The sequence below is a fragment of the Odontesthes bonariensis genome, chromosome 3 (assembly GCF_027942865.1).
Source record: "Odontesthes bonariensis isolate fOdoBon6 chromosome 3, fOdoBon6.hap1, whole genome shotgun sequence".
NCBI lineage: Eukaryota > Metazoa > Chordata > Actinopteri > Atheriniformes > Atherinopsidae > Odontesthes > Odontesthes bonariensis.
In genome coordinates this window covers 1,204,093-1,265,040 of record NC_134508.1, presented here as the reverse complement: position 1 = coordinate 1,265,040, position 60,948 = coordinate 1,204,093, and the positions used below count along the sequence as shown (strand labels likewise).

General features: G+C 42.5%; 2 protein-coding genes across 2 annotated transcripts in view; both read right to left on the bottom strand.

Annotated features, from left to right (window-relative positions):
- Positions 1-334: 334 nt before the first annotated feature.
- Positions 335-43,159, bottom strand: ccdc71 (coiled-coil domain containing 71). Its single transcript, XM_075460051.1, has 2 exons — positions 43,055-43,159; positions 335-3,851 (listed from the first exon to the last, which is right to left on the bottom strand). Exon 2 carries the CDS (start codon positions 3,839-3,841, stop codon positions 2,768-2,770), a length of 1,074 nt encoding a protein of 357 aa, XP_075316166.1. The 5' UTR covers positions 3,842-3,851; positions 43,055-43,159; the 3' UTR covers positions 335-2,767.
- A 17,383-nt stretch (positions 43,160-60,542) lies between these two features.
- The window catches only part of kctd6a (potassium channel tetramerization domain containing 6a), a 22,126-nt gene continuing 21,720 nt past the window's right edge, over positions 60,543-60,948 (bottom strand). The window contains exon 6 of the mRNA XM_075461941.1: positions 60,543-60,948. This exon is cut by the window's right edge and continues 83 nt beyond it. Within this exon, the coding sequence (XP_075318056.1) occupies positions 60,921-60,948 (28 nt within the window). The 3' untranslated portion in view covers positions 60,543-60,920.

Below are 60,948 nucleotides of genomic sequence, written 5' to 3'. Positions count from 1 at the left end.
TGTCCCATCTGCTACAAGACGTTTTTACGAGTATCTTTTTTTTATTACCCTTCCCCAATCATACACACACATTTCACTTCCTTGCTTTGGTGCAATCAAACACACTGTCCCCTTTTTATTTAGCTATAAATAAATATGTTTATTTAGTTAGCCTGGCTTGGTTGTTTTTCCTCTGAGCTATTGGATATTTCAATTTCCCTTACAGCGGTAGATGAAGCATCATGTGCCAAACTGTTCAGAAAGTAGTGAAGTTCCAGTTTAATATCAACCAGATCGTGCTTGATGTACGAAAGTCATCTGAAAACGGCCACAGCTGGAGAATAAAAGGATAAGATTCTTTTCAGCTCGTTTTTATTGAACAAAAATGGTTCAAAGATCATGTAGGAAATACATTATTATACAAGTGTTGCACAAACAAGACTAACAGAAGATCTAGAAAAGGGCATGAACATGACTGTGTACAGATCGGAGAGGCTCCTCAGCAACATGGAGGTCAGCAGAACAGATGTGGAAACCTGTAAAGGTCGACGTGGTCTCATTTTAAACAGAAAACAGAACATTCCCACAGAAAATCTGATCAGTTCTGTCACCGTTTCAGTGAATCTCAGTATTTCAACTCAACATATCTGAAAATCCAGTTTAATTAAGAACTGTTCCCATTTTCTTTTCTTTTTTTAAATGTTTTAATCTCCCCAAAGACAGTTGTCCCCATGTAATGAAATGATGGTATCAGTTGTTTTATCAACGGTGTTCTGGAGATTAGTCACTTCTTTTTTTTTTAAATTCTTTTTTTTGGACAAAACTGTAGTTTTATTTTGAAAAAAATATATCTGAAGTAAAGGTCCATTTCAAGGCTTTTTTTTCTTTTTTCAACTCTCCATGTAAAGATTTTTACACGAGTAAAACTCTAAGAAGACGATGGGTTTTGTCAAGCTACTTTTTACCCCAGTTTATCCCTTTAAGCACTCAGAAATATTGTATTTGTCTCGTGGAATGTGGTTTTATTGAGGGAAATACACAGATGTTTGTCACAGATAACATGAAAATTGATTCACAAAGTTCCTCACAGTATGAAAACTTTGGAAAGCACAGAAGAACTGTTCCTTCTTGGTGTGCTCATCCCAACCTGCAGGGGGCAGCAGTACAAACCATCCCCAACAGGACTCACTGCTCTTAAATGCCCTAATCTCAACTAGAAATAAAAAATAAAATTTAAAAAAAAGGATGACATCCTTGTGCCGGCACCAAAACTGCGGATTTAGCACCTGTAGCAAAAACCAAAGTGGATAAAAGAAACCAAATTTCAGGTATTTTCTGAATGCCACAACAAAAAACGCCTTTTATTCAGGAACAGATGACAATAAATCACCATCAAAGTGCATTTCTTTAGATTTATGCTGAGCCACAACAGTCAAATTGCATCTGATAAGTTCAATAAAAATAATTATCATACTGGTTCTTTCCGCCATTTTTGGACAATCAAATTCAACATCGCAAAAATTCTGATGGAAGATGAACGCTTCAATCTTATCAAACTGGTCAGAGAAACCAACGGACGTGCAGCTGCAGATCCACCACAAACGTTTCTGATATCACTCAAACTAATGCGTTACAACGGGGCTCACACTGAAAATGTGTTTGAATGTGCTTAAAGTCCAGAAATCTGTTCAACCAAAGAAAACCTCGGCTGCCCGACCAGCAGATTTGATTCTGATGTGGTTTGAGACTTCATAAACCCAATGGCCAGATAGGACAACCGATTCTGAAATAATAATAATTAAAAAAAAAAAGATTTTGAATTTGGTTTTCACGATGTAAAATTGTGAGAAAACCTTTGGGACTCAATTCCCCATTCTTAAATTTCATGTTTACAATTCGAAAAGATCCATTTCAGACCTCAAATGTTCTGTTACTCTGAGACGTCAAATATACTGAGCGGCCGCACACTCCATATAACACATTTATTTTTCGTTTTCACGAACCAAAGGAACACTTTGTGAAGGACTTAACTTCCAATTTATCTTTTTGTCACAATTTTGAGTTTGCTGTGCTCACTTCAGGGCCTTTCTGATTTCCAGTGAAGACAAAATAAAGATAAAAAAAAAATGAATACAAAAAAAAGGAAGACAAAACATTTTCCCTCCTTATAGTTTAAATCAGTTGTTTTGCTGGAAATAGGATTCTCTTTTCCCCACAATAGCTTAAATGTTTCCTCCATTCCAGCAGAGTGCGGAGCCGCCGCGACACAGCACCGTTTTAAGCGCTACGAGTAAAAAATATCTTAATTTCCAACACATGGCGCTTCAGTTTCAATGAGTTTAAATACTCTAAACAACAGCAACCCACAGGCAACATCTTTTTTTTAAAGGGCAGAAAATTCACCTTCTCACCCACAATGCCACAGTGGATGTGCTCTGTCCCAATGAGCAGCTTGACGACTGAAAGCAGAAGTACTGGCTTTGGCTGACGTACGGTGTAGAACTAACTCAACTTCGACAGTGAAAATGCACCAGCATTCGGCTGATAGGCATTTCCCAGCCTGCTAGGAAAAGCACCACCTGACTTCAAATGCCTTTCGTCTCCGGGCGCCTCCGTCAGGAACCAGAAAGCTTCGGAGACGACCTTCCAGCGACTTCAGAAACACATGTAAGACATCTGCTATGAACACGAGAAACAGCCGGGCGGAGGCTAACGGATGTAAAACACCAACATCTGCTGAAAGTGAGTCTGGATTGGGAAAGGGAGAGTGGGTGGGGTGGGGGGGCTGTCATTTATTCTGGAATCTGAAGTCTCTCAGCACGTGGTTGAGAGGTTGGATCTGAATAACTGGACACAGGTTGACGTGTAAGATCTTCTGCGCCTTCCTGCAGGCTTCGTCCACCGAGCGAGAGTCGTCCACTTTTATCACTTTCCGCCTGAAGCTTTTCTCGTCCTTCCAGCCGTTTCTCTGCCGCGTGGGGTTGCCCAGCTCCCTGGAGCTCAGGACATCTCGGTGGAGGCCGTTGCCCCTCCAGCCGTTGCTGGTCAGCTCCGTGTGAGTCTCTGGGAACGCCCGGCCGTTGGCGTAGAAGACCGGCGCGGAATCTCCGATGAGCGCGCCGTCCAGTCGGATCGGGCAGGACAGGCTCTTTTGGCTGAACAAGGCCACGGCTTTGGTGGGCGCCCCGCCACCGTTCTGAGAAGGCTGAGAGGGTATTCCTGAAAGTGTTGGGGGGTAACTCTGCGGTGAAAAGTGAACAGAGGGCATCTCAGAGGATTCGCAGATGGCGTGGATCTGGAGTCTGGCCGTGTGGCAGCCCGACAGACCTTCGATGTTGCTCAGTCTGAGGCACGGCTGCACGTCCGACTGCGACGGCTCGACAGTTCGAACGGGCGTCCTGCTGCGTACGAGCGCCCGATGGTCCATCAGCATCTCCGGAGGCCGGACCCCCTGGATCCTGGGGCTGCTCCTCTCCGCGGGGTGCCAGGATGGGTGCACCTCCCTCTTCTTCACCAGAGGCTTCCTCTTCCTCTTCTTGGCGGTGGGTCTGCTGACATTCTTGTTGGCCGGCTTCAGCATGTCCTCGGTGAGCGGCTCGCTCGTGCAGGACCGGTAGGCGTACACGTCCTTGCTGCGCAGCACGGTAGGCTTGTTACCCTCTTCGCTCAGTTCCTGTAGGAAGGTCACGAGCTCCTCCGTGCTCGAAATGTCTCGGGACATCGGGCTGAGGATCTTCAGAGCGTCCAGGAGGACATTGTGCCCGGCCGAGGACATCCGGGACCAGGAGTGGACGGCCCTCCGCTCCTCATTGGCGAATACCAACGGCCGGCTGACCATGGGACCTTGTGGTGCGTCAGCCATGTTTGCAGAACTGCAGGAAAACAAAGGAACACATTCAGTAAAACTAAAATCACAACAAAACTAAAAACCAATTAAAAAAAAACATTTGTTCTTTTCAGATTTATAATCACGTAGGGCAGAGATACTCATTGCGCGGCTCCTCAAGCTTTAATTGGTGGCTCACACTCAACAAAACATTTTTTCAAATAACATACAGCATTTTTGTAGTATTAAGTATTTTTATTAAGTATTAATTAAGGATTAATGGTGTTTCCTAAAGGGGGCTCTGTTAAACCTGGCAACGCAGCCCGCTTAAACCACCGTCACAGTTGACCGCAGAGCATGCTAGCTCCTTTAGCCAGTGCATGCTAGCTCCATTAGCCAGCGCGAGATGCAGGCACAATGGATCGGTTTTTAATTTAAAAAAAAGGGCAAAAACCAGCACAGAAACCATGCTCATCCTGAATGTCTCACTATGATTACAACAACAAACTACAAATACAACATGAAGAAAGTCGAGCACATGCACGCCAGCTTCTGCTCATCCCAGTATTAAGGTAAATGTGGTCTGAATTGAAAATGTATTGGCTGTGTTGTTTCTCTTTTTGTGGGATGTTTTATATGTAGAAATGCATATTTGCAAAAGGGGACTTTAGTATGTTGTGGTAAAAGTGGCTCTAACCTTGATTTTGCTGCCAATGTGGCTCTGGTGTAAACACTAATGAGTATCACTGACGTAGGGATGGGCATTGAAAACCAGTTCTAAACTTGTAATAGTTCCAGACAGATTTGCACGATGTTGAATTTGTAAAGCCGACTGCAGGACACGCTGAGCCAGCCACGTTAAGCATTTTCAGACTGTCGCTCTGCTCTAATAAAATCCTGTTTTTATAACCACTGCATCATCTGACAAAAATCACCATTCAAGTAACGTACAAACAACATCTGTGTTGCTAATTCAGCTGCACTTACACATATAAGAAAGAAGAGCAAAAGGTTTTCAGGGTGACTAGTGGCATAATGTCCTAAACGTTTACAGGCAGTCCAAACTGTCGTCGTATTGCAAAATACTTCAGCCAAGGACCCGATCACCCTCCTGTGCAAAAGAGTCTAAGCTAGAGTATGACTCAGGACTCGAACTCTAAGCAGGGGGGAGCACTTAGGCAAAACAGACTCTTTGAAGAAGCAAAGAAGAAATTCAGGATATTCAAGTGAAGGGTGTGGCCCGTGTGAGGCTTTGGAAACCAGGCAACTTTGGGTGAGTGGGCCTGTCTGGCTTTGTTTTTGCTGGCATTCTGAGTGACTGTAGGACTGTTTAGGTGAGTTTGTCTGCTGAATCTGCTGGTGTGTCTTGTCCTGCCTCCACCTCTGGCACCCTCTATACTTTCATTACCCCCTACCCGAACCAGGGTTTGAATCCCATTCCTACTTATCTTTACCTCTTCTATTTCTAACCCCTACCCGAACCAGGGTTTGAATCCCATTCCTACTTATCTTTACCCCTTCTATTTCTACCCCCTACCCGAACCAGGGTTTGTATCCCATTCCTACTTATCTTTACCTTTTCTATTTCTACCCCCTACCCAAACCAGGGTTTGAATCCCATTCCTACTTATCTTACCTCTTCTATTTCTCCCCCTACCCAAACCAGGGTTTGAATCCCATTCCTACTTATCTTACCTCTTCTATTTCTACCCCCTACCCGAACCAGGGTTTGAATCCCATTGCTACTTATCTTTACCCCTTCTATTTCTACCCCCTACCCGAACCAGGGTTTGAATCCCATTCCTACTTATCTTTACCCCTTCTATTTCTACCCCCTACCCGAACCAGGGTTTGAATCCCATTGCTACTTATCTTTACCCCTTCTATTTCTACCCCCTACCCGAACCAGGGTTTGAATCCCATTCCTACTTATCTTTACCCCTTCTATTTCTACCCCCTACCCGAACCAGGGTTTGAATCCCATTCCTACTTATCTTTACCCCTTCTATTTCTACCCCCTACCCGAACCAGGGTTTGAATCCCATTGCTACTTATCTTTACCCCTTCTATTTCTACCCCCTACCCGAACCAGGGTTTGTATCCCATTCCTACTTATCTTTACCCCTTCTATTTCTACCCCCTACCCGAACCAGGGTTTGAATCCCATTCCTACTTATCTTTACCCCTTCTATTTCTACCCCCTACCCGAACCAGGGTTTGAATCCCATTCCTACTTATCTTTACCCCTTCTATTTCTCCCCCTACCCAAACCAGGGTTTGAATCCCATTCCTACTTATCTTTACCCCTTCTATTTCTACCCCCTACCCGAACCAGGGTTTGAATCCCATTCCTACTTATCTTTACCCCTTCTATTTCTACCCCCTACCCGAACCAGGGTTTGAATCCCATTGCTACTTATCTTTACCCCTTCTATTTCTACCCCCTACCCGAACCAGGGTTTGAATCCCATTGCTACTTATCTTTACCCCTTCTATTTCTACCCCCTACCCGAACCAGGGTTTGTATCCCATTCCTACTTATCTTTACCCCTTCTATTTCTACCCCCTACCCGAACCAGGGTTTGTATCCCATTCCTACTTATCTTTACCCCTTCTATTTCTACCCCCTACCCGAACCAGGGTTTGAATCCCATTCCTACTCATCTTTACCCCTTCTATTTCTACCCCCTACCCGAACCAGGGTTTGTATCCCATTCCTACTTATCTTTACCTTTTCTATTTCTACCCCCTACCCGAACCAGGGTTTGAATCCCATTCCTACTTATCTTTACCTCTTCTATTTCTCCCCCTACCCAAACCAGGGTTTGTATCCCATTCCTACTTATCTTTACCTTTTCTATTTCTACCCACAACCCAAACCAGGGTTTGTATCCCCACCCCGCTGTGACTGGTGTGCAGTTGGTGAGAGGCTGGGGTAGCTTGTGGCTGTAAAAGATGGTGGTTGTGGTGTGAGGAGCAGTGTTGGCTGGCATTAGGGGGGTGACTCTGGGACGCCAGTGGTCACTCTCTAGCCTCCTGGAGGTGTCGTGGGCCCAACTAGACGAAACACTGATGAAAGGAGGTTCCCACCTGATGACCCCAATGACCTGTTGGTCAGCACTGCTCACTGATCTATATTATAGGGAGTATAGGGAATTATCCATCGTGTCTGGTCCATTTTTTCTTTAGCACAAGTTTCTTGTGTATACCTTAAATTAAATCCAACACCCCTAAAAATGACTGAAATTGAAAGTCAAGAAGGCACTGGAGATGATCAGAGTTCGCTGTAGTAGTTTATTTAGTCAAAGTGGAAACAAGCCAAGTCTCTTTTGGTCGAGTGACAATGGTGTCATAATTAATCTCTTTTCCCTATTGGTTGACTTTCAGCTAGCGACCAGCCTTCTTGACGGCTGACTAATGGCGTCAGGTTGTAGCTGCCAAAGGCAAGTCATCACATGTCTAGTGCAAGTCCTCAAATGCGTAGGGCAAGTCCTGACATGCCTAGGCTTGTTTATTCACCATTATCTTGGGTCAACTCTAGGACTGGGCAATATGGCAAAAAACATAACAATTTTATTTTCAATATTGATCGATCTCGATACAAAGGTTGTTAATGCTGTCAATTATCAAAAGCACCCTAATAATGACCACAACATAAAACAAATGCAGTTAAACTTTAGTTTATTAACCAAAGTTAAGCGGCACCACGTACACCCTCAGCTGTACAAACATACTTGGAAACAATACAAGTTTTTCCCCCCTTGTAATCAAATAAAACTATGAATGTAAAACCAAAATGTATAACTCCAATCACAAATTCCAAATAACAGTCTGGATCACAAGTCTCTTGTATATTGAAATCATGTATACAGTTGAAATGCCTTTGCCTAGTTTTAAATAGTTTTCATGGGGGGGTGAAGTGTGGTGGGGGCAGTAATAAATGAGATGATGTTTTTCTGTTTGACGCACCGAGTCACAGTCAAAAAGGCTCATTTACACGCTTCCTGCATAGTCGCTGGGGTGGCGATACCTTCCCAGGTGATTAAACAGACGAGTCGTGTTTTCTGTCATGGCGTTCACCAACCAACCAACGACAAAGTTTGCACATGGTATCAATCTGTTCTTCATAATTATTACCGACTCCAAACCGACTTCCATATCACTGACGTAGTGGAACCTTTTTTGGTCTACTTGGACCGTTTGGGAAGACAACGCAAATCTCATCCCAACTTTCGTGGCTCTTTTCGGCTACACTCGTTTCTGCTCAGTTTCCTCAACTCAACTTTATATATAAAGCCCTTTAAAACAGCCGTGGCTGAAACAAAGTGCTGTACATGAATAACAACACGAAATATAAGGCATATATTCATACTTACTTCCTCAGTCCATTGTTACGTCATTGTATATTAGTGCTGGGCGGCATACCGGTTCACACCGAATACCGGTTTATAATTTCGTTATGATATGAATTTTTAATATACCGCCATACCGGTGTATTTGATTACACAACGGGGGGAACGCTGCGTCGCGCGACATTGTTTGAGATGGGACCCTTTTCAGTGTTGCGCTTCTAAACACGCATGTTTACTGTCTATTTTTAACGCTATTTAAAAAATACTCGTATTCATTAAGCTGCATTTCCTTTCCCTGCTCTCCCTCCGTCTCTCTCATACACACACACACACACACACACACACACACACACACACACACACACACACACACACACACACACACACACACACACACACACACACACACACACACACACAGCCCCTCCCCTCCGTGCTTCCCTTGAAGCGTGGAAGCTTGCTAGCTTCAGCGTCGCGTTAGATTAGCTCAACCAAAAGATATGGGGGAAATTTTGTGTCAAAAAAATTAATATAAATATGAACGAAATTATAAATGTATATATATAACTAATATAAATATAAAAATGTGATCGAGATATATGTGAGTAAAAATTAATATAAATATGAACGAATTTATAAATGTATATATATAATTAATATAAATATAAAAATGTGACACACAAATAAATGTATATATATAATTAATATAAATATAAAAATGTGACACACAAATAAATGTATATATGTATATAAATATACATACATTTGTAAATATATTTTCGAGATTTTAAAATAAATATGCTTGACTTTGTGTGTGCAGTCTGGCAGTCTGCATTTGTGGATCCATTTTTTGCTCTTGTGTCCATGGCGTAATTTTGACACCCTCCTACTGTGCTGCACGATAAACAAACTAATGCATGCCGATTTGAATGTGAACAGCGGCACAGCCCACTATTCACGGAGTCTCCAGACCCAGTCAAATCCTACTGCATTTTTAAAAATTTGTATTTCTTGTACTTTAGTACATGTGCTCTTCCTAGAATTAACTCACCCTCATTCCTGATTTAAAACAACTTAAAAACACATGTTAATATTTTTTCCCCTTTTTTTTTCATTGATCTTTTATTCCACTTCAGTTCTGATCATCATTTCACTTTAATTGTTTACATATCTTTTACTGTATGCTGCTGCAACACAACAATTTCCCAAATTGGGATGAATAAAATATCTATCTATCTATCTATCTATCTATCTATCAAGTTTTCAATTATTTTCAAAAATTACAAAAGCTCAAATCAACTCTGCATGTTACCACACTGATTGACAAGATCTACAAGCTTTCTAATCCAACGGGACTCAGGTCTGATATTTTAAATCAAATGCAGACATCATAAACTGCGATAGCCCTTAAAAAACTTCTTATTTTGTCAGTGTAAATGAGCAACCACTGAATCATGATCCGAAATAGTGTGATCTTTGCATGAAAAAGGCTATCATTTATGGGGGGGTGTGGTACAGACCGGTCTTAATGATGCTTTCCTCTATGAAAATTTCAGCAGCTTGCAGCGAGGCCATGAGGTTTAACCTTCCTGCTCCTCATTAAAAATCATCCAGGAGAGCTTATTCCATTTCTGAGCTCAATAAAGAAGCTCCTGAACATACAATGCTTCTACGAACATGCACTGCTGCAGCTGTGGACACACTGGCAGGCTGATTAATGCTCCGGGGGGGTGCTACTTTACCGTGGGCAGCAGTGTAATCAGACACCTCTTTGCTAGACCAGCACACAGGAAAAAAAAAAAAAAACAGCAAATGTCACGAACCCAAAGGTACTCATCGGCTGAGAAAAACCTCACCAGCTGGGTCATTAGTCTGAGCTTCCTCATGAGAGGAAGCCAATGGGACCTTCCGTCCATACAGCACCTGTTCAACACATCCTTTAAAGAAGCCTGGAAAAAAGAAGCCTGGAATAAAGAAGCCTGGAAAAAAGAAGCCTGGAAAAAAGAAGCCTGGAATAAAGAAGCCTGGAATAAAGAAGCCTGGAATAAAGAAGCCTGGAATAAAGAAGCCTGGAAAAAAAAAATGGAATCTATCCTCTTGGAGGATGTTCTTTCAGTTGTTTTTTTAGGATTCATTCTGTATATACACACATATTCAACATCTGGCTTTGAAGCGTGGATTTCACTAATGAGAAACATCCTTATTCAGCCAGGCTGAAGATTAGCTCTACAAGGTGCAAACATTTTAACTCCGATTGAGATCCGGCCAGTTTGCTGGCTGTGAAGAAAAGTCTGAATACTCCATCTCCTCTGGTCCTTTACCTGCCATCTCCTCTGGTCCTTTACCTGCCATCTCCTGTGGTCCTTTACCTGCCACCTCCTGTGGTACTTTGCCTGCCATCTCCCCTGGTCCTTTACCTGCCATCTCCCCTGGTCCTTTACCTGCCATCTCCCCCGGTCCTTTACCTGCCATCTCCTCCGGTCCTTTACCTGCCATCTCCCCTGGTCCTTTACCTGCCATCTCCCCCGGTCCTTTACCTGCCATCTCCTCTGGTCCTTTACCTGCCATCTCCTCCGGTCCTTTACCTGCCACCTCCTCTGGTCCTTTACCTGCCATCTCCCCTGGTCCTTTACCTGCCATCTCCTCTGGTCCTTTACCTGCCATCTCCCCTGGTCCTTCACCTGCCATCTCCCCCGGTCCTTTACCTGCCATCTCCCCCGGTCCTTTACCTGCCATCTCCTCCGGTCCTTTACCTGCCATCTCCCCCGGTCCTTTACCTGCCATCTCCCCCGGTCCTTTACCTGCCATCTCCTCTGGTCCTTTACCTGCCATCTCCTCTGGTCCTTTACCTGCCATCTCCCCCGGTCCTTTACCTGCCATCTCCTCTGGTCCTTTACCTGCCATCTCCTCCGGTCCTTTACCTGCCATCTCCCCCGGTCCTTTACCTGCCATCTCCCCCGGTCCTTTACCTGCCATCTCCTCTGGTCCTTTACCTGCCATCTCCTCCGGTCCTTTACCTGCCATCTCCCCCGGTCCTTTACCTGCCATCTCCCCCGGTCCTTTACCTGTCATCTCCCCTGGTCCTTTACCTGCCATCTCCCCTGGTCCTTTACCTGCCATCTCCCCTGGTCCTTTACCTGCCATCTCCCCCGGTCCTTTACCTGCCACCTCCTCTGGTCCTTTACCTGCCATCTCCCCTGGTCCTTTACCTGCCATCTCCTGTGGTACTTTGCCTGCCATCTCCTGTGGTCCTTTACCTGCCATCTCCTCTGGTCCTTTACCTGCCATCTCCCCTGGTCCTTTACCTGCCACCTCCTCTGGTCCTTTACCTGCCATCTCCTGTGGTCCTTTACCTGCCACCTCCTGTGGTACTTTGCCTGCCATCTCCCCTGGTCCTTTACCTGCCATCTCCCCTGGTCCTTTACCTGCCATCTCCCCCGGTCCTTTACCTGCCATCTCCTCTGGTCCTTTACCTGCCACCTCCTCTGGTCCTTTACCTGCCATCTCCTCTGGTCCTTTACCTGCCATCTCCCCCGGTCCTTTACCTGCCATCTCCCCCGGTCCTTTACCTGCCACCTCCTCTGGTCCTTTACCTGCCATCTCCTCTGGTCCTTTACCTGCCATCTCCCCTGGTCCTTTACCTGCCATCTCCCCTGGTCCTTTACCTGCCATCTCCTCTGGTCCTTTACCTGCCATCTCCCCCGGTCCTTTACCTGCCATCTCCTCTGGTCCTTTACCTGCCATCTCCCCTGGTCCTTTACCTGCCATCTCCTCTGGTCCTTTACCTGCCATCTCCTCTGGTCCTTTACCTGCCATCTCCCCCGGTCCTTTACCTGCCATCTCCTCTGGTCCTTTACCTGCCACCTCCTCTGGTCCTTTACCTGCCACCTCCTGTGGTCCTTTACCTGCCATCTCCCCTGGTCCTTTACCTGCCATCTCCTGTGGTACTTTGCCTGCCACCTCCTGTGGTACTTTGCCTGCCATCTCCCCTGGTCCTTTACCTGCCACCTCCTGTGGTACTTTGCCTGCCATCTCCCCATGTCCTTTACCTGCCACCTCCTCTGGTCCTTTACCTGCCATCTCCCCTGGTCCTTTACCTGCCATCTCCCCTGGTCCTTCACCTGCCATCTCCCCCGGTCCTTTACCTGCCATCTCCCCCGGTCCTTTACCTGCCATCTCCCCTGGTCCTTTACCTGCCATTAGCCCTATATCATCACTGATGGTGGAAATGTGCTGGTTTCCTTCAGCCGGTCATCTTTCTTTTTCATTGGACCAAACTAAAGCTCCAGCATCGTCTCCTTGGTGATCCATCTCTGAGTCTCACTTCCATCCAACCATCCACAGTCCATGGCTGCTTCTCTTCAGGTGTTACTGATGCTTTACTTTGGCTTCTCTGGATGTTGCTTTGAGGTTTCTGTCCTGACTCTTTGACCTGAATGTTTCCCCTTTTACAACCTTCTTCCCATTTAGTTTGTTCTTGCTCCAGATTTCAGACCCAGATGACTGGGAACCACCAACATCTCTGAGCTGAGTTTATTAATCCTCTCCATTGTTTCCACTGACAACTCTCCAGTTGGGGTAATGATTCCTGCCAATCAGCAGGTGCAACAGCTCATTAAGCTCTCAAAAAACTCTCTTTAGACTTTAGAAATGCAAATCACAAGGTGAATCAACATTTTTTTCTTCACTTGATCCTTACAAAAGATCTTGAAAGATGTTTTAAAAGTTGAATATTATACATTTACAAAACCATTTTGTTTCATATCTGATTTTTTTTTCCCCTTAAAGAATTATTAAAGCAACATCTTCCAAGAATGACGATTCCGATTTTGTTTTGTTCGTTTGTAGCTTCTTGTTGAAAATGGTTGGATGTGGGTGAAGTTGAATGATCCAATTGTTTGCCAGGGGTTGTATTGTAACAAGCAGCAATAGAACAGAAAGCAATGCTCTAGGATCTTCTCTCAACAAGTATAAAAGAAACAACAAACAAACATCTTTTAAAAAAAAATAGTGTTTTGAACAGTCTTAAGGAAGTTAAGCAGCAAACATTTAGCATCTTTAGCCACTGCACCAAAAACTAAAAGAAGGAATCTGAAACGAGCAGCAATGGAAGGGTTCGTTATTTATAAATCCATCAAATAAAATAATACTTTCAAACTCACCATCACCATTTCAATTCAAAACAAACAAGCTGTCGCCCTACTGTTTCTTTCTGAATACAGTTTAAACTCTCCACTGATTGGTTTCCTGGTGATGGCATAGAGCCTGCAGCGTATTCTTTATCAGACTTCATCAGTGGTGTGGTCGACCACTAAACCCATCTACGTGTATCTACATGCACACCAGAAACATTAACATACTTGATCCTAGAGGCTTGGTACTATTGACATCTTTTCATGACCCTGTGCATTGCAAAAAAAAAGAAACAGGAGATATTTAACCCCCTAACACGGTACCTTAGAGCGCCTGGTACTGTCAGGTAGGTTCTATCATATAATCTAAATAATCAAAACCAACTAAATAGTTTTTAACTGTTAGCAAACAACCATTTGTGCCAGTTTTACTCCGCACAAAGACATGCATATCTAGCTCAAGCCATGGTTAGAGTTCAATCTGGCAGTTTAATTGGACGATCGTCCTTGTTCCTAGGTACAGAAAAGGCTGAGCTGTGCCAAAGGACACAAGAAGTGGGCTGAAAATCAGTGGCAGCAGGTCTGATGGAGGGATGAATCCTCCCCAGAGCCCGGAGCTCAACATTACTGAAGCAGTGTGGGATCATGTTGGCAGAGAACGGAACAAAAGGCAGCCCACATCCAAAGAAGAGCTTTGGGATGTCCTTCAGGAAGCCTGGAGAACTATTCCTGAAGACTCCTTAAAGAAAGGACAGAAAGCTCGTCTGAGAGGGTTCAGGCTGTGTTGGAGGAGAAAAGCTCCACTTTTGCAATATAATATAAAAGAATATTTATTCCACAATCCATCCGAGCAGAAACTGCATCAAACACCATAGAAGTTGCCGCGGCTTGCCAACTGATAGTTTGATATTTCCTGGTTAAATACAGCAGGCCTGTGACAGATCTTAGAAAGCCACCATCTGCACTTCATCAGGCTCAGCTGTACTGAAGTCTGGAAGTCTTCTGATGTGAAAAACATTGGCAAGAGTTGAAACTTAGTTTGTTATAGCTGCCTGTAACCATCAGTAAAAACCTAAGTTTGTGGGTAAAATGTTTTTCATGTAAATTAAATATTCATCAGACAACCATTGGATCCTACTTTAGATTTTTTTTGTATTCACAGTTACATAGGATATTATTTTTGAAAGCAGCTGAAAGTGTTTAGACAAAAGTTCATCAGTAGGTTAAGTACAAAAGAAAAGCAAACATCTTCTACTTTTTATCTTATTATTATTATCATCATCATCATCATCATCTCTGTTTATTCAGGAGGGTCCAATTGAGATAGAAGATCTCTTCTAACAGGGTGTTTTGGCCATAAATTGTAAATGTTTCACATCAAAGACTATTTCAACTAGTATTTTTAGTTTACTTCCAGTTTGAAAACTATGTGAAAATAAAAAGATTTCCTTCAAGGCAGCTCTTGAAGGAATACTAGAGAAGTTTGTGAACCTTAGAACTATATGCATCTGATGTGTTTTGAAGTACACTGACCTTTGTAATCCACATTCCAGGGCCTGAAACTGTCTTGAAGCGCCTGGGGGCTGAGATAATGCAGTTAACGACTTTGGTTTAAGCCTAGGACCACATGCTTTGACCCTTTTGTGGGCTTTTGATGGCGTCTTTGTGACCTCTTCAACACAATATCAAATTCATGTGTATAGCTGTACATGTGCAAGGGTTCACACCAAGATTTTTTTTTTATGACAGCGGGATTACATCACAGAACTGTAAAAATGACAGGTGTTACTTTAAAACACCTTTGAAAGCATGGAAAGAGTGGACTGTTTGTAAGCTGCTGATTTTAAGAAGGTATAAAGATGCAAAAAGAGCACAGAAGCAGAAAACAGTTTAACCTAGCAGCCTAGGAACATTTGAAAGACGTCTAATTGTAGATCTAGTATCCTAGGAAACATTAAATAGGTCTACTAGTAGATCTGGTATCATAGGAACATTTAAAATATGTCTAGTTGCAGATCTAGTATCATAGAAACATCTAAAATATGTCTAGTTGCAGATCTCATATCATAGTAACATTTAAAAGATGTCTAGTTTCAGATCTAGTATCATAGGAACATTTAAAAGATGTCTAGTAGTAGATCTTGTTTCACAGGAACATCTAAAATATGTCTAGTGGTAGATCTAGTATCATAGAAACATCTAAAATATGTCTAGTTGCAGATCTCATATCATAGTAACATTTAAAAGATGTCTAGTTGCAGATCTAGTATCATAGGAACATTTAAAAGACGTCTAGTTTCAGATCTAGTATCATAGGAACATTTAAAAGATGTCTAGTAGTAGATCTAGTATCTTGAGAACAATCATAGGAACATTTAAAAGATGTCTAGTAGTAGATCTCGTATCATAGGAACATCTAAAATATGTCTAGTGGTAGATCTAGTATCATAGGAACATTTAAAAGATGTCTAGTTGCAGATCACATATCATAGTAACATTTAAAAGTTGTCTAGTGGTAGATCTAGTATCATAGTAACATTTAGAAGACGTCTAGTTTCAGATCTAGTATCATAGGAACATTTAAAAGATGTCTAGTAGTAGATCTAGTATCTTGAGAACAATCATAGGAACATTTAAAAGATGTCTAGTAGTAGATCTTGTATCATAGGAACATCTAAAAGATGTCTAGTAGTAGTTCTAGTATCACAGGAACATTTAAAAGATGTCTAGTAGTAGATCTAGTATCACAGGAACATCTAAAAGATGTCTAGTAGTAGATATTGTATCATAGGAACATCTAAAAGACGTCTAGTAGTAGTTCTAGTATCACGGGAACATTTAAAAGATGTCTAGTAGTAGATCTAGTATCACAGGAACATTTAAGACATCTAGTAGTAGATCTAGTATCATAGGAACATTTAAGACATCTAGTAGTAGATCTAGTATCATAGGAACATTTAAAAGATGTCTAGTAGTAGATCTAGTATCATAGGAACATTTAAAAGATGTCTAGTAGTAGATCTAGTATCACAGGAACATTTAAGACATCTAGTAGTAGTTCTAGTATCACGGGAACATTTAAAAGATGTCTAGTAGTAGATCTAGTATCATAGGAACATTTAAGACATCTAGTAGTAGTTCTAGTATCACAGGAACATATAAAAGACGTCTAGTTGCAGATCTAGTTTTATGCTGACATGACAGAAGGATGGAAATGTAACTATACATCACAGCTGAAAAATGCTGTTTATTTGTATTCAAGACATTTTCAGTCTGTCTGTCTGAAAGACTCATACAAGATGCAAAGTTGAGTGAATGAGGCTGCATTTGTTACAAAGCAAAAATTGGTATGCTACGCCGAAGCCAGAAAGAAAGTATGAAGAAGTATGCATATGGATACAGATAACATCATCACAGTCCAACAAAGGGAGAAAGGATCACTGTAAGGTTTCAGTCTTAGCTGCAAAGAACAAAGCTTTTTTAACATGGTCAACAACATTAAAAGCTAGCTTATCATGAAGCCATCCGTCTTTATGTCTTTACATACACCATAAGCTGCTTTAGGGTGGAAAGGAGGGAAATATTACTGTCGACTGTGAGAGCTGCAGTGATTGAAAAGCTTCCTGTAAGAGCTCTACAGCTTGATTAAAAGGAGGTGCTACTGTATAATGATTGTATCATCAGCATACAAATGTACCTTGGCTGGATTTAGTCCTGGAAATAAAAATAAAATAGGGGCTAAAATAGATCCTTGAAAAAAAAAAAAAAAAAAAACTTGTGCTTACTGTGTGAGAGGCTGGTGTGAAGTTTCTTACAGTAACAAGATCATTTCTAAGCCAATTCCCTGAAACTGATAGAGCCACGTCAGAAAAAGTAAAAAAGAAGAGGTTGTATTATAACCAACATCTCATTCTCCTATACTGTCTGATATCCTCTTCAAACACATTAAACTTGCTTCTCTACTGCAGGTCACACAGGTCACTGAAATGGTTCAAAAAGTTGTGGTGTGAAAGATGGAAGGAGGTCAACTTCATCAACTGAGGAACATGTTCATCAAACATCGGAAAGACAAAAGTACTCACGTTTCAGTTGTTTATTCAGCTTACACCTCCATAAAAATGCACTTCAGCGGGTTTTTTTTTTTTTTTTAAACTGGTAAAGTGTGCAATTCCACCTTTATAATTTACATATCAAGATTGGCTACCTCTACATGACCTACAGCACATATGTCAAAGTCAAGGCCCGCGAATTAATTATCTATGGCCCCCTGGATGATATTTAATTACGATTAGAACCGGCCTGCAGGCCACAGCCGCCCGCTGGTGTTTTGCACGCACCAACACTACATTCCCCACAATGCAACGCGCACAAGCGGCTTCATTATTCATCAGCAGTCAGAGCAGAGATCAACTCTCAGCTACCCCCCCTCCTCAAAAATGGCTAAACGTAAGGTGCACGCTGAGAACAGGTTTAAAGCCGGGTGGGAGGCAGAGTGCATGTTCAGGGAGGTAATCAGGCTCAGCCTCAGACAAGTGAGCATCACAGAGCAGTAACGTATTTTCAGTTTTTAATTCAGTTAAATTCTTACATTTGTTTCTAGAAGACGTGATTTTTCTTTCTATTGTTTTGTCTCTGTGCCATAGATTTTTGTATTTTATTTTATTGTATTTTATTTATTTATATTTATTTTTCAGTTGAATGGACTCAGGGAAAATTGCAGATAAGAGCCATGAGAAAGAATACAACTGATTTGATTTATTTTACTATTTGAAAGCAGTGATCAGTAGGATCATAGAACAGCACAAAATGCATTTTCAGTTTTTAATGCATGCACTTTTCTTTATGGATTTATCTTGATATTAAGAAACATATTTTGTTTTTAAAAACAATTTAAGTTTTTGCTGTTTGCCTGTTTAAAATGTTTTCCCTTGAAGTTACTGACAGAGCCATAACAAAATATTGCTTTATTCATTTAATCATTAAATAATATACAGTGTGTTAGGTCTTGGTTCAATAGGCTATGCGCAATCATTTTAACACATTGACTCCCAAGTCACGTAAAACTACGTTTTTACTGCCCATGCGTTGGCTCCCACATGGTAAAAATACGTTTTTACGTTTTTTATGGATTCTGAATCTATACATTCTAATGCACATTCTGTGTGATTTTTGTAATTATGTGATGAACAGAACTGACATAGATGGCAGTCAAAAACTGGTGTCATCATCTGGACATTTTGATCATTACGCCAATGGCTTTGCGTCAACTCAAGAACAGTTTTGATAACGCTGCATTGATTGTTGTGCATTTCCGCATTTTGTCCAATCGCACGTGTCGGTTTCCAGAGGGTGGCGGTAAAGTAACATAAACAAACAACAAGAAGGAGAAGAAGACGCGCGACAAGTCTAAGGAGGCGGTCTTATGAACAGGTTAGCTTTGCCACATGCGACACGACGCAAATCCTCTGACCCGGATATGTAAGTATCTAAAGTGCGACAGGCTGAAAGAGCGCACGTTTCACAAAAGCCCCGATATCTCAGTTTGTTGTTGATTTTGGTGGATACCCGCCTTGGTTTAGCTAAGGATAGCTCGCTAATGGCGGCACCTAGAGACACGCAGTTTTGACCCACAAAGAGTTTAAAGTCTCAGCTTTCAAACGAGCCATAACATGTTTCAGTGGCCCCATCACATAATATGCTGTGACTGTACAAAAAACATAAAAAAAATGGTTTAGAACGCTGGGATTCTACAACATAATTCTGTAAAAACCGCTGGGAGTCAATGTGTTAATATGTTTTAATAAACATTGAACCAGTCCGACCCTCGGTGTATTTGACTTTGACATCCCTGACCTACAGAGTCTAAATCTAGTAAATAAAGTCAACAAATAGAGCTGCACAGTGTCATTTACTGTCTAATGAGTTGATAATATCAGTTAATAACAGTACAATGATCTGATCTGAAATCTGTTCGTCACTAGCCGCATTCGGACAGAGCAGTTCTAATAACCGCCCTTCTCCAGGGGAACTGTTTCAGTCTGCATTCCCACATGAGTCGGACCTGATAGGGACTGATGCGACGCAGCCGTCTGCGACAGCGACGTGTTACTTTAGCGCCACATTCAACAACAAAACAGAACAAAACCGGTAAAAGTAAGGAGAGAAGAAAAAACAGCACCAAGAAGCTAACATGGAGAGCGGGGAGGCCACCGTGTTCATGGTCTGCATGATGGTGATATTAATCATGGACGATCACATGGGGCGTCTAACATGGCGGCTGGCAGAGCTCACAGAGAGTCAGGAGACGCAGGATGGAGCGCAGGCCATACTTCTTGGTTTCATGAAGGAAGGAGAGCAGAGCGCCGCAGACAAAGGAGACCACGTGGAGGTTTAACTTATTAAACACGCCAAGGTTGTGTCCGTGTCGTATGAGGAAACATTTCAGCCTGACAACATGACAAGGGGCGGAGCTACCGGCCACCAAGGGGCGGAGCTACCGGCCACCAAGGGGCGGGGCTACCGGCCACCAAGGGGCGGAGCTACCAGCCACCAAGGGGCGGGGCTACCGGCCACCAAGGGGCGGAGTTACCGACCACCAAACACCTCCGTCAGATGTGTTCCTATGGAAACCAGAACAGACCCAGCTGAGAAGGAGCTGAAATGTTTCCAGGTCCTGAGGGCCGTGGTCCCTAGTTCCTGTATGTCTGAATAGCCGCTTTCGGACAGACCGTTCTAAGAAAGTAGTTATCAGAACTACCCTCCTCGAATTTCGTTCTGATAACTGTCCTTCCCCAGCGGAACTGTTTCAGTCTGCATTCCCACATGAGTCGGGACCTGATAGGGACTGATGCGCCGCGCGCAGCCGTCTGCTGCAGTGACGTGTTAGCCGTTAGCCGTTTAGCGCTACATTCAAACACAAAACAAAACGGTAAAAGTAATGAGAGTAGAAAAAACACCACCAAGAAGCTAATATGGAGAGCGGGGAGGCCACTGTGTTTATGGTCTGCATGATGGTGATATTAATCATGGACAATCACATCAGGCGTCTAATATCGAGTCTGGAAGAGCTCACAGAGAGAGTCAGGAGATACTTTTTCATTTCATGAAGGAAGAAAGGAGAGCAGAGCCCTGAGACCAGTGTAAGTTTAACTTATTAAACACCCGCCGGGAAACATTTTAGCCGTGATAGCATGACATGGGGCGTAGCTACCGACCACCAAACACTTCTGCCAGATTAGTTCTATAGAACTATGAAAAGACCCGACCTCGGAGAAGGAGCTAAATAGTTATAGGAACTAAGGGAGAAAGCCCCAAGTTCCTGTATGTCCGAACACGGGAGAAAACGGCCCCGCGGATTAAAAGGTTATTAGAACTGCCAAAGGTTCCTACAGTCCGAAAGCGGCTATTGAGGGAAAAAAACGGCCCCGTTCCTGAAAAGGTTCTAGGAACTGCAGAAGGTTCCTACAGTGGAAATACTGTCTAATATTTATGAAGGATTCAAACACTTTAGCCAGTACTGATAATTAGGTCTGGGCGAGTTAACTCGTTAATTATTTAACGCCGATGAATATTTTATCGCGCATTAATGCAGCTTTTTTTTTTATTTTTGGGGGGGCTTTTGTGCCTTTAATGGATAGGATACTTCAGAGAGACAGGAAGCAGGGGGCAGAGAGAGGGGGAACAACATGCAGTACAGGGCCGTCCGATGTGGGACTCGAACCGGGGCCAGCTGCAGCGAGGACTGTAGCCTCTGTACATGGGGCGCCTGCTCAGCCCACTACGCCACGGACCCCCCCCTGTTTTATTTATTTTATTTTGTAAAAGTCTGTTGCTCACAGGCTTTTATTTTGTAAAAGTCTGTTGCTCACAGGCTTTTATTTTGTAAAAGTCTGTCGCTCACAGGCTTTTATTTTGTAAAAGTCTGTTGCTCACAGGCTTTTATTTAGTAAAAGTCTGTTGCTCACAGGCTTTTATTTTGTAAAAGTCTGTTGCTCACAAGCTTTTATTTTGTAAAAGTCTGCTGCTCACAGGCTTTTATTTTGTAAAAGTCTGTTGCTCACAGGCTTTTATTCTGTAAAAGTCTGCTGCTGTGGAACAGGAAAAGAAAGTAATCGGCGGATCCACCAAACATGGAGAAGGGTACGGAACTTTTACTCGGCCATTTTCATGTTAAAGTTCTTCCAGACGGCGGAGTCGACAGAACCAAAGTCATCTGTAAACTCTGCCAAGTTGAATTGTCTTCTCAGCGTAGTAGTTCCAGTCTAAAATATCACTTAAAGGCAAAACACACAACTGATAGCAGCAAGTCATTCAAGGAAACAGACAGTGGAGCGAGGCTTCTACATAAAAACTACAGAAAGATGCTGATGTTAAAAGTGTGTTTGCACAACAAATGTTATGGCACTTTCATTCATATGGCAGCACATTTAAAATAAAGCTAAATGCTAAAAGCTATACGCTACTTTTGGATTCATTTTTGGATTCTGCGTACAAATGCGATTAATCGTGATTAATCAGGGAAATCGTGTGAATTATTGGATTAAACATTTTAAATCGTTGCCCAGCCGATGATAATCTCATAAGGCGGTAGATATTAAAATCTGAAGGGTCTCCAACCTTTAACAGAGGGAGAACAAGAGCCGATTTCCACGTACTGGGAATGACACAGAGAGATTCTCAGACTAAAAATAGAGGCAACAGGTTCAGCAATAAAATCAGCAACACTTTTTAAAACTTACAAGTTCCGTCTTATCAGGACCGGGAGACTTTTTACTATCTGATAAAGACTCAGGGTTCTCCTTCTTAACTTGTATCCCTGTAATACTGGAATTAAAGACTGAACCGGCAGAAACAACATGACTATTATCAGCAATCCTGGTGCTGCCCTTGCCTAGATTTTGGTTCACTTCACAAATTTCTGTCGGCGACATTTTCCTAAATAGTTTGGCAACATGGTGTCCAGGCTTCGTGTCGCTGGGTCAGAGGCGTTCAGCCACTTTTTAGTCACTACAGCATTAACATTGTGGCTTTTTGTTTATCTATTTCAACACTCCACACAAGTCATGATAAGAAGGATCGTGATATTGGTCGTAAAATCTGCTCATACAACTGAGAAAATAACAAAATGGGCAACCTATTCCTCTCTAGTTTTCTCATGTGGAGGATGAATAGATGCACATTCATTATGTTTTCCAGCATCGAATGGTCATCTAAAGTAGTGCTAAGGTCTAAATTCACACGGCGGTAGTGTTGATAGAAGCTTTAATTTCAATGCAGTGCGACAAGCTCCAAAAAACTATATGAAACAATGAGCTACATGAAGGCTAAATACAAACAAAACAACATTTATTGAGCATTTTCTACTTTCTAATGTCCTCTTGAATAATTTTGGGAGTCATATAAATGTTCTTCCAACTGAATTAACCCTTAAAGACCTTTTTCCTGGTATATTATAACTTTTGAAATTTGAAAACATTCAGCGCAGTATGCCTTCAGATCTCTTATCTTGTCAAAACAAAGATCTGAAGTCATATAATCCAAAAGTATCTGAACCCAAGGTGGGTTAAGCAATTTTGCTACATGCAGTGGCAGTCAAAAGTTTGGACATACTGTATTTTCCGGACTATAAGTCGCACTTTTTTCACAGTTTGGCTGGTCCTGCAGCTTATATCAAAATATATATAATTTAACATGGTTTTAAATGTTAATTCATATTGACTGACGATGAACCAAGGAGTAAAAATTGCCATCTACAGCCTCTCTATCAGAGCACAGACAACGGTGTGTCAGAAACTGCCAGCAGATTTCCAAGCTAAGGTCGACAGTTTCCGTGAGTTCATTTAAAAGCAGGTAACTGAACACAACGTGTCACCGGATCACATTATCCACATAGATGAGGTCCGTTCTTGATTTTGTAAAAATAAATTTCTTAACAAGTTCAACTTATAGTCCGGTGCAACTATGTTTTTTTCCTCTTCATGACGCATTTTTTGGCTGATGCGACTTATACTCCAGAGCGACTTATCATCCGAAAAATACGGTACTTACTCCTTTTTATTCAATTAAAAATATATTCAAATGGACACAAAAAGAGGCCATATCTGTAATTCATTTTATATGTAACGCAAACAAATATTTGCTGTGTTTCACCAGCAAAATGTGAGTTTTAGAGGACATTTTAAAATTTCACTGCCTGTATTTCAACTCTTGATTGTCTGGCTATATGGGAGTTCTGTGATTGATGCCTCTGGAAAGGCCAATTAATGATTTCTAGACCTTTTTTCAAAATGGCCAGGCCTGTTGAGGTCTATGACTGAAGATCTAAAACGTAGAAGCTCAGTAACTTCCTTTAAAGGGATATGCCACCCCCAGGCCAAATTAAGTGTATCCCCGCATTCCCGAGACATAAATAAGTGTGTGGGAGCGTTTTCCTGGCGACCCAGGCATTGTCCGAATCTCACAGCACTGACCACTGCTTGGTTGCGCGTAATACATACATGCTAGCGTCGCCAATCGAAATATTTCGCCCAACGTGAATTAATTTACTTGATTTACCTTCTAATTACTGTGTGACCGGTGTACTTTCACATCGAGTGCAAATGACTGTGTAAATCTACACGGAAGGCTTGGTTTGCTCATGTCGGTTTGGGAACTAGTTTCCAGTGCGGAACACACAGCCGAAGCACACTCCCCGCTACGTCATTGGGAATCCCCCCCCTGGCTGCTTCACGCTGGTTTGTTTGAGGAAGTTATTTATGTCTCTGGAATGCGGGGATACACTTAATTTGGCCTGGGGGTGGCATATCCCTTTAAGTCTTCTCCCATAACCCACTTTTACTTGCAGACTTTCTGATTAAGATGAATGAATTAGATTTTTGGGGGATTTAACTGGATTTGTTTGTTCTATTTAAAGTGCAGTGAAATGACATGCTGTGAACTGGCACTATACAAAAAACACAAAATCTTTCTAATAATTTCAAGCAACACTTAAGAAATTAGCCAAGTTTTTGCTCTTTGTCTCCCCCTTCAGTTCTGGGATGTAACACCAGTGTCATAAAAACAAATCTCCGTGTCAGCCCTGCACATGTGCAGCTAGGGCTGCGCGGGAAAAAAATGATAACGATGGATCCCGAGGAATAACTTTTCCTCGTTAGAGACGGGAAACATGGTCGATATACTTTGATAGATTACATTCATCCATCTTTTGACAGATAACACGAACAGCCAATGACAACGAGAGTTGCGCCGCGCTGAACCAATCTCGTGGCTGGAATAGAGCCATGCTAGCAGCTAGTCGTGGCGTGTTTGTTTGATGACATCATTGATAAGAAGGGCCCGAAAAGTTTGGTGGTATGGAGGTATTTTGTTTCCAACAGGAAACAGAGTAGCGTGCACTGCAAATTATATCGAGCACATGTTCCGACAAAGACGTAGAACACCGCTAATCTGTTTCATCACCTGAAGCAGCGCCACCCGTTTGAGCACGGAGAATGCAAACTGTTACAAACACACCCGAAACAAAATCTGAGAGACACCGTGATATTACAAATGCAGCAGCTTATTGTATTGCAAAACAAATGCTACCAATAAGCACAGTGGAAACTAAGGGGTTCAAGTGGATGCTAAAAGTTATGGACCCGATATATATCGATATCGACCAATATAAAAAATAAATAAAATAGCGTGATATGACTTTTTCCCCATATCGCCCAGCCCTATGTACAGCCGTCAATGGGAATTTGTTGTCACGATAAGGCCAAAAAATTTGATCAAAAGCCCTTAACCCTTTAGGCGCCAAGATTGTTTTTTGAAAATACTGGATTTTGACATTAATATTTCCAAAGCTGGTGGCTGAAAGGGGGTTAAAGATAGATGCCTACTGTACATTAGAAAAATGTTGCCCATGATCCATAGTTTATGTGGGGTATGAAATTATTGATCTAATTTGCATATTATGACGTCATCAGGTGGCAGCCATTTTGAATCTCATTATGTTCAGGAAATATTGGAATTGAGTGATTATGAACTTGTGTATTTAAAACTTTTTTTTCTTTTTGTCTTTTTATCATCATCTATAATGATCAGGGAACAGGAAAGCAACAATAAAACAGAATAATATAGTAAAATATTACTGTATCATCATTACCATATAGTAGGAAAACATGTGAAAAGTTGCCTATATTTTTTCAGGAAATGGTGGATATTGACTTGATGTTTGAACTTATTTTCATTTTTCTGTCTTTTACCATCATTCATAAGGAGGAAACCAACAATAAAACAGGAGAAAGTGGTAAAATACTCTCATCATTAGGCTACCATAGGGTAGGAAAACACATGCAAGAAGTGGAAGACTTTGAATTGATTTTTTTTTTTTTAACCTGTTCAACCTTAGTCATGATGATCAGGAATGAGGAATACAATAATAAAACAAGTGGTAAAATGTCATCATATAGCAGGAACACACACTAAAACAGGTGACAACACATTGTGAAACGTGAAAACGGTGGTAAAAACTTGTCTCTCCAGGTGACACTTAATAATTTTTTAGAGTATGGTACCTCTCAAAACATGGCACAGCACAGACACCTACACCACACTGACGGCACCTGAACTTAGTCTGCCGACGACCTTTAGGCCGGGTACGGTCAGAGCAGACAGCACAGTCTGGTCTGTCATCAGCCTCACTGAGCCAGTGACGCTCAGTGAGTCTCTGTGGCATCTCTCCCCCCTCCACTGAAGGCCACGCTCGCCACTGCCACCCACCCCGTAAAAGCCAGATAAAGGGACAGAAGGAGTGTGTGTTTGTGCTTGAACATTGTGTGATCCGATGTCAGGATCATTGCGCTGGCGGATAGGCAAAGCTGGGTGGAGAGAGCGCATGCTAGAGATACCAGACCCACTTCTCCCACCCCTGATTCCTCGACCAACAGCTCTACGGACACTGCGACCGCGTTCCCCGCTACCACCCACTCCATTGAGGTTGGATAACGGCAGCGAATGAGTTGGAGTGTGTGTCTGTGCTTGGAGAACAGCCTCGCTTCGCATGCCGGCACCATTGCCTTCGGAAGTTTCACCGTGGGAAGCATGAGCGCTCGTCCGATCCTCCTCACGAGGTAAAAACTCTCCTTCGGAGTGGGCAAATAGCATGCTCAATACTTCCGCACGGTTCAACTTCTTACAAGCCATGGTGTTAAAAACTCACTAATAGTTCGCTGACAATAAAAATTCGACTCGCACGTTTCTACAGAAAAGCTCTGAATAACTGCTTCCGTACCTGAGCTCGCGCGGCTTTTTGCACTGCCTTATAAAGACACTGTGAACTACAAAATGACGTGAGCTTGGTCTTGTTTGAAAGGGTAACATGTTTGCCAACTAGTGGTAGGAGGACTGAACACCTTAAAGCCCGTTTAGTTTATCTACAGACTGTTTTGTTTATGCTGACGTAATGTCGCAATTCTGCAACTTTGGCGGTTAGAGGGTTAAAAATGCGAAATAGTGTGATGCAGGGATGGAAACTGTGGTATTGCAGCTTCATTCCTCTCTATTGTTATGCACCTTATGGCTTTGTTTTTTTTTGTTTTTTTGGGCTTTGTTTGCAGAAGCCAGCTTAACAACTATTGAAAATGGACCAAAAGAGAGGCTTTGTTGTAAAAAACAAAGGTAACATGCAACACTTTAAGAAAAACACCTTCAAAGTGACTGGAATCAACAATTAATTCAAGATAAAGGAATAAACTCGAGTTCCTTCCAGAAAAAGACCAGCTTTACGTTACATTGTGCAAGTCTTAATGCCCTCAATTCCTGGTAAAGGCGTACCTTTTCTTTGAAAAAGAAGTCCCTTTTTGCCCAGAGACAATGGCGTCACACCTTTCTCGTCGCTGTTGATTTGGCTTTCAGCCAGCATCCCGCCTACTGAATTCCTTTTGCCCAATTTTATTATCTCAGGCTACACCTGGCCGGTCTGAGCCAGTCCTTGTATGTACCAGACGGTTCCAGGAATTTTCTTCAAGTCTGGCTGAAGCTGTGAGGTCTGGTGTGCTTGGTATGTCTAAAGCCTTGTTTCCACTGTCAGTACGATTCGGGTCACTTCGTATCGGTCCGGTACGGTTCGGGTCGCTTTGGGGTCAGCTTGCGTTCCCACTGTACAAAGGGGATCCTCAGGTGCCGAAGCGTCACTACGTCGCTCGCTCCGAAGCTTCTTCGGCTTAACGCCACACCGGCTCGCGGTCCGGGTGAAACCACTCTCTGACATTTCTGCGGCAATCAGCTGGAAAACTTTTTGGTTTGGCCCAGCGCCATCGAGCTGCCGCTGCACCGCCTCCTCACCGACACCGGAGAGCAGAGCCTGGAACCGGTCCTGTGGGCTCGCTACCCCAAGCAGAAGGGCTACAGACATGGGAACCATGGGTTCCATGGTAACGGGTTCCATGGTAACGGGTTCCATGGGACCGGTATGCTTTCATGGTAGTGGAAACACTGAAACTGCACCGGACTGCATAGTGGAAACGGGCTTTAGGGCCCACTCAGACTGATAATAAGTCAGTTTATCACTCAGTGGGGTCACATGGCGCTGAAAGGATCGGATTATTGGCTCAATTACAATCAGACTGAGTTATTAAGTGCATGTAGACACCTTAATCTGACTAAGAACTGGATCGGATGGGATTCAGAGCCCGAGATAACTGGGTTGAAAGTCACTCTGAACCTGCTTATAGACGCTGAAGCACATGGTGAATCAGACTTTGCGTTCTGCTCATGCTCCAGATGTTTTCCCGGGGTCGTGACCCGGAAGTCAAAGGAGACGATATTCCTGTTGTTGTCGCCATCAGAAACAAACAAACTTATTAAAACCAGGCAAGGACCCGGTATTTCCTACCAGTTATCGTCCCATTTCTCTTATCAATGTTGATCTCAAAATAATTTGTAAAGCCCTCTCAAAAGCCCTCTATTTTCATAGAACCTCTAGCTGCAGCGATCAGGGAAACTACTGGTATTAAGGGTATAAAATGCAAGAACATACAACATAAAATCAGTCTTTATGCAGATGATGTGTTACTTTTTCTCCAGCATTCACAAACCTCCCTCTCGCAGGTTATTGAGTTGATAAACTCCTTCTCAAGGGTTTCAGATTATTCTATAAATTGGCTAAAATCTACAGCTCTTCCAATAAATTGCTCTTTTAACAATTCCCTTACTACACAACTGCAGTCAGGGAATATCACATAACTGGGTATCAATATTTATCCTAGACTGGCAGATTTAACGAAAATAAATCACATCCCACTTTTAAAGAAAGTTGGGGATGATCTTGCAAGATGGAAATCTCTACCCATATCTCTTATGGGAAGGGTAGCTTCAATTCAAATGATGGTTTTGCCTAGAATTAATTATTTATTCTCAATGATTCCAAAGAAACCATCATCTGATTGGTTTAGATCCCTAGACTCCTCTATCTCTAAATTTCTTTGGAAGGATAAACCCCCACGTATCAGCTTAAAAACATTACAGAAGACCAAAGATAAAGGAGGACTAGAGCTGCCTAACTTCTATCATTACTTCTTGGCCAATAGGTTACAATACATCTCAAAATGGATAAAACATAACCCTCTTGATGAATCCTGGTTAGACGTAGAACAGACACTATGCAACAATATAATGATTTCGGATCTTCCATTCATTAGTTCAAACATAAAACGCCATATATGTTTCACGAGCATCAATGTGAGCTCCTCTCTGACAGCATGGTGGGAGTTTCTTAAAATGATACAGTCTTCACTAATCCCATGCAAACGTACACCCATCTGGAACAACCCTGACATCCTACAATATAATAATATGATAAACCTTCCGGGTTGGGGGTGTAAAGGAATCAAATACCTGGAACACATATATGAGGAGATAGACTTCATTCCATTTAACAGATTAATAATACAATATGGGATGGACAAGACTAAATTTTTGGAATATCAACAAATTAAATCTATAATAAAACATAAATTTAAGTTCAATAAAACTAGGTTGGAAATACCATCAAGGGTATTAGAGTTCCTTAATCTTCAACCTCCCAAATTACTGTCAAAAATCTACAGGGCATTGTCTAACAGACGAATCAATATCCCTTCCCATTGTGAAATGGGAGACGGATCTGTCCGTCAACTTGGACCAAAACCTTTGGTCCCAGATATGTTTAAGAACTTTTAAAATGCTTAGAAATCCTAATTTACAATTGATACAATATAAAATTCTTCATAGAGTACACTATACAGGTCAACGGATGTTCAGGATGGGTTTTGCATCATCTAGCACTTGCTCGCAATGTACAGGCAATATACCAGATAATTACATCCATCCAATTTGGTTCTGTCCACCTGTCCAGAGGTTCTGGCACCTGATATGTGAAGACTTGTCAAAGTGTCTGAAATGTAAAATACCACCTCTCCATCAGTTTGCTTACTAGCCCATATAGATGACATGACCTTTGAGACAAAGTCAATTCACATGATTTGCACTGCCTTGTGTATTGCAAATAAAACTATACTTTTAAATTGGAAAAATAAAAAAATTCTTTGCATTAACCAATATAGAGACCTTTTGTTGGATCATATCAGTCTTGAGACAGCCTCTTCCTCCAAATTAGATCATTCTCTCTGGGCTCCTTTGATCGGTTCCATTACCTAGTGGGGGTGGGGAGTAGCCCCCGATCGCGCACTATGGGGCATGGTGGCCGTTTTTTTTTTGGGGGGGGGGGGGGGGGGGGTGCTGTTGCCATGCAGACACCTCTGACTGTGTAGAGACTGTATAGACATCCTTATGAGGCAGCCTATATACTAACAGAACTGCCCTCTCTGTCGTCACATGATTCTCAACACGATGGATGTGTATTTATGAGGGATCAGCAGAAATGGATCCATGGACATTGACAGCTGGTAAATGATAAGTCTGGTGATATTTTGTACCTCATTTGACGACAGCATAATCTCATAATGAATTAATTTTAGTTTTTTTTTTGTTTGTTTTAAATTGGGCTTATTTCGGGAGTGGTCAGACCAAGAAGTAAATATACATTAAAGCTTGGGGACTTTTATTTTTTCTATTTTTATTTTATTATTTTATTTTTTTGCGGGGCTTGAGATAACGAAGCAATGTGGATGTAATGATATCGTGTTTTCTAATTCATGGCGTGCACGTCATGCAAGATTGAAACAATAGCATTTATTGTCTTCACGGTAAAAGGGGTGGTGTATAAAATGTAACTGTAACATATTGTATAATAAAAAAAAATAAAAAAAAGATGGCGCTGCTAAATGCCCACTCTATTGCAAACAAACAAACAAAAAAACAAACAAACAAAAGAAAGAAACAAACAACGCGATGGAGAATGCTCCGTTGGGCATCGAGTTTGTGCAACAAGCAGCTCATCACAGAGCAAATGTAGAGGGACGTAGCTTCATCTGGCTCTGCGTTCTCCATCTTTCTCCAATGCCTGAGTTTGTTGTTGTTGTTGGTGGTGAAGAGGTCAACAGGAAGTGGCTCTATTAGCAACAGCTGGAATGGGTACAGCGCCACCTATCATACCGGGGTATGACACGCTTTGTGCCTCTGATCCCATTCATTCACCGCCATATATCCAAGGATAATCCTTGCTCAAATAACGAGCTTAACCCAACTATAATCGAATTAATCTCACCATGTAACCCCACTGACTGTTCTTCGACTAAGCTTTGCTATTGGCTTGGGTCAACAGTTCATAGCGTGACCTCACAGCCATTTTTTGGGGGTGGGGCCACAGAAGAATTTAACACCGTAAATTGAATTACGAGAATCAAACAGAAGTAGCCGGACAGTTTTTTTTTAGAAGCATGAACGAGCATTAATAGTATGTTTGGAGAAGCCAGACCTAATTAATGCTTTGCACCACACTGAGATGGTCCAAAGCTGAGATACACAAGCTCAGCACAGACATTTACTCTAAACTCTAAAGCAGTTTGTTACCACAACTCGCTCATCTAGTCAACGTCTCTGTTACATTTCCAAAGGCCTTAAAAACCGCTGTCATTAAGCCTCTTCTAAAGAAGAGCAGTCTGATGCCACAGTACTGAACAACTACCGGCCCATATCAAACCTGCCATTCTTAGGCAAAGTCCTAGAAAAAGTTGTATACCAACAGCTTAGTGACTTTCTCCTGTCTAACAATGCTTTTGATACTTTCCAATCAGGCTTTAGGCCCCACCACAGCACTGAGACAGCTCTGATCAAGGTGACAAACGACATCCGCCTGAACACAGATGCAAGTAGAGTCACAGTCTTAGTTCTGCCTTTGACAGAGTTGACCATGCGATCTTATTACAGAGGTTACAGGACTAGGTGGGAATCTCTGGTCATGCCTTAAACTGGTTCAGACTAATACGGCCATATTAGTCCAGTGCTCAGGTCTCTGCACTGGCTTCCTGTCGCTCAGAGAATAGACTTTAAAACAGCTCTGCTTGTGTACAAGTCTCTTCACGGTCGAGTACATCTCTGACATGTTAGAGCCACATGAACCAACTCGAACTCTGAGGACCTCAGGGAGGGTTACCTGCACTCTTCGCTTTTAATTAATTTTAATAATTATTACTTTTTAGGTTCTATGGAATTGTTTTATTTGCATTTTGTGATTTTATGTAGCTGTAAAGCACTTTGAATTGCCTTGTGTACAAATTGTTCTCTACAAATGAACTTTCCTTGCCTACTCTGAAAGGACCTCTGGTGACTAAAGCCAAAAAAATAAATAAATAAATAAAATAAATCCCAAAAAAAGCATTCAACATCACTTTGAAACAGCAGAAAAGTAGGAAAATGAAGGAAATCTGGCCACAAGATTCGCAGTACCAACATGATGACTGGTGATATCATATTACAAGCCGTATCCACTTAACTTTTTATTAAAAACTGCCAACGACAACGAACTGTATCAGGTAACAAACTTCTAATTTCTCCCGTTGACAGTTTAAACGGTGAGGAAGAAAATCTTACAGCAGCAAAGGAGCAGCTGGACGAGATTTCTAGCAGTAAAAAAAACGAACCCTTCCAGCCCCTCCAGAGACAGCAACACAATCCATAAAACCGATCCCCTTTCCACCTGGTATGAACATGTGATCTGTACCTGGATGGCATTCAAACAGCTTTGAATCTTAACATTTAATTTAATCAAGTAGAGATAAATTAGTCGGGCCGATTTAACTCCATTTGAAGATCTCATCAATAGCCTCATTAAAGTGGCTTATGTGGAGCAGTGCTCTGGATTTCCTGCAGGTATTTGCTTGATGCCTTTTTGGTTTTCTTTAAAAAAAGGTCCCATATCAAAGCCATTTTCATCAAATTAACCAAGTCGTGTATGTCTCCAGAATGTGTCTAAAGGGGGCAGCTAAAAAAAAAAAAAAAAAACAGGGCACAAAAATAACACCACAGATCCTTGAGTAGGTCACCCTTTTATAACTAGTTTTCAGTCTTGTCCAGAGAAGCTATTTTATAGAGTGTGTAGCCTTAAACAAAGCTCTCTACAACCCTTCCAATGAGAGTTCAGTGAGCAACAGGAATAGGAAAACAAAAGTTTAATGAAATTGTCATTATTTCCTGTGTTGTTCCACACAAATTTACCAGTTATGAGTTTGTAGTCTGACTCTTATATCGTAGCTTAAGTTCCACCATGAGTTAACGAAACGCCTCTCCTAAAACTACATTTTGCCATGCGATTGGTGAGTTTTACAAGCCTCAGACAGGGGACCTGCTGTGGCAGACTGTGCTGAATATCAGTCAGCCGGACGCTGCTGAACACGCCGACTCTTGCGTCATTGGAGAGCTAATAGGGGAGTCTACAGATTTGTTGTCACTGTACGAAGTCGACAAACGTTACCTATCCCAAAGTAAAATCCAAAAATACTTCCAAACAGATCTTCTCTGTTTGTTTAATGTTGCGATTGTTCGATTGGCATTAACCACAACAGACAGCCTTATACGTCAGATTATTGTTGAATACTAGGGGTGGGACTAGAGATGGCAATCGAAAACCGGTTCTTGTTGAGAACCGGTTCCCAGTGTTTCAATTCCTTGGAATCATTTTGCAATTTTGCAAACGATTCCCTTATCGATTCCAGTGGGCACGAATGACGAGTCCAGCGCAGCCAGCAGCCAACAGTAAACATGGCGCCCAAGCGGTACAAACGCTCCAAAGTTTGGTTACACATCCCAAAAAAAGACGACAACAGGGCAACTTGCAAAGTGAATATTTCACCAAAGGGAGGAAATACTACCAACATGCAATAACTATGAATGAATGTCGTGTTTTCAATCCGCTCCGGACTAACGTTGGTGAATCTGAACCCAGCAACGTTAGCAATGTTAGCAACGTTAGCATGTCCTCGGCTAACACTGCAGGTAACTAACTAACAAACACTGCCTATCATGTTAGCTCCATTTGCCTGATTGTAAAAGCTGCTGTTAGTAACGGTTAAGGTTAAATGAATGCCTTCTCAGGCATTACATTTAGATGAAATCATGAGAGACAGAGCCTGACTGGCTCAGAGCCAGAGGCTGGTGGTACTACCCCCAGTTCACCTCTACCTCCAGCTTCTCCTTTCACCAGAGCAGGAAGAGTTAAATTACCCAGGCCAGGATAGACCAATGTGGACCTCACCGTTGTTGGGTTTGTGAGGTCACGACTCGTGTTACTTCTACACTAAACAAAGTTGATGCTAATCGACCGGTTTGTTGTCCTTTTTCTCCAAATGAGAATCGATAAGGGAACCGACAAAGAACCGAATCGTTAAGCAGAATGGAAAATGGAATTGCAATCGTAAAAATCTTATCAGTTCCCATCCCTGGGTGGGACGATATGCTTTGGTCACGATTCGATTTGTATCACGATTCTTGATAACTGCGATTCGATATAATCAGTAATTGCAATTTTCTTCCTCCTTAAAAAAACAAACAAGTTGAATCATACACTTCTAGAATGAATGTCGTTCCCGTAAACGATGCACATCAGTCTGTGTCAGTCAGTCCAGCAGCTGACATTTATTTCAGACAAAAAGAGGTTTTTTTAAAGTTTACAGTTACAAAATGAATGGAAATGTCCACACAGCACAAATGTGGGCTAGTTTTAACATGACTTAATGTAATGAATTGATGAAGTTTTTCTGGACAAGGATATGACGTAATATAATCGATTCAGGGGAGAAAAATCGATTTTTAAAATCATCCCATAAATAAATAAATAAATAAATAAATAAAAAAAAAAAACGCGATATGTACATGAATCGATTTTTTCGCCCACCCCTATTTAATACCGCCATTACACTTCTGCATATGTGCATGCTGGTTAGTTAGCATTCAACTTAAAGCAATGCACTGATACTTAAGGCCTCGGTATGCTTCTCCGTCGCTATCCGTCAATCCGACTCCGTGGTCACTAAACCTTTCGAAGTTCTCCGTCGGGATGTCGGATACCCGAGGCAGTTCCCCTCCCGATCAGCAGGCGGCGCTACGTTAGACGACCCAATCTCTTACGTCTGTGGTGAAAGTGGCTGATCGATGGTTCACCTTCCGGCTCCGTTCCTCACAGTGAACGATGGCGACCGACAGAGAAAGACTGTTGTTGGAGTCGGAGCTTGTTGATGTTGAAATGCAAAATAATTCTGACCAAATGTTGGCCGGCACACAGTAAACTCTTTCAAAAATGGCGGCGTTGTTGTTCTGAGAGGAAGGAGCTAAACCGGAACGGTCGACGGGTAGGTAGGAATTTTGGCCAACGCACGCCAAAATTTTGGCTCTCTGTAGACGACCATAAATCAGGCTTTAGGGTGTTGCAATGACTGAGAATGACCAACTTAGAACCGGCTTTAGCACCTGCCCAGAACCAACACTGGAAACTCTTTGGTCAAAAACAGAAATGTTGACTTCCAACGATTAAACAGAAGTCAGAATAAAGCAGAATTAATTTTTGAGTCCTCTGTCCCACAAAAATATATATATAATTAACCAACCAGACATGTATTACTGATTAAAAGTGGCACCAAATATATGAAATTACATTAAAAAAAAAAAAAAAAAAGTTCTCCAAGATACTGACAGCATGTCTGCTGAGGACACTGATTAACAGATCTCAGATCAGCTTAACTGAACCACTCTGATGAGGCTGTGGGGGCCCACCATCTTAGCCTCCCTTGACCCAATTTCCCCCGGTACTACAATAGTTTGGGGGGGTTTGTTAGAGGAGTGATGGAAGTGGTCACATTTACAACCACTCATTCGTAGCATTACTCTATTGATGTTCTGCAATATCCACACCCTGTTTTATTAAAAATCTACAAAAGAAAAAAGTTCAATACGCCCAATTTCTTAGTGTTAAAAAGAAACAATAAGAGTTAATAGTGTGAAAAGTTTAAAACATGTTAAAAAAAAAGTGAAATAATGTTTAATAACTAGGATTTAAAATACCAAAAATAATCCTGATTATAATTTCTGCCACAGTCATGCAGCCAGAATTGGAAGTTTAATGGGAATCTTACCAAGCTACTTTATTCTACTAGACCCAGAATAAAAACACAACACACGTACATTAACAACTCAATTCAGCAACTCTAAAAACCCAATATAAACTTCAGCTTCAGCTTATCACCCTTTCCTAAAACACACAAGTTGATTCCTGCCTTAAAAATCCTGCTAGCAGACCTTACCAAACTAAAGTAAACTTATGGGTGACTCATGAATATTGCGATTGCTCAAACTGTAAGCCACCAGCTGAAATCCGCCCCATTTGTTCTAAAACCAATCATAATTCACATCCACATGCAAAGCAAACTGTTTTTACAAGACCCATATTCAGGTAAAAAAAAATCAAGACCAATCCGTCCAATTAAATGTAGCTGAAAAACAACCAGCAGCTAACATGAAGGACCGAGGCAAAAATTATCATTGCGACTTGATGTGTTTTGTGGATTATAAACAGTGTGGAAATGAGATACACTTTCCTGAACTTTACACATTGTGTAAAAAGACAACACATCAAAACAATACTAACCTCTATTCTATACCGAGAGGACACAAAAGGCGTAACAATTACCTTACAGAAAGAATTAGCTTGCAGCTTCAGCTGGACAATAGTCACATTTCTGTTCCTTTTGAAAGGTCATAAAAGAAATGTGAACTAGACATGTTTCCATTGTCTGGTTTGAAGAGAATAACCTAGGCTGCATTGTGTCGCAAAAAGGTTGGCAGTACAGACTACATTGCTAGAGAATCCAATTCAATAGAAGAAGTAGTTGAAAAAACATCAAGAGAAGAAATAAGAGAAGTATTCTTAAGGAATCGCTATCATCTCTGGGAATATCTGGGATATTATATCATATCTGGGAAGGCGTACGTCCGTCGCTGAGTTTATCATTTGTCAGCTCAGACCAGAAACAGCTCTTGAGTCACAAATTGCATCTGACCTGGCAAAGATCAACATGTTGCACGGTAACTAGGGTTGCAAAATTCCCGGAATTTTCAAAGACGGAAACTTTCCATGGGAATTAACGGGAATAAACTGTGAATTTTCAAAATTGAAGGTTGGCTCTTCTAGGGAACTTAATTATAGTTGAGGAAAGTATATTTTAGCATAATCATGACTTGAATCTGAGGCCCGTGCACATGGTGCACATTTTTGGATGGGGGGGTTTAGGGGATGGGTAATATTGAACCCAACACTCCTGTTTTTGTTCATCCATGAAACAAGTAATTAGAACGTGTTCTACTCTACTTACAAATAAATCTGTTGAAATATCTGTTGAAAACATTTTGTATGGATGTTTTCTTATGACTTCTGTTTATATTTATGCTTGGATATAATATATTCCCAGTTAGTTCTCCTAAATTCCCATTAGTTCCCATAATTCCCATGGAAAGTTTCCAATATGGAATATATCCAAAATTCCCAAGCTTAACTTCCCATGGAAACTTTCCGGAAACTTTCCGCCCCTTTGCAACCGTAACGGTAACAGGTAAAAAAAACTCCTTCACATATCCAAAACACAACAATGGCAACCTGAACACCGTCTCCACCTTATCAAATGTTGCGTAATATACAGTAAAACGATCAGACAAGTTTCCATTAACCAGTTAGAGGCGACTATACTAGGCTCCATAGTTTGTGATAAGGTGATGGTATAGGCCAACTTATGGCCGTAATCAACAGTAAATGAGGTCTCAAATCAAATGCAACAAAAAAATAAACCCTTCCTGTACCTCGTTTATATACAAGTGAAGGTCATCGCCAAATAACATTTTGTATTTCCTTGGAAAATGTATATTAATCTATCGAACCGTGTGGTGGTTTGGACCGTTTCCTTATAGCAAGAAGGTTTAAGGTTCTGATCCTGGTCAGGGTCTTTCTGTGTGGAGTTTCTATGTTCTCCCAGTGTTCATGAGGGTTAACCAGGTGTGCGCAAATATGCTTTTTTTTGTCTCTGTGTTGGCCCTGTGGACTGGAAACCTTTTCAGTGTCTTTTTCCCCAATGGGAAACCTACCTGCAACCCTAAATTGGAATAAGTACGAATCGAAAATGGACGGATAGATAAAACCAAAATGTTCCTAGGATGTTGCTAAGCCTGTTTAACCAATCCAGACAAAAGTGTAAAAAGTGCAATGTAAGAGTACAGAACAAATTCTGTTGGATTTCAAGATTCTTTAATGCCATGTACCATGCAACATCATGCGTCAATGGCAATGAAATTGGCGTGCTTGGTGTCATCTCAATTTGCGCAGTTTAGCCAGTTCAATCCCCTTGTTTTGTAACCATATTAATATCCTAGGAGTTTCATCACAAAATGCTGGAAGCTTGGAATGCATTTCTTTTTCTTTTCAACCCAGGAGTAAACACTATAGAGCAATTTTCAGTCAAATGAGCCAACTTGAAACAAATCTACCAAGATAATGTGGAAACCAGATTGCAAGCTGCCGCCTCGCGCATTGAAGTAAAAGGGCACCCACCAAAGAACTTTTACATGCTTTCGCATGCAAATTTCAATCCAACTTGGGGTCACCGAGCGGCACAGTAGCAGCATTCTGAGCCATAGGTGGAAAAAAAGTATGCCAGATTCTTAAACATTGGCTCCCCCTATGACATGCACATCTATCCACGTGAATTTGTTTACTTGCTTTACAAGCTGACAAAGACACCCCCAAAAGCCACCAAGTATGTCAAGAGACATGGCAGGGTAATGTTACAGAACTTAAGAATAAAACTGCGTCTTTATATACTATGATTCATGTGATGAACAACTCTGCTCACAAAAATACAAAAATAAATTTTCTGTCAGCCACAATACAGAGCACTGAAGTAAATGTCCAGAGTATACAAACATATTTTTCATTAGTTTCATGACAGGAATTCCCCAAAGCATCACTCTACTATGATTTACAGCCTTTATAAAGTTCAGTCTGGGACATAATTCAATTAAGGACTTAGTCTCCATCTCCAGTACTTCAAGAGAAACCCCTTCAAAGTTATTGGCCCTGCCCTTTTCTTGAAAATAAAGTAGTCAGTTTTAGCCCAGCGGTAATGGTGTCACACTCAATCTTTTTACCCCATTGATCGTCTTCCAGCCAGCACCCCAGTTTATCTTATGGTGTTAGGCTGCTCCTTTTTCGGGCAAGATGGTATGTATTTGAGGCATCTCCCGACATATTCTGTGTCCACCATGATCTCTGGATCACATCATACGCCATTTTTCAAAAAGAATATTTATTGAGCATTAGCATATATGCTCGGTTTAGTGAAATACAATTCCATCATGATTTGATATTTTTGATCATATCTGCAAGTTATTTTAATGTAGTATTTTACTTCATGATAATAATATAGTAAACAGTGAGATTTTAGTTTTTACTTCTACATAGAGTAGAAGGGGGAAATTATCTTTATCGTATTCTTCTTCAAAATTTAAACCCGTATGTCGGCAACTTCAACGAAGTAGCCAAGCAAAGCAAATGCAACAGAATAAGAGAACAAATGTTAGCAACAATTAGAAAACATTTTTAATTCGCAAGTAATTCTTATAGTGTTTCAAATGTCAAAGAGGAGCCTTCGCCATTTCTTTTCAAGTTAGCATGCAAGTCCAGTGTCGTTGTATAGAAAGACAGCCGCTTTGTATCAAGTCAACAAACAGCCTTTGTTCACCGTTATACAATTTAGAGTGTAAATTAGTAAATACTTCCAAAATCCCGCTTCTCAGAGTATTTAGAATTTTAATTTCCTTCTTAGAACGCTATGCATGCTAGTTTCTTCAATTCCCGTAGCAGTGTTAAAAACATTAGCCTCTTTTTTACTGTATCTCCCCCTGCTGGGTGAGTAGGTACATTGCAACGCCCCCTTGCTAGTAAGGTGTAAAATGTAGGACTATTCCCGTAAGTTTAGACCAAATGTCTTGGGTGAGCAACACTAGCACGCTCAGTTGAAAAGTGTTTTTTTTTTGGATCCTGATCCTGTACTATTACCACAGCAACTTCTCTGAATATCAGACATGCTTCTTTTGAACAAGATGATATCCAGTCAAATTACTTACAGATATTTCACTTGTCTCACGATTTAATAACAAAGAGCCTTTTTTAAAAATATATTTTTGATGGGCCGAGTCCTTTTCATTCGGAGATTTCGCAAGCTGAATTGAGATCAACCAAGGACCGTTTCCAGCCCATATTTTACCCAATGGGCATATCATAACCTACCATTTAGATTGTTCTGTTGCTTTCAATATATTATAACTGATTAAAATATACATTTTTAAACTTAATCAAAAATGAACAAACTACAAAGTTCCAGTTCTGTTTTGACCGCTAGAGCACTGGCTACAGAACTGAAAAACTGGTCCTTCACCAGCATCAACTTTTTGATTAAAGTGATAGAATGACAAAGATCAATTGTAGCTCTGGCTGTGGGAAACTAAACCAATTGTTATACTTGTGTTTATGCTCATCATTCTTGCCCTCACAAAAGCTGTTGCTCAGGCGCTTTGACATTTTACTTACTGTACGACTTCTTCCGAAGCTATTCTTGTTGTGTCGGAGCACAATTGGCTCAGCAGCAACACACAACGTTTAGAAAAATTACAATGAGCCCAGCGCTCCTGAAGCGCTATGTAACGGCAGCACTTGACAAACGCGATTCATTTTCAAACCCTTTAGGAGCTAGCTTGCTGATACACCAGCGCAGTAGTTTAATATATTTATGCTTTTCTGGCTAGCATCGTCTCTCTTCGTAAATAACGTGTGCCACTAAAATTTCCAGGACAGCAAGCCCACACGATAAGCAACATCTAACGTTTAGAAAAATTACAATGAGCCCAGTGCTCCTGAAGCGCTATGTTAACAGTTGGTGGCATGGTGCTTACGCTACAGTTTGCTCGTGTAATGACCAATGCGAAGAGCAGAATTGCAGCTTTAGCTAGAACCAACTTGAACCCGCAAAGCAAAGTACAGGCTAGCTAACAAGGGAATAACGTAGACTGCGCGCGTGTTCCAGAGTTTGGTTCTCCAAACACGATAAATTGCTTCATGTAACGTTTTCGTCACGAAATTCATCTGACTGACTTATATTGATTATTATATATTTGTGCTTTTCTGGCTAGCATTGTCTCTCTTTGTAAACAACATGTGTGCCACTAAAATTTCCAGGACAGCGAGCCCACACGATAAGCAACACCCAAAAAAAACAGACAAAATAACATTTGCTGGTTTAAAAGAATAAAGAAGCCTCGAAATGTTAAACAATACAGTCAGCAAAGCAAAGTACAGGCTAGCTAACAAGGGAATAACGTACACTGCGCGCATGTTCCACGTAATCTAATAATAATAGTCAGAGTTTGGTTCTCCAAACAAGATAAATTGCTTCATGTAACGTTTTCGTCACGAAATTCTTCTGACTGACTTATATTGATTATTTTTGTCGCTAGTTATTTTTTCTATGTTGCGTTTGCCTATTTGTAAGCAAAAGTCACATTTTAAAAAGTAAAAATTTCCAAAGAAAGATCTGTAACCCTAGCGCTGTAACTGTTTTGGTCTAAAAAAGGGGTCCAATTGGGGCTAACGGCAGCACTTGACAAACGCGATTCATTTTCAAACCCTTTCGGAGCTAGCTTGCTGATATACCAGCACAGTAGTTTAATATATTTATGCTTTTCTGGCTAGCATTGTCTCTCTTCGTGGACAACATGTGTGCCACTAAAATTTCCAAGACAGCAAGCCCAAACAATAAGCAACATCTAACATTTAGAAAAATTACAATGAGCCCAGTGCTCCTGAAGCGCTATGTTAACAGTTGGTGGCATGGTGCTTACGCTACAGTTTGCTCGTGTAATGACCAATGCGAAGAGCAGAATTGCAGCTTTAGCTAGAACCAACTTGGACCCGCAAAGCAAAGTACAGGCTAGCTAACAAGGGAATGAAGTAGACTGCCCGCGTGTTCCACGTAATCTAATAATAATAGTCAGAGTTTGGTTGTCCAAACAAGATAAATTGCTTCATGTAACGTTTTCATCACGAAATTCTTCTGATTAATTATTTTTGTCGCTAGTTATTTTTTCTATGTTGCGTTTGTCTATTTGTAAGCAAAATTCACAGTTTTAAAAGTAAAAATTTCCACAGAAAGATCTGTAACCCTAGCGCTGTAACTGCTTTGGTCTAAAAAAAAAGGGTCCAATTGGGGCTAACGGCAGCACTTGACAAACGCGATTCATTTTCAAACCCTTTCGGAGCTAGCTTGCTGATATACCAGCACAGTAGTTTAATATATTTATGCTTTTCTGGCTAGCATTGTCTCTCTTCGTAAACAACATGTGTGCCACTAAAATTTCCAGGACAGTAAGCCCACACAATAAGCAACATCTAACGTTTAGAAAAATTACAATGAGCCCAGTGCTCCTGAAGCGCTATGTTAACAGTTGGTGGCACGGTGCTTACGCTACAGTTTGCTCGTGTAATGACCAATGCGAAGAGCAGAATTGCAGCTTTAGCTGGAACCAACTTGGACCCGACCGTAGCGCTGTAACTGTTTTGGTCTAAAAAAGGGGTCCAATTGGGGCTAACGGCAGCACTTGACAAACGCGCTTCATTTTCAAACCCTTTAGGAGCTAGCTTGCTGATATACCAGCGCAGTAGTTTAATATATTTATGCTTTTCTGGCTAGCATTGTCTCTCTTCGTAAACAACATGTGTGCCACTAAAATTTCCAGGACAGCAAGCCCACACGATAAGCAACATCTAACAAAACAGACGAGATAACATTTGCTGGTTTAAAAGAACAAAGAAGCCTCGAAATGTTAAACAATATAGTCAGCAAAGCAAAGTACAGGCTAGCTAACAAGGGAATAACGTACACTGCGCGCGCGTTCCACGTTCTGCGGCTCTCGCGCGCCCCCTATCCGCACGCGCCAGTGTGACTCAGTACCTTTCCTGCGCACTTTAACCGGGAACAAACGTTCCCGTGGCCGTTGCAACTTTAACAGGTTTAGAAGCAGTAGAAGGAGACGTCGCCATTTTTCATTTGGACTTGTTATAACTGCCAGCTTCAAGCTATGGTCGTCAAACACACTAGAACCCAGCAATCTTTCCTCTGTCTGAGCAGTTTTAAGGGCTGCCTCAGCCCCTTCCAACCGACCGACCCGCCGGCCGGGCCGCTGGGCGGGCCGCCGCTCGCCGCTCACCACCCGCAGCGTTTACCGACCCATAAACGAGACGCAAAAAGCGGTTTTACCTTTTAACGGCGCTGCCTCGGCATCCTCCGGTCGTCGCCGTGTCGACGCTCCACGGTAAAATGGCTGCAACAACAGCGGTGTGGATGACAGACCAGTGAGAAGAGGCGGAGGCTGCCGGGGAGGGGAGACGGGAGGCGGGCTCAGTTAACCCCGCCGAGGGGTGGGGGTGGGGAAAGGGTACAAGTGGCTGAAAAATCTTTAAACGAGGCTAAAAACGAAATCCCCCAAAGGAATCACAAGAGAATAATAATAATAATAAATAAAAAAAACACAACTAACTTGTCAGAACACAGCTAATAATTTGACTGTAAACGGTCTCCATGGAAACGCAAAAAATCTGAGTGCGACGTGACGTCACGACTGGGCGTGGCTAAATTGTATTTTTGTGTTTCGCCCACTTAAAAACTTTTGACTAGGCAAGGCAAGGCAATTTTATTTATAGAGCACAATTCGTACACAAGGCAATTCAAAGTGCTTCACAGCTAAATAAAATCACAAGAAGGCAATAAAATTATTAAAAAATCATTAGGAAAATAAAATAAATAATAATAATAATAAATAGAAAAAAATAAATAATAATAATAAATAAAGAAATAAAAATTAAAAAAAAAATTCAAACCCATTAAAAATAATCATTAATTAATTCATTTAAAAGTGAAGAGTGCAGATAAAATACTTTCAGTGATTTCAGGTGACATATGCACAGCTAAACAGAACTGTTTTCAGCCTGGATTTAAACATTGTCAGAGTTGAGGCCTGTCTTACATCCAAAAATCAACAAATTCAACAGAAGTGCTTGTATTGTTTCGCCTACATTTACTAGCTGATTTTTTTTTAACAAAAAAGTTGTAAGCGTCAAAAAGTAAAACTCACTAACAATTTACAAATCAAAGATTTCTTTTTTGTAATCTAATAATAATAGTCAGAATTTGGTTCTCCAAACACGATAAATTGCTTCATGTAACGTTTTCGTCACGAAATTCTTCTGACTGACTTATATTGATTTTTTTTGTCGCTAAATCTCTGAATAGATTAGCACCTCCGTACATTTCAGAACTACTCACAGAATATGTTCCAAATCGAGCTCTAAGATCATCAGGTGCTACTTTATTAAGTGTTCCTAGGATGAAATATAAAAAGACGGGTGAAGCTGCTTTCTGTTTTTATGCACCAAAAATCTGGAACTCTCTACCAGTGTATATTCGTCAGTCAACAGATATTACAAACTTTAAAAAGCAGCTATAAACACATCTATACACCCTCGCCTTCTACTAGTTTTATGGATTCTATTATTATTATTATTACTATTTGTATATTGCATTTGTTGTTTCTCTATTGTGCTCTATTTTGTTGTTCTTGTGGTTGTTTTACTTTATTTACTTTGTATATTGATCTTATTTGTAAAGCACTTTGAGCTACATTTTATGTATGAAAGGTGCTATATAAATAAATTTATTATTATTATATTATTATAGTTAATTTTTCTATGTTACGTTTGTCTATTTGTAAGCCAAAATTCACATTTTTAAAAGTAAAAATTTCCAAAGAAATATCTGTAAATTAGAAAATAATGTATATCAATGACAATGATAATTGCCCTGTTCCATTAAATGTATCAAAAGAAGAATGTTATCACCAGAGTTGAAGGAATCTTTCATACTTAGAACCCGATTTCAAGAACCAGTGGCGATGAAAGTGCGCTCAATATTTGTATTATTAACATGATCAATTTCACAATTATAATCCCACAATTTGACCAACATCTAACTGTGGCACACTGTTCTACTTTTACAAATGGTATTTGAATGATGGATTTTTTTTTTATCATTTAGGATATCTAACAATTGGACATTTGTTAAAATCTGTCCATTTGTTAAAAATATCATAGTTATCTGAGAGGAGGTTTAGGTTTTATCAAACCAGCTAACACAAAGCCTGGCTGCACGGAGGGGTATTCCACGAAGCTGGATTAGTGGAAAGCCTGGCTTTTCTCGATAGTTCTGGCTAATCTTAGAGAGAGTTCCGTTCCACGAACGTGGCTTATTTGAATGCCCGCTGAGTAACCATGGTAATTTATGCTGCTGAACTAGCCTGGTCCCGGGCAGGCTAAAGTTGAAGCTTAGCTTAGCTGCGTCTCAAAGAATGTCCGACTGGCTGAAACAGACTCCCGAAAGAAATGTTCACCTAGAATTCTGCGCTACCGCAACTCATGTCTTGTATAAAAAACAAAACAAAAACTGTGGTTATCATATCACCACTTTCACTGTCTCGAAAAATCAATCAGTCGGTGCCAGTGCAGCTAAAGAAAAGCAACTATACACACGTATTGAACATGAAATTAAATGAGAGAGAACATGGTATTCATTAAAACTAACAAACATCTGATATACACCCACGTAGGACCAGACTCAGAAAAATGGGGGACATGTAATAATGTGCCATCTCCGTTTTTCCACCATCCACTCGTCAGGGCTTCTTACGTTCCTCGTGCAGTCGCACTTAGCCAGGCTATGTAAGCCTCGCACTTAGCCAGGCTATGTAAGCCTCGCACATAGCCAGGCTATGTAAGCCTCGCACTTAGCCAGGCTATGTAAGCCTCGCACTTAGCCAGGCTATGTAAGCCTCGCACTTAGCCAGGCTATGTAAGCCTCGCACTTAGCCAGGCTATGTAAGCCTCGCACATAGCCAGGCTATGTAAGCCTCGCACATAGCCAGGCTATGTAAGCGTTGCACATAGCTAGGCTATGTAAGCCTCGCACATAGCCAGGCTATGTAAGCCTCGCACTTAGCCAGGCTATGTAAGCGTCGCACATAGCTAGGCTATGTAAGCGTTGCACATAGCTAGGCTATGTAAGCCTCGTACATAGCCAGGCTATGTAAGCCTCGCACATAGCCAGTCTATGTAAGCGTCGCACATAGCTAGGCTATGTAAGCCTCGCACATAGCCAGGCTATGTAAGCCTCGCACTTAGCCAGGCTATGTAAGCCTCGCACATAGCCAGGCTATGTAAGCTTCGCACTTAGCCAGGCTATGTAAGCCTCGCACTTAGCCAGGCTATGTAAGCCTCGCACTTAGCCAGGCTATGTAAGCCTCGCACATAGCCAGGCTATGTAAGCCTCGCACTTAGCCAGGCTATGTAAGCCTCGCACTTAGCCAGGCTATGTAAGCCTCGCACTTAGCCAGGCTATGTAAGCCTCGCACATAGCCAGGCTATGTAAGCCTCGCACATAGCCAGGCTATGTAAGCGTTGCACATAGCTAGGCTATGTAAGCCTCGCACATAGCCAGGCTATGTAAGCCTCGCACTTAGCCAGGCTATGTAAGCGTCGCACATAGCTAGGCTATGTAAGCGTTGCACATAGCTAGGCTATGTAAGCCTCGTACATAGCCAGGCTATGTAAGCCTCGCACATAGCCAGTCTATGTAAGCATCGCACATAGCTAGGCTATGTAAGCCTCGCACATAGCCAGGCTATGTAAGCCTCGCACTTAGCCAGGCTATGTAAGCCTCGCACATAGCCAGGCTATGTAAGCTTCGCACTTAGCCAGGCTATGTAAGCCTCGCACTTAGCCAGGCTATGTAAGCCTCGCACTTAGCCAGGCTATGTAAGCCTCGCACATAGCCAGGCTATGTAAGCCTCGCACTTAGCCAGGCTATGTAAGCCTCGCACTAAGCCAGGCTATGTAAGCCTCGCACTTAGCCAGGCTATGTAAGCCTCGCACTAAGCCAGGCTATGTAAGCCTCGCACTTAGCTAGGCTATGTAAGCCTCGCACTAAGCCAGGCTATGTAAGCCTCGCACTTAGCTAGGCTATGTAAGCCTCGCTTGGATTAGCCTCGCTGAGATGCAGCTAAACTGGCTTCGTGGAACGACTTGAGGCTTAATTGGGAGATGGTGTTAGTTTAAGCGAGGCTTTCCTGATACGGCCCGGCTTTCTTTAGCTACTGTCGTGGAAAGCCCTTCAGGTGTCTTCTCAGAAACTCAGAGATTAAATTAATTCCTGAAGCACAGCTCTATCCATTTACCTCTTGTCAATTTTCACCACTGTTGTTTTTGTGTTTTTCTCCTCACAGATTGTTTTTCTTGTTCGGACAACTACTTCCTTTAATTGAATTGCAACTGCTAGCAATGTAGTCTCTACTGCCACCTTCTGGTTATACTACACAGCAAGGGCGTAATAATGGTGTTGACATTGGTGGGGACATAATTTGCCACTCCACCAGCAGCTAAGGTTGAGGGACAACTCATTTGTGTGGGGGGTCTGGTGGACCTACCCCAGAAAATGTTGTATTTCTTAGATGCAATTTCCTGCGTTTTAACCAATTCTGGGGTGAATAATGGCAAATCCCATCTGATTCACAGCCCTCTGATTTTTTTAATGTAAACCATAATGGCAAGATTGAGAATTGATTTTTTTTATGCAAGTCACTCAAGTTTCTGGTGACTTCAACATTATTGTAGCGGCGATCTTTCGTCCCAGTACTCCACTTTACGGCTACTGCTAAGCAGTCTTCTTGGCAATAAGCTTGACACTAAAATAATCTTCCAAGGCAGTAACTTCGTTCAAAAAAAGGAACTTTAATTAAAAAAGAAAAAAAAAACAAAGTAACAAGATTCACAAGTATTGTATTGTATTGTATTTACTTGTCAAAAAACTGTCTTGCTCCGTAGGCTGCTTAACCTGGTCTGATCTAAAATGGCTGTGATGTCATCAGCAGCGTAATTAAAAGAGCAATGCAACATTTTTTAAAGGGATACTACTAATCATTAGCCAATGTTAATATGGCTCTTACAATTATCACAGGCCCAGGCAGACATTGCCACAGTAAGATGTTTTATTAATTGTTGAGTTGTGGCCGACCGCCCTTAAATTAAGCAAAAACTTGGATGATATTGGAAGCTGCTCGGACATCCGCCTCCGGTGTATGAAGCGAAATTTCACTGTGTGGGGACGGGACTGAACAGGTTTCAACAAGACTATTTTGTGTGAGTAACTTGGTGAAATAACCTCTTATGTCCGTCAGTTTTCTTTTCCTGCCTGAGTCAGACATGATGACTCCGAGCCAGCGAACAAAAGACTGCTCACCTCGTCAGCGGTTTTCCCGCTATCACCGCTTAGCAACCAACCTAGCAACAACAAGCCAGGCATAGCGCTTCAGAAGGTGAGCCAATCACAGATAGCGAGGCTGTCCCCACCAATGACACGCCGTCTTTGAGAGAAGGAACTGCGGAAGGGGAAAATTAACCCTTTGTTTCCCGAACGCTGTGCAATTTCCCATTCAAAATTGGTATGGACACGTCCATACGCAATTTTACGCCCGTGCTACACAGTCAAGTTTATTCACTTCAAATTATCCATCCATCCATCTATTCATTTTCTATACCCTCTTAAGCCTGATTTATGGTCGTCTATGGAGAGCGGAGACCCTCCCGGAGACGCTCTCCGTACACGACCATAAATCAGCTTGTGTGCGTCAGCCAACATTCCTATCTATCCATCCATCGAGGCGGCAGAGACACACGAGACCGCAAGGGTTGTGATTGGTCAGCTAACAACATCATTTCCTGAATCACTTTCCCGGTTTAGCTCCTTCCTCTCACAAAAACAACACCGCCATTTTTTTTTGCTTTATTCTGACTTCTGTTTAATCGTTGGAAGTCAACATTTCTGTTTTTGACCAAAGTGTTTCCAGTGTTGGTTCTGGGCAGGTGCTAAAGCCGGTTCTAAGTTGGTCATTCTCAGTCATTGCAACACCCTAAAGCCTGATTTATGGTCGTCGACGGAGAGCCAAAATTTTGGCGTGCGTTGGCCAAAATTCCTATCTACCCGTCGACCGTTCCGGTTTAGCTCCTTCCTCTCAGAACAACAACGCCGCCATTACTGAAAGAGTTTACTGTGTGCCGGCCAACATTTGGTCAGAATTATTTTGCATTTCAACATCAACAAGCTCCAACTCCAACAACAGTCTTTCTCTCTCAGTCGCCATCGTTCACTGTGAGGAACGGAGCCGGAAGGTGAACCACCAATCAGCCACTTTCACCACAGACGTAAGAGATTGGGTCGTCTAACGTAGCGCCGCCTGCTGATCGGGGGGGGAACTGCCTCGGGTATCCGACATCCCGACGGAGAACTTTGAAAGGTTTAAAGCCTCTGCGTGACCAATTCAATTTTCAATTCATTTTTATTTATATAGCGCCAAATACAACAAATGTCATCTCAAGGCACTTAGATAGTAAGGGGGGGGGGGGGGGCACTGTAACACCATTCAAAGGATATCTGTTGGAACAGGGAAACACGAGTTAATGACCACAATAATATCACATATACATAAAGAGAGTAAAGTGAGGAAAGGTGTGTCAGATGAGGCCCCCCAGCAGTCTAGGCCTATAGCAGCTTAAAGCTGCAGTCTGCAACTCTTTTTCAAGCATAATGTCTGGAACTGTCCGGGGATTCTGAAAGTAGTACATTAAATACCCCAATACAAAAAAAAGAGTTCTCTAGGTCCCCTATATGTCCCGCTAGGTCCCTCCAAAGCCAGCAGGTTTGTTTACAAAATTGCAGACCGGACCGGTAAAAGGTAACCAATCAGGTTACGAGCTGGGCTCTGCTGCCTGTCAATCACCGATTGTGCACGCGCGATACAAGGTAGGCTCGTCCCCACGCTTATTTATCTGGACTATTGAACTTCATTACGGGCTAGTCTACTTACTGTGTCTTCCATGATCGCAAATGACAGGTGAGTTGATGAATGAGGAGTCGTGTAGGCGCATCTGGCGTGCACGTCTACGTGCACGAGTTCTCATGTGTTTTGAAGGGGCGGGACAGGAAGTTGAATAACTTTTTATTTTTCGGTTAAAAAATAAGCATTTCTTGCATTTTGCGACTACGGAGGTCACCGTTTTCAACTTCAAGCGTTCTGATAGATCATGTAAACTCTGAAAATGCCAAAAAGTAGGACTTTACGTATGACAACAACAAATCCTGCAGACTGCAGCTTTAACTATGGGATGTTTCAGGATTACCTGAGCCATCCCTATTCAAGGTAAACACAAGAAACTTGTGCTAACGAAAAAATAAATAATAAAATAAAGGACCAGACTCAGTGAGTAATTCCCTATACTCCCTATATAGATCTGCTCCTCACACCACAACAACCATCTTTTTACAGCCACAAGCTACCTCAGCCTCTCACCAACTGCACACCAGTCACAGCGGGGTGGGGATGCAAACCCTGGTTCGGGTAGGGGGAGAAATAAAAGAGGTAAGATAAGCAGGAATGGGATTCAAACCCTGGTTCGGGTAGGGGGTAATGAAAGTATAGAGGGTGCCAGAGGTGGAGGCAGAACAAGACACACTAGCAGACACACTATCAGATTCAACAGACCTAACTATAAGCTTTATAAAAAAGGAAAGTTTTAAGCCTGGTCTTAAAAGTGGAAAGGGTGTCTGCTTCCCGGACATTTACTGGCAGCTTATTCCACAGAGAGGGGCCTGATAACTGAAGGCTCTGCCTCCCAAACTGGCAGCTGGTTCCACAGAGAGGGGCCTGATAACTGAAGGCTCTGCCTCCCAAACTGGCAGCTGGTTCCACAGAGAGGGGCCTGATAACTGAAGGCTCTGCCTCCCAAACTGGCAGCTGGTTCCACAGAGAGGGGCCTGATAACTGAAGGCTCTGCCTCCCATTCTACTTTTAGAAACTCTGGGAACCTCAAGTAAACCTGCAGTTTGGGAACGAAGTGCTCTGTTAGGAAAATATCTTACAATGAGATCTTTAAGATATGATGGAGCTCGGTCATTAAGAGCTTTATATGTAAGGAGAAGAATCTTAAATTCTATTCTGAATTTAACAGGGAGCCAATGAAGAGAAGCTAAAACTGGAGAAATATGATCTCTCCTGTTAGTTCTCATCAGAACTCTGGCTGCAGCATTTTGGATCAGCTGAAGGCTTTTCAGAGAATATGTGGGACAGCCCAATAATAAAGAATTACAGTAGTCCAATCCTGAAGTAACAAATGCATGAATTAGTTTTTCTGCATCACTCTGAGACAGGATGTTCCTGATTTTAACAATATTACGAAGGTGAAAGAAGGCAGTCCTAGAAACCTGTTTTATATGCGAGTCAAATGATAAGTTCTGGTCAAAAATAACTCCAAGGTTCCTCCCTGTAGAACTAGAAGCCAAGGAAATACCATCTAGAGTAACTATATAGCTAGACAATTTCTCCCTGAAGCGCTCAGGTCCAAAGATAACGACTTCAGTTTTGTCTGAATTTAGAAGCAGACAGTTCTGAGTCATCCAGGTCTTTATGTCTTTAAGACATGCTTGTAGTCTGACCAACCTATTGGGTTCATCTGGTTTTATAGATAAGTACAGCTGAGTATCATCAGCATAGCAATGGAAATTTATGCCATGCTGTCTAATAATGTTACCTAATGGAAGCGTGTATAAAGTGAAAAGAATCGGTCCAAGCACAGAACCCTGGGGAACTCCATGACTTACTCTGGTGTGTGAGGAAGATTCTTCATTTACAAGAACAAACTGAAATCTATCAGATAAATATGATTTAAACCAGCCTAATGCAGTTCCTTTAATCCCAATAACATGTTCAAGTCTGTGTAATAAGATACTGTGATGGACCGTATCAAATGCAGCACTGAGATCCAACAGGACAAGCACAGACACAAGTCCGCTATCAGAGGCTAAGAGGAGATCATTGGTAACTTTCAGCAGTGCAGTTTCTGTGCTATGATGCACTCTGAATCCTGACTGAAACTCTTCAAACAGATTATTTCTGTGTAAGTGATCACAAAGCTGAGCTGCAACTATTTTATAAAGAACTTTAGACATAAAAGGGAGATTGGATATAGGTCTATAATGAGCCAACACTTCTGAATCAAGAGTAGCTTTTTTAAGTAAAGGTTTAATTACAGCAACCTTAAAAGTCTGAGGTACATATCCTGTCAACAAAGACAGATTGATCAAATCCAATATGGAAGTGTCAATTAATGGGAAAACCTCCATGAACAGTCTGGTTGGGATTGGGTCTAAAACACAAGTTGATGGTTTAGAAGAGACTATTGCTGTTGTTAGTTCAGAGAGATCAACTGGACAGAAGCCGTCTAAATATAAATCAGGTTCTAAAGATACTTCTAAAGCTGCTGTACTTGATGATACATCACTGATAATAGTGGGAAGGACTCCATCAATCTTCTCTCTGATAGAAACAATTTTATTAATAAAGAAGCTCATGAAATCATCACTGCTGAGAGTTAAAGGAATAACTGGCTCAGCAGAGCTCGGACTCTTAGTCAGACTGGCTACAGTGCTGAAGAGAAACCTGGGATTGTTCTTATTCTCTTCTATCAATGATGAATAATAAGCAGTTCTAGCTTTACGAAGGGCTTTCTTATACATTGTTAAACTATCTTTCCAGACTAACTGAGACTCTTCTAAATTAGAGGAACGCCACTGTCTCTCCAGCTTTCTTGCAGTCTGCTTTAAAGCACGCAGCTGTGAATTATACCAAGGAGCCAGCCTCTTCTGACTGATTACCTTCCTTTTCAGAGGGGCAACATTGTCCAGTGCTGTACGCATTGAAACTATAGTGCTGTCAACGAGAGAGTCAAGTGCTGCTGGAGTAAAGTTTATGTAGTCGTCCTCTGTCATATCTGCACATGGCAGTGAAGAAAAGGATGATGGAATTAATTCTTTAAATCTGGTTACAGCATCCTCTGATAGACACCTTCTATACGTAAATTTCTTCTCAGAAACTGTATAGTCAAGTAATGTAAACTCAAAGGTTATCAGAAAATGGTCAGATAAGACAGGGTTATGAGGGAACACAGTTAACTGTTCACTCTCAATGCCATAAGTCAGCACAAGATCAAGGGTGTGATTAAGGCAGTGAGTCGGTCTGTGAACACTCTGAGAAAATCCAATAGAGTCTAATATAGAATTAAAGTTCATATTCAGGCTGTCATTTTCAACATCTACATGAATATTAAAGTCACCCACTACAATGACTTTATCTGTACTCAGCACTAACTGGGATAAAAACTCTGAGAATTCAGACAGAAACTCAGAATAAGGGCCAGGTGGACGATACACAACAACAAACACAAGAGGTTTCTGGGATTTCCACTTTGCGTGGGAAAAACTGAGAATCACAGATTCAAAAGAGCTCAAACTAATCTTGGGTCTGGGACTGATGAGTAACCCTGATCTGAAAATAGCTGCCACTCCTCCTCCTCTGCCTGTGGTTCCAGGAACGTGAACATTTAAACAGTCAGAGGGAGTTGCTTCATTAATGCTAACATGATGCTAACATAATCCTCCTGTTTCAGCCAGGTTTCTGTAAGACTAAATATATCAATATGATGATCACAAATCAACTCATTCACTAACAGAGACTTCGAAAGGAGAGATCTGATATTCAGCAAACCACATTTAATAGTTTGATGTTTTTGTTCAGTTAAAGTTTTTGTTTTAATAATTTCTTTTTGCACAAGAGGATTTGCTCCTTTTGTGTTAATCGATTGGGGGGGTAGCAGCAGGTGGGAAGCTGCAGAGAAGTGTGTAAGACTACAACTCTGCATCCTGGTCTGAACCCTGGGTTGTCATGTTTTAGGGTGGCAAATAAATTCGTCCATATTTCTAGAAATGAGAGCTGCTCCTTCCAAAGTGGGATGGATGCCGTCTCTCCTCATCAGACCAGGTTTTCTCCAGAAAGATTGCCAATTATCTCTGTAGCCCACATTGTTTGCTGGACACCATCTAGACAACCAGCGATTGTAGGACGACATGCGGCTATACATGTCATCACTGGTCAGATTTGGCAGGGGTCCAGAGAAAACTACGGAGTCCGACATTGTTTTGGCAAAATTACACATCGATGCAACATTAATTTTAGTGACCTCCGATTGGCGTAACCGGGTGTCATTAACGCCGACGTGAATAACTATTTTACCATATTTACGTTTATCCTTAGCCAGCAGTTTTAAATAGGATTCTATGTCGCCGCTCTGGCCCCTGGAATGCATTTGACTATGGCCGCTGGTGCCTCTAATGCTACGTTTCTGACTATGGAGCTGCCAGTTACCAGGGTTTTGTCCTCAGCGGGTGTGTCGCTGAGTGGGGAAAATCTGTTAGAAGCGTGGACAGGTCGATGGTGAACAACGGGCTTGACTTTAGAGCTATGCCTCTTCCTGACAGTCACCCAGCCACGTTGTAATCCCGGCTGCTCGGGTTCTGCCGACCACAGAGTCGGATTGACGGATAGCGACGGAGAAGCATACTGAGGTCTTCAATCCGTTGGTCGGGTCGCGGGGGGGCTGGAGCCTATCCCCACTTCAAACTAGTCAATGGAAATGTGACCGTTTGACTTGTCTTCTTTGCTGCTTTTCCAAATATCGCTTCAGATTGTTCTTCAGATTGATTTGCCTGGCTATTGATGATTCTATACAATGACTCAGTTGAATGAAACGTCAACAAAGTCTGAATATGTAAACAGTATAAACAAGGGAGACAGATGTTCCAGAAATTCCAAAAAGCCAACTGTCATGACTCTACAGCTTCTGTTGGGTTCCATGGTACAGAAGATGGTGGAAGTGGACCCAAATGCAGACTAGTCGTAGACAAAATAACGTTAAACCAAAAATGGTCTTATCAAACAAACGAAGGGTTCTGAAGAACAGGAAATCCTAAAACTCAAAATGAACAAAAAGCAAGTTTAAAGACCACGACACCCATAAGAAAAGGGGAAAAGCTGGCAAATGGCTTAAAGGAACCGGAGATCTAAAAATACTGGGAGGGTTGATGAGTAAAGTGACAACAGATGAGTGATTAAGAGAAAACAGGTGTAAATAGAGACCAAGCGATAAGACTTGAGGACATCTAAGGCTAATGACAAGAATAGAGTAACTTAACTAAACCCTGAACTGAAAGTAATTAGGAACTAAACAGAAAAAACATGGAATAGAAACAATATCATGAAACCAAACAGATGATGATACTGAACTAAGGACTTGGGGAATCAAAAGCTGGAAACAATACACATAACAGAAATAAAATCTTTATGACAAAAACATGACTACAACAGGACTGAAACTAAATCACAATGTGCAAAGAATAAAGCTCAAACAAAAACCAGAACTGAGACTAAAGCGAGGCACTAAGAATAACTAGACCAGAGTATAGAATAAAAACAAAGTAATGATGATTATCAGATAACTAAAGTGAACATAACAAGGGAAGCCAAGGGACTAAAAAGCAAAGAATAAACTAGAATACCAAAAACTCATAAATTAAAACCCTATGAACACGACAAAATCCCCAAACCCGAACACTTTAATGCATGGAAGTCTACGAAAATGCTAATCTGACCTCTGTCAGCCCAGCTGATTTAAAACTAAATCTACTCAAAGTAGACTAACATACACAGATTATGAAGTTGGGAGTCGAATCACTTTTGTATGTGTATGTTTAATTGGACTCAAATTGGCTGAGGCACTCTGAATATCCTCTACATACAGGTTCCATCCTGGGTTTGCATGCAAAAGAAACAGCCACAGAAAAGAGGAAAAAGCCTATTAAAACAGAGATTAATTAGAAAGGATGGCATGTGTTGGAGTAAAAGTTGGTTGGGACTCAGAAGACACTGTACATTGCCAAGGAATGGATATCAATGATCCACAGGATTAATGAAAATGTATCCTATATGGTTGATTATATGAGAAAATGTGTTTTAATGCATGCAATTCTGTTGACTTTTTCATTTTAGGATGATTTACCATGGAAATCATGGTGTAAAAGGGCAGCTTAGAAGAGTTAACTTCAGGATAGCACTTAAAAAGGATGTATGTTTAGATAGTTAATTTAAATTATTTTTAAATACTATGTTTTTTCATTGCGTCGCTTAAAACAGACGCCCTGATATATGCTCCCAGGAGCAGGAAGAAGGAGTTTAACACCTCAGACGCCCTGATATATGCTCCCAGGAGCAGGAAGAAGGAGTTTAACACCTCAGACGCCCTGATATATGCTCCCAGGAACAGGAAGAAGGAGTTTTACACCTCAGACGCCCTGATATACGCTCCCAGGAACAGGAAGAAGGAGTTTTACACCTCAGACGCCCTGATATATGCTCCCAGGAACAGGAAGAAGGAGTTTTACACTTCAGACGCCCTGATATACGCTCCCAGGAACAGGAAGAAGGAGTGTTACACCTCAGACGCCCTGATATATGCTCCCAGGAACAGGAAGAAGGAGTTTAACACTTCAGACGCCCTGATATATGCTCCCAGGAACAGGAAGAAGGAGTTTTACACCTCAGACGCCCTGATATATGCTCCCAGGAACAGGAAGAAGGAGTTTTACACCTCAGACGCCCTGTTATACGCTCCCAGGAACAGGAAGAAGGAGTTTTACACCTCAGACGCCCTGATATATGCTCCCAGGAACAGGAAGAAGGAGTTTTACACCTCAGACGCCCTGATATATGCTCCCAGGAACAGGAAGAAGGAGTTTTACACCTCAGACGCCCTGTTATACGCTCCCAGGAACAGGAAGAAGGAGTTTTACACCTCAGACGCCCTGATATATGCTCCCAGGAACAGGAAGAAGGAGTTTTACACCTCAGACGCCCTGATATATGCTCCCAGGAACAGGAAGAAGGAGTTTTACACCTCAGACGCCCCGATATATGCTCCCAGAAACAGGAAGAAGGAATCAACTTCAAACCATAATTTCTACTCAGCAGATTGACTTATTTAAAGTCATGTGTGCTGCTTCTTGGAGAGGTGGAACTGGCCTAGTTTCTTTTAAGCTGCTTGTCCAGCAAAGGATAAACATCCCGTCTTATAAACACCGACATGTAGAGTGTCACAGTTCATCCTTCCTGTCTCCCCTCCTATCCTAACCTGCAGGTAAGCCTCTCCAGCACGCTCACCTTTAGCCTGATTGTTCTACTGCATCCCTGCAACACTTTCCAGCATTCATGACCTTTCTCACATCTTGGGGTGACAACAAAATCAAACATATTTGTTCTCATCTGAAGTCTTTAACCTTGTTTTAAGTTGAGTCATTCAACGACACATTCTGTGTTTTCAACCAATGTGTTTGGGAGGCAGAGCCTTCAGTTATCAGGCCCCTCTCTGTGGGACCAGCTGCCAGTTTGGGAGGCAGAGCCTTCAGTTATCAGGCCCCTCTCTGAGGAACCAGCTGCCAGTTTGGGAGGCAGAGCCTTCAGTTATCAGGCCCCTCTCTGTGGGACCAGCTGCCAGTTTGGGAGGCAGAGCCTTCAGTTATCAGGCCCCTCTCTGTGGAACCAGCTGCCAGTTTGGGAGGCAGAGCCTTCAGTTATCAGGCCCCTCTCTGAGGAACCAGCTGCCAGTTTGGGAGGCAGAGCCTTCAGTTATCAGACCCCTCTCTGTGGAACCAGCTGCCAGTTTGGGAGGCAGAGCCTTCAGTTATCAGGCCCCTCTCTGTGGAACCAGCTGCCAGTTTGGGAGGCAGAGCCTTCAGTTATCAGGCCCCTCTCTGTGGGACCAGCTGCCAGTTTGGGAGGCAGAGCCTTCAGTTATCAGGCCCCTCTCTGAGGAACCAGCTGCCAGTTTGGGAGGCAGAGCCTTCAGTTATCAGACCCCTCTCTGTGGAACCAGCTGCCAGTTTGGGAGGCAGAGCCTTCAGTTATCAGGCCCCTCTCTGTGGAACCAGCTGCCAGTTTGGGAGGCAGAGCCTTCAGTTATCAGGCCCCTCTCTGAGGAACCAGCTGCCAGTTTGGGAGGCAGAGCCTTCAGTTATCAGGTCCCTCTCTGAGGAACCAGCTGCCAGTTTGGGAGGCAGAGCCTTCAGTTATCAGGCCCCTCTCTGTGGAACCAGCTGCCAGTTTGGGAGGCAGAGCCTTCAGTTATCAGGCCCCTCTCTGTGGAACCAGCTGCCAGTTTGGGAGGCAGAGCCTTCAGTTATCAGGTCCCTCTCTGAGGAACCAGCTGCCAGTTTGGGAGGCAGAGCCTTCAGTTATCAGGCCCCTCTCTGTGGAACCAGCTGCCAGTTTGGGAGGCAGAGCCTTCAGTTATCAGGCCCCTCTCTGTGGAACCAGCTGCCAGTTTGGGAGGCAGAGCCTTCAGTTATCAGGCCCCTCTCTGTGGAACCAGCTGCCAGTTTGGGAGACAGAGCCTTCAGTTATCAGGCCCCTCTCTGTGGAACCAGCTGCCAGTTTGGGAGGCAGAGCCTTCAGTTATCAGGCCCCTCTCTGAGGAACCAGCTGCCAGTTTGGGAGGCAGAGCCTTCAGTTATCAGGCCCCTCTCTGTGGAACCAGCTGCCAGTTTGGGAGGCAGAGCCTTCAGTTATCGGGCCCCTCTATGTGAAACCAACTGCCAGTTTGGTAGGCGGAGCCTTCAGTTATCAGGCCCCTCTCTAAGGAACCAGCTGCCAGTTTGGGAGGCAGAGCCTTCAGTTATCAGGCCCCTCTCTGTGGAACCAGCTGCCAGTTTGGGAGGCAGAGCCTTCAGTTATCAGGCCCCTCTCTGTGGAACCAGCTGCCAGTTTGGTAGGCAGAGCCTTCAGTTATCAGGCCCCTCTCTGAGGAACCAGCTGCCAGTTTGGGAGGCAGAGCCTTCAGTTATCAGGCCCCTCTCTGTGGAACCAGCTGCCAGTTTGGGAGGCAGAGCCTTCAGTTATCAGGCCCCTCTCTGAGGAACCAGCTGCCAGTTTGGGAGGCAGAGCCTTCAGTTATCAGGCCCCTCTCTGTGGAACCAGCTGCCAGTTTGGGAGGCAGAGCCTTCAGTTATCAGGCCCCTCTCTGTGGAACCAGCTGCCAGTTTGGGAGGCAGAGCCTTCAGTTATCAGGCCCCTCTCTGTGGAACCAGCTGCCAGTTTGGGAGGCAGAGCCTTCAGTTATCAGGCCCCTCTCTGTGGAACCAGCTGCCAGTTTGGGAGGCAGAGCCTTCAGTTATCAGGCCCCTCTCTAAGGAACCAGCTGCCAGTTTGGTAGGCAGAGCCTTCAGTTATCAGGCCCCTCTCTGTGGAACCAGCTGCCAGTTTGGGAGGCAGAGCCTTCAGTTATCAGGCCCCTCTCTGTGGAACCAGCTGCCAGTTTGGGAGGCAGAGCCTTCAGTTATCAGGCCCCTCTCTGTGGAACCAGCTGCCAGTTTGGGAGGCAGAGCCTTCAGTTATCAGGCCCCTCTCTGTGGAACCAGCTGCCAGTTTGGGAGGCAGAGCCTTCAGTTATCAGGCCCCTCTCTGTGGAACCAGCTGCCAGTTTGGGAGGCAGAGCCTTCAGTTATCAGGCCCCTCTCTGAGGAACCAGCTGCCAGTTTGGGAGGCAGAGCCTTCAGTTATCAGGCCCCTCTCTGTGGAACCAGCTGCCAGTTTGGGAGGCAGAGCCTTCAGTTATCAGGCCCCTCTCTAAGGAACCAGCTCCCAGTTTGGTAGGCAGAGCCTTCAGTTATCAGGCCCCTCTCTGTGGAACCAGCTGCCAGTTTGGGAGGCAGAGCCTTCAGTTATCAGCCCCCTCTCTGTGGAACCAGCTGCCAGTTTGGGAGGCAGAGCCTTCAGTTATCAGGCCCCTCTCTGTGGAACCAGCTGCCAGTTTGGGAGGCAGAGCCTTCAGTTATCAGGCCCCTCTCTGTGGAACCAGCTGCCAGTTTGGGAGGCAGAGCCTTCAGTTATCAGGCCCCTCTCTGTGGAACCAGCTGCCAGTTTGGGAGGCAGAGCCTTCAGTTATCAGGCCCCTCTCTAAGGAACCAGCTGCCAGTTTGGGAGGCAGAGCCTTCAGTTATCAGGCCCCTCTCTGTGGAACCAGCTGCCAGTTTGGGAGGCAGAGCCTTCAGTTATCAGGCCCCTCTCTGTGGAACCAGCTGCCAGTTTGGGAGGCAGAGCCTTCAGTTATCAGGCCCCTCTCTGAGGAACCAGCTGCCAGTTTGGGAGGCAGAGCCTTCAGTTATCAGGCCCCTCTCTGTGGAACCAGCTGCCAGTTTGGGAGGCAGAGCCTTCAGTTATCAGGCCCCTCTCTGTGGAACCAGCTGCCAGTTTGGGAGGCAGAGCCTTCAGTTATCAGGCCCCTCTCTGTGGAACCAGCTGCCAGTTTGGGAGGCAGAGCCTTCAGTTATCAGGCCCCTCTCTGTGGAACCAGCTGCCAGTTTGGGAGGCAGAGCCTTCAGTTATCAGGTTTCTTCAGGTTCAAAGGGAGTTTTTTCTCCCCACAGTCGCCTCTTGCACACTCAGGACGGGACATTTGATCAGAGAGAAGCAATCTGTTGGTTTCCTTAGCTCAGATACTTTTATTAATTGACTCTATAGGAACTGGACTAATTTGGAAATTAATTAATTTGATTAGATCATAATTACTTCGCTCTAATTGGACTGTATCCTGAAGTGCCTTTAGATGTTATTTTTTGTAATTTGGTGCTATAAATAAAACTGAATTGAACAATCCAGAAAGCTGATTCTAACCAGGTTTAACATCAAATTCAAAGATGACAAAACAGACTTTATTTTTGTTTTATTTGCACATTATTTCACAGGCATTCACTTACATCACGTTTCATATTTTAGAACCAGGTTTCAAATCTGCATCAGTGAGGACCAACATCGGTACCGGGCGAAGTGACCCGGCTCAGAAGTGCTAAATGGGATTAAATCAGGACTGGTTAAAGTCTCTGGCAACAAACTGGGAAAAACAGTGTCTCTGGAGATCAAAAGAGCCAAAAATCAAACTGTTTCAACGACATTTAAATTAGTTTGAGTCCAAAATATCGATGAACTTAAGCATTATACTATTATAACTTTAAGAATTATGTTGATGTGGGCCCCATGCAGCATCTTTTACTCCATCTCTACAGACACATTCAGGCTTTGGTTCGTTCGTCAGTCGTCCACTTTGCGAACTCGTCGA

Excerpts from the sequence above, each read along its gene's own strand:
- ccdc71 (XM_075460051.1), bottom strand. The coding sequence starts at position 3,841 with ATGGCTGACGCACCACAAGGTCCCATGGTCAGCCGGCCGTTGGTATTC.